The sequence below is a fragment of the Pipistrellus hanaki genome, assembly GCF_964339955.1.
Source record: "Pipistrellus hanaki genome assembly, chromosome: 15".
Taxonomy (NCBI): Eukaryota; Metazoa; Chordata; class Mammalia; order Chiroptera; family Vespertilionidae; genus Pipistrellus; species Pipistrellus hanaki.
Genome location: NC_140517.1, coordinates 14743132 through 14801338, shown reverse-complemented (window position 1 = coordinate 14801338; position 58207 = coordinate 14743132). Strand labels below are relative to the sequence as shown.

The 58207-nt window shown below is 44.5% G+C and overlaps 2 protein-coding genes and 1 long non-coding RNA gene across 7 annotated transcripts; 1 reads left to right on the top strand and 2 right to left on the bottom strand.

Annotated features, from left to right (window-relative positions):
- Positions 1 to 10039: 10039 nt before the first annotated feature.
- Positions 10040 to 24702, top strand: CHST4 (carbohydrate sulfotransferase 4). Of its 2 annotated transcripts, XM_084905370.1 has the most exons (3): positions 10040 to 10138; positions 22284 to 22412; positions 22894 to 24696. In XM_084905370.1, exon 3 carries the CDS (start codon positions 22912 to 22914, stop codon positions 24058 to 24060), a length of 1149 nt encoding a protein of 382 aa, XP_084761496.1. In that variant the 5' UTR covers positions 10040 to 10138; positions 22284 to 22412; positions 22894 to 22911; the 3' UTR covers positions 24061 to 24696. The 2 variants fall into 2 exon arrangements, with proteins under 2 accessions (XP_084761496.1, XP_084761497.1); XM_084905371.1 differs by lacking the exon at positions 22284 to 22412 and having other exon boundaries at positions 10066 to 10138; positions 22894 to 24702.
- On the bottom strand, positions 23906 to 38330 carry LOC311633124. Its single transcript, XR_014796901.1, has 3 exons — positions 37208 to 38330; positions 34982 to 35057; positions 23906 to 24004 (listed from the first exon to the last, which is right to left on the bottom strand). It is a non-coding gene; the product is annotated as an uncharacterized lncRNA (long non-coding RNA).
- Positions 38331 to 39785: 1455 nt separating this feature from the next.
- On the bottom strand, positions 39786 to 51284 carry TAT (tyrosine aminotransferase). Of its 4 annotated transcripts, none has more exons than XM_084906745.1 (12): positions 51133 to 51284; positions 50015 to 50239; positions 49754 to 49858; positions 47738 to 47805; positions 46024 to 46182; positions 45392 to 45530; positions 44929 to 44981; positions 43637 to 43789; positions 42679 to 42807; positions 42027 to 42110; positions 41237 to 41335; positions 39786 to 40881 (listed from the first exon to the last, which is right to left on the bottom strand). In XM_084906745.1, the coding sequence occupies exons 2-12, from the start codon at positions 50229 to 50231 to the stop codon at positions 40738 to 40740; spliced, it is 1350 nt and encodes a 449-aa protein (XP_084762871.1). In that variant the 5' UTR covers positions 50232 to 50239; positions 51133 to 51284; the 3' UTR covers positions 39786 to 40737. The 4 variants fall into 4 exon arrangements, with proteins under 4 accessions (XP_084762871.1, XP_084762872.1, XP_084762869.1 ...); XM_084906746.1 differs by having other exon boundaries at positions 39786 to 40878; XM_084906743.1 differs by lacking the exon at positions 51133 to 51284 and having other exon boundaries at positions 50015 to 51121.
- Between the last annotated feature and the right edge of the window lie 6923 nt (positions 51285 to 58207).

Sequence of the window (58207 nt, the reverse complement as noted above, 5' to 3'; positions counted from 1 at the left end):
CAGAGGAGGTGTCCTCCTTGCTCCTCATTGCTATTTCCAGACCACTCTGCCTCCCTCCTTCCTAAACTCCCAGCTTTGATTCTGATGCTAAACAGATTATGCTAGCCTCATCAAAGTCATATGGCCACTATCCCTCTTCAACCTTGCTCCTACCTATTCTCATTATTATTGCTGATGGTCCTCTCAAAATGCTAAGTTCTAAAATCTTGACCTCTTTTCCTCTCAAAAGTGTGTCCTCTTTATCTCAGTTATTCCTCTCAGGCCCTTGTTTCACCTCCATCCACCTTAGATTCCATGGCCCATTATTATAATCACTCCTTTGAATGTACCCGTGGTTCCCTTTTCCCTCTCTTACTTCAGTGCACTTTCCTGACAGAACACAGGCTTTGACTAAATCCAACTCCCCACCTATGGCAGCACAGTGCAGCCACTGGACATGGCTGGAGAACTAGCACATCTAAACTAATCGTGAGCACTCACTTTGAAAAGGCTATTAATGTCTCTCATCAATCCTTACATTACCCTAAGCCAGTGGTCGGCAAACTCATTAGTCAACGGAGCCAAAATATCAATAATAAAACGACTGAAATTTCTTTTGAGAGCCAAATTTTTTAAACTTAAACTTCTCCTAACACTACTTCTTCAAAATGGACTCACTCAGGCTGTGGTATTTTGTGGAAGAGCCACACTCAAGGGGCCTAAGAGCCACATGTGGCTCGCGAGCCGCAGTTTGCTGACCACTGCCCCAAACCATCCTCATAAATGGCTATTCCATACCTTCTCCTCTCTCTTCAAATTTTCCATAACTCTTTCCCCATCTTCAGTCTCGGATGGCTATTCCATATCTTCTTCCTTCTCTCTAAACTTTCCAAAACTCTTTCCCCATCCTAGTTCACTGATAAACAAGCTGTTATTTCTCCCATCTAAAAAACTGTCTCTTGACTTTACTTTACCTTCCAAATACTGTCTGATTTCTCCTCCCCTTTAAACTGGAGCATGGGCTATCTTCCCTATCTACAATCCCTTTCCTCTCATCATATTTTCATGCTTAAGATTCCACAGAATATCCTGTTATCAAGATCATTAATGATACCCATATTGCTTTAACCAATGGTCAATATACAGTATTTATCCTTCTTAATCTTTCAGAAGCTCTTAACACAATTATTTATTCCTCCTTGAAACATTTTCTTGCTTTCCAGAACACCACACTCACCTATTTTCCTCTTAACTTGCTGATGACTCATTCTTGGTTTTCCCCGTCCTCTTTTCTATCTTCCCATTCTTCTTGAGTGTTCTCATCCAGCTTCATTGCTCTACATACCATTCTAGGTTGATGATTCTTAAATGTATATCCCCAATCTGGACCCTTGCTCTGAACTCTAGACATATACACTGAGTGGCCAGATTATTATGTGTTCAGAGATCATAATAATCTGGCCACCAGTGTATATCCTATATAATAAAATGCAAATTGTCCCCTTGACCAGGAGTTCGACCAGCAGCCAGGCCGGCCAACCACTCATGTCCCCTCCCCCTGGCCAGGCTGGCCGGACCCCACCCATGCAGGAATTCATGCACCAGGCCTCTAATATATACACACACTGAGTGGCCAGATTATTATGCGTTTAGAGATCATAATAATCTGGCCACTCAGTTTATATCAAACTGCCTCCTCAATATTCCATTTAGATATCTAACAGCCATCTTGAACTTAATACATCCAAAATTAAACTCCTGATTTTCAACCCCAAACCCATTTCTTCCCATTTTTGAAAATGGCAACCACATCCTTGAGTCAGCCATGACTCCTCTCTTATTCTCCTCCCTCTAGCTGATCCATTGAATTACTTGACGCTACCTTTTTAAAAAGTGTTTTAATATATTTCACAATCCACCACCCTAATCCAAGCCACTGGTCTCTTGCCTCGCCTCCTAGCTGATCTTCCAGCTTCTGTCTGTGACCTTTTCCTATGGTTTATTGTCTCACTTATCCAAAATGATTTTGTCAGAACACAAGTCATTCCTAAACAAATACCTTCTAGTAGCTTCTCATTTCACTCTAAATATGAGTCAAATTCCTACTAATAGGGACTACTGCATTCTACATAATTTGTCCTACCCTGCCCATCATTACCTTTTAACTTCCTTTTTGAAAACCTTCCTGCCCCCTTAACTCTCACCAGCCACGCACACTATTTCCCTTGTGATGCCTGCCTTATCACCTCTGCACCTGTTGTTTCCTTGCCTGAAATGCTCTCCCCTCAGATATTTCCTTTTTTTTTTTTTTTTTGTTCTCATTTCCTTCAGGTTCTCCCAAAAATGTTACCTTCCCTGACCCCTCTATTTAAAATGGGGGAAACCTACCCCCGTCCCAATCTCTATTTTCTTCTTTCCTTATTTTTCTTCATTGCACTCACCACAAGCTGATATGCTACACATTTTATTGATGTGTTTGTCCCCTCTCCAATAGAATGCAAATTCCACAAAGGCAGAGATTTTTTTTTTTTTAATCCTCACCCTGGGGTATGTTTTCATTGATTTTTAGAGAGAGAAGGGAGAGAGATAAATATCGATGTGAGAGAGAAACTCAATCAGTTGCCTCCTGTACACACCCCGACCAGGGATCGAACCCACAATCTGGTATGTGCCCTGACCAGGAATCACCAGTGACCTTTCACTATAAAGGATAATGCTCCAACTAACTGAGCCATACTGGCCAGAGGAAGACATAGAATTCTGTTTTTGTTCTAGACCCTGATATATAATATTTTTGAAATTTATTGCATGAAGGAGATTATGATAGAGAGCAGAGAGACATCAGCTCTTTAATGACATGCCAAGAATGAGCTTGTCTAGAATAAGCTCCATTGCAGAGTTTTCATCAGAGAAGTAATAGGAATCAGATCCACACAACAAAAGATCACTCTAGCTACAGGTGGAGCAGAGACTGGAGGGGGCAAGACTAGAGCTAGAGAGAATAGTTAAGTTGACAGAAAATCAAGCAAGGAAAAATTGAGAACTTGAGCAAAGACAATGGCTTTGGTCATAAAAAGAAGGGGGGCAAATGAGACATTTAGGAGTAGAATAGACAGACCTTGGGAATCAATGTGACACAGATTTATAGTCCACCAAAAGATACCCTTCATCCTCCCCAAACTGCATCGTGGATTACCTCTAGTCTCTGGAAGATTTTGAAAGCTTGGATGTAGAGTTCTTAGGTCACATCCTGGCCTTATTCCAGATAAGGAAATATCAAGTTCCTGAACCATCAAAGACATAGAAGATTGGACTTTATAAGAAACTCCTGGGTCTTCATTCCCCATTTTTTCCTCACCCTCTCTGCCCTGTTAAGGGGCCTCAAGAAAGCAAGAACCAAGAAACTTAAAAAACTGTGTTCACCTTTTCCCTAATCCCGATCTACCTTAATCCAACTTACTCTCCCACTGTTGAAACAAATACTTCTGATACAGAGATAAGGGCCACCCTATTGCCAGGGGATCTGTATTTAGGTGTCCAACCCCAAGGCCCAACTCAAGGAAGCAGGTTCTACTGAAGGCAATTGTCCATTTGATAATAGGATTTACTGCAACCAAGACTGCCTTCCTGACACCTTCCTTCGGAAGGTACTAGTTCCCTAGAATGCAGGGGCCCAACCTCTACAGCCTGCATATGCTTAATCAAAGCAGAAAGTTCCAGTCCTCCAGAATCCATTCTCTAAACCCAGCAACTTACTGTACATACCCCATCCAGCACAGGGCTGGTGACCAATGTAGAGTGTGTAACGCCACTCGGCATTTCAGCCTGGACATCCACATCACAGGCCGGTGCACACTGAGTAAAGTGGGGAAAGAACTCAAGAAGAGCCCGACTATTCTTTTAGTGTCACAGGGGACAGGAAAGACATGTAGCAAAATATAGCAATGAAGGAACTCTGATCTTAGTACACAAGGAGCTAAGGTCCGGGCAAAAGGAGTCTCCCGCACATGCCTCCCACAGGAGTTGGTAGTGTAACCAGCAGGAAGATCCTCCTTGCCCCCTGAGGAAATCAGGCTCTGGATCAGTGGCTGACCCAGGGTCCCTTCACCCAGACTTAGGTGGTAAGGATCCAAGGACAAATGGAGCACAAAGCTCTGCTGAAGAGCACATGAAATACATGCAACCTTTGTAGGTATTCTTAACTTGGAACCCTTGAAACTGGGCATGATTTTGTGTTTGTATGATGAGCAAATGTGCATTTTTCTGGAGAGAATGTTTTCACCTTTTATCAGATTTTCTGAGACTCAAAAACAAAGACACTGGATCTGTGCAACCTTAACTGTACTTTCCAATATGGTGGCATTAGCCACATTTCAAGTGTTCAATGACCACATGGGGCAGTGGCTACTGAATTAGACAGTGCAATGCATAACATTTCCCCATTACAGAAAGTTCCGGTGGACAATGCTGTCTTAGAGAAATGTGTTTTCTCTGTAAAATTCCCATGAGAAAGCTTGGATATCAGACATTGGCATTCAAATTTCTTCCTGGTGCTTTGGAATACTGTAGATCCTTGGGAGCCCAATATCTAAACCTGCTGACTACTGCCTAGTAGTGACCAGAAGATGCTTTTCTTTGTCTGCTTAGCATTCTATTGTATAAGCATGAATTCCTATCAAGGGAAAGATGGAATGAATTACTTAGGGATTATGCTGTATTTGAGTGACCTCGGATTTGGGCAGGCTTCGAAAAAGCATGAAGAAAACATTAGAAAGGTCTGGATTAAAATTACCAGTAAAGCACTGGCTGGTGTTTCTCAGTGGCTGGAGTGTTGGCCCACACATCAAGGTTCACATATCTGTGTTGCAGGTTCAGTCCCTGGCCCTGGTCAGGGCATGTGCAGGAGGCAACCAACTGATGTTTTTCTCTTACATCGATGTTTTTTTGCTCTCTCTCTTCTCTCCTCTCTCCTCTCTCTCTCTCCTCTCTCCTCTCTCCCTCTCTCCCTTTCTCCCTCCCCCTCCCCCTCTCTCTCTCTCTTTCTCCCTTCTTCTCCTGCCTCCCTTCCACTCTCTCTAAAAATCAATGGAAAGCCAAAACTGGTTTGGCGATTCTGGTCAAGGGCATGTACCTTGGTTGTGGGCACATCCCCAGTAGAGGTGTGCAAGAGGCAGCTGATCGATGATTCTCTCTCATTGATGTTTCTAACTCTCTATCCCTCTCTCTTCCTCTCTGTAAAAAATCAATAAAACATTTTAAAAAATAAAATAAAATAAAATAAAAATCAATGGAAAAATTGTGAGATTTAGAAAAAGAAATAAACTATCACTATTCATCAGCAATTACAAAGATGCTGTTTCTCTCTTTTACTTTTACGGAGGTTAGTATACACCCCCGTGAGGTCAGCAAGGGCTGAGGATTACATGATGGGACAGGGCATTTTGGCAATTCTTTGCTCTTTAGGAATGTTAAATTTCTATTCCTATAATTAGAAAGAGTTTTGCCCTGCATGTTGACAGTTCTCAGTAGCACAATAAAAGGAAATATACTCAATAGTCCTGCTCCATGATAATGTAGGGAAATAGCACTGCTTCATGAGTAAGCCTGGACTTCAATCCCACACTTGGGGTTCAGTCTAGACTTTGCATTATATGCCATAAAACTGGATATTATTTAGTATCTCTAAGCCTCCATTCTATCACGTGGAAAATGTGAACCATACACTGTAAGGACATGGGAAATACTGAATATAATATCCAACTATGTGTGAAGTGCAGTATCTTGCTTGTAGCAAGTCTGAACAAACAGCAGCCATAATTGTCTTCTTTCACGGTCTTCATGCTCCATACTGACTGTTAGGTTGAGCTCATGCAAGCATCTGCAAGGTGGATGGGGACAAAGATAGCTGGCTCCTTCCTAGACCCCTGGCCCAAGGCAGGAATTCGGCACCTCTCATGCCCTCCACCCTCCCCTCACTGAACAGCTGTATAAAAGGACTACCTATGCCCCCTTTTGGCACAAACTTCCCTGGCCCACCCTCGGACCTCCACTCAGGAGAGCAAGATTAAAACCTCCCCGCCCCACCCCCCCACCCCCTTTTAATCACCTGGACTCTGTGTCTTGCTTCTGCATCGCAAACCTTACACTGACTTACTGGGAATACCCTCTGTTTTGGATACCCTGGCTTTTTAATTACTATGAACTCCTATTCCTAACGGCTGCTTCCAGCCCAACCTTTCCAATAGTTCTTCCTGATTTATAAATCACACTCAAGGGGCTAAGATCTGTGGTATTACATGGAAGGTAAGAGATGGGGCAGTGACTTGTGCTGAGGATTGTGCTAGTTGCTTTGTTAATTTTTGAGATCACTGTATTCTTCACAGACTTATATGTAATAGGGGGGAAATTGGAAACAATCCAAATGTCTAATAATAGAGTACTAGAGTATTGGCATATAGTAAATCCTTTCAAAGTAATGTTTTCCATAAATATTTGTTTAGATGGGTACATGAGTGTGATACAGTGTAAACTGAAAAAATCAAAGCCAACCCCCCTCCCATGTCTATGTCTAGAATGTGTAGAAACAGCTCTTAACCATACACAATTCAAATGTCTGTCCATTAACAACATCATGGACAAATCATGGTATATTCACACAGGGAATATTATCTATATTAATAAAAGGGTAATATACTAATTTGACAGGATATCTTCTGGACATCCTTCCTGAAAAAGCCGGGCCCAGGCAAAGGTCCTGGGAGCCGGCCCCGGCAAAGCCAGCCTGGTCCCAGGTGCCTGAGGCTGGCCAGGGGGAGGGAAGCCTGGGTCCCAGGTGCCTGAGGCTGGCCAGAGGAGGGAAGCCTGGATCCCAGGTGCCTGAGGCTGGCCAGAGGAGGGAAGCCCAAGTCCCGGGAGCAGGAGCCACAGAGTGATTAGGGGCAATCAGGCCAGCAGGGGAGCAGTTAGGGGCAATCAGGCAAGTAGGCAGAGGGGTTAGGAACCAGCAGTCCTGGATTGTGAGAGGGCTGTCCGACTGGCAGTTTAGGCTCAATCCCTGCAGGATCGGGCCTAAACCAACAACTGGACATCCCCCCAGGGGTCCCGGATTGAAGAGGGTGCAGGACAGGCTGAGGAAACTACCCTCTTGCACAAATTTCATGCACCGGGTCTCTAGTCTTTATATATAAAAGGCTAATATGCAAAATGTCTCCATGGGAGTTCAACCAGGAGACTGGGAGTACCATTGTTCACTATGACGTGCACTGACCACCAGGAGGCAGCTCAGAATGAAGGAAGACCCCGGCCAGCAGCCAGAAGGCCCCAATTGGTCCTGCTCACCAGCCAGGCCTAGGGACCCTACCCATGCATGAATTTTGTGCCCCTGGCCTCTAGTACAGTAATAAAATAAAAAATAAAAAATAAAAAAACTATAACTATGCAATAATATGATGAATCTTCTAAGGATAATGTGAAATTTTAAAAAAGCAAAGCACAGAAGAATATATGGGGCATGATTCTATGTAATAAAGGTCAAACTGGGGAAATTTTAATTGTGTTGCTTAAGGTGGTAAACTATAAAGAGAAATGAGGAATTGCCATGGCTGGCAGCTGGCACTGCTCAGTGGTTGGAGTGAGCCTGCACATCAAAGAGTCACGGGCAGATTCCTGGTCAAGGGCACATACCTGGACAGGAGTTTGAAGCCCCTGTCCCCCAACCCCTGGGACAACTGTTAGGCCAAGGCAGGGGGGGAGTCCAGAGCCTATGCAAGCATCTGCAAGGTGGATGGTGACAAAGAGAGCTGGGCCTTCCTAGACCCCTGGCCGGAGGCAGGAATTCCACCCCTCTCATGCCCTCCACTCGCCCCTCACTCAACAGCTGAATAAAAGAAGCACCTATGCCCCTTTTTGGCTAGAACTTCCCTGGCCCACCCTCGGACCAGTGAGTTTCGCCCTGGAGTACAAGATCCCTCCTTTTAATTGCCTGGACTCTGTGTCTTGTTTCCTGTGGGGCAAACCTCTCAACAACCAGTTCAAGTGTCTCTCTCTCTTCCTCCCTCCCTTCCACTCTCTCTAAAATCAATGGAAAAAAATATCCTCGGATGAATTTTAACAAAAGCAAAAAAAGTTTTTTTTAAAAAGTGGTAGTGCCTTTATATTCAAGTATACCTTTACATTCTACTTTCATAATATAAATGTTTTAAAATAAAGACCAAGGGAAAACAAGTACAAGCCTATATTTTCCAGTGTGATCTTAAGTATAATACACATATTTTCTGCATTCGTGGAGTGGGGGAGAGGGTGTGTGTGGGAGGTGGATCAATAATTGCTTTCTCTGGTTAGCAAAATATAAAGGAATTTATATTGTCTTCCTTATACATTTTGTATTTTTCAATTTTTTTTAATAATCAGCAAGTATTACTTTGAAAATAAGAATATGAGCAAAACCACCAACTGCCCAGTTCTGGCTCTTCAAGTTATATTCCTGCGCACAGTACAAGGAAGAGACATTTCTCTCCTCCCCCCAGAGAGAAATAGGGAGGGAGGAAGGGCCACACAAATGAAATCAAAACAAGGAACCACCACAAGGCTGGTCTTCTGTGCCAGCAATAAGGCCTTCGGGAGCTCAGCTGATGAAAACCAGTAAAGACACTTCCTAGATTACCCCAGAACTCAGACAACTCTACCTGCCCTCTGTTTCAAGGCCTGGAAAATGAGCCAGCAACTGTGTCAAAAGATTCAGTAATAACTATCACTTTTTAATTCATTACTGTCATAATATCACATTGGAACATTATATGCATTAATCCAATCATAATTGCTCACAAAAATTCTGTAAGGTGAATATATATTTCACACTGATATTTTACACCTTATTTTACTGATATCCCAGGGCTTGAAAGAGGTGGAATGACTTGCCCAGATGTCAGAATCCAGTCAGTGACTTTTATACACTCGCCACTGATAGATCCTCCCTTCCCTCAGTTGATGGACAGACATAAACCCCACCTGCGGCCAGATATATCTGAGCACTGGACCACCAATCAGCACCTGCCAAATACCCTAAGCCCCCCTGATTCCGCGCATAGGTCCCTAACCACCAATCAGCATGCACTGAATACCCTAAGCCCCTTCCCCCATCCTCCCCTTAAAAGTAGACCCCGGGGCGCCATCCGACCTCTTTCTCTCTGGAAGTAGCCGGCGGAGGTACCTCCCTCTCTCCAATAAAAGCCTGTCTCCTGGCAACCTAGTCTCAGTTACTTCTTTAATTAATCTATCAGCCACAATTTACATGTGTTTGTGCACATGTTGTAGAGTTTACTCATCTATTGTTTTACACTCACAACAACCGTGTAAAATACCTCAGAGTATCTGTGCGATTTGCCCAAGGACATGCAGCTAGTAAGAAGCTGTATTCTTTTATGTTAATTTATTTCTTTTTTCTTCTTGAGGGACAAAGTTTTTTCCCTACACCCCAACTAAATGCCAATGCTTCTATGTCCTCTCATACATGCAGATTTTACATTTAGGTAACACACCTAGTTATTAACTCCTGCAAGAAGGACAGAGATGTTGAATATGATACAGAAGGAAAGAAAAAGAGGGAGGGAGGGAGAGAGGGAGAGAAAAAAGAAAAGAAAAGAGAAAAGAAAAGAAAAAGTTAACCCCTTTACTAACCTGGAGTGAGCACTCAGATGCAATCCAGACATAGCCTTCTCCCCACCCCCACCCTTTGTTTTTGCAAGAGATAAGGTTAAGATAGAAGACAGGTTTCATATTCTGTGGCATTCTGGTTGTATTAATAACTATGGGGTGATTTGCTTATCAACCTCGGCTCCCAGTTTTCACTCTGCCCTAAGGGCGTTAACTTTTCAGCTGCTTAAAGGAGTGAACATTCCTGGACGGTCTCCAGCCCACCTCAGTCTCCCACCCCTCGAACCTCTGAAAGCTCCCTGGGAGTGAAGGCTTTCTCACTTTGGCAGAAGGGCGAGGGCAGCAGAATTTCCTCTGAGAAGGGATGGGTATGCAAAATGCAAAGAGGAGGAGGAGGAAGCAGAGAGGCGAGTGAGTCAGAGAAGAGAGGGAGTCAGAGGAGAAAAGCTTCGGGGCTTGGCTAACAGTGAGCCTCCAGAGCAGTGGGGAAGCTTAAGCCACTAACAAGGTAAGAACAGCTTTTTCTGTATACACCTCCAGAGCAGGGCCATTATCCCAGGGCCACAGGAGGGGGTATCAGTCACCGGGAAGGCTAAACTGGGAGGTCAGTGATAACTTAAAGGGAGGGAGGGCGGCTGACAAAGAACTCACCTGGAGAATCACCCAGAGAAAACGCAAGCTCCTGCCAATAGCTCCTCCATCCACATGGCTCCGTCCCTAAGAGGGTCTGAACGAGCTTAGAATGCCAACAGGGCCGTTTTGATGCGTGTTTTGTAGCCAGTCCCCTGAAGCATCTAACTTGTTCAGATCCTGCTTCGGAACTCAGGTCTCTGTACTTCCTGCGGCTTCTCTGTGCAGGTGCTGGGGACTGGCAGACCAGAGGTGCAGGGCGCCACAGGTTTTCTCTAAGGTGAAGGGTAGTGTGATCATTGAACATTCTGGGACCTGGAACCCAAAAGTCTTGAGTTCTGGTTCTAGCAAGGCTATTTTCACTACTAAACCAATTCATCAGAGTTCAGTTTGCTTATTCTAAAAAAATGGGGGTGTGGACCACCACTGTCCTATACAGTCGGACCTCAGAGACATTTTGGGTTCTGTTCCAGATCATAGCAATCAAGCGGGCCTCACAATGGAGCAAACTGTATAATCTTTTTACTGGTGGAGGTCTTGCCTTCAATTTTTTAAAAATGCAGTATCTGTCCCTGGCTGGTGTTACCAAGTGGTTAGAGCACTGGCCCACGCACTGAACAATTGCAGGTTTGATTCCAGGTCAAGAGCACATATCTAGATTGCGGGTTGGATCCCTGCTCAGACCCCAGGATCGAGGCATGTATGGAGGGGAGAGGGTAAAGTGAGAGGGAAGGACACAAACAATTCACATGTCTCACAAAGACATTTCTTTCTCTTTCTCTCTTCCTCTCTTCCCCTCCCTCCCTCCTTTCCACTATCTCTAAAAATTGATGGGGAAAAATATTCTTGGGTGAGGATTAACAACAACAACAAAAAAAAATCACAGTATTTGTGACATGCAATGAAGTGCAATAAAAGGAGGTATGTTTGTATATCTCATTGGATTATTGTTATATCTGTGGCTAAAAGAGCTTTCAAAGTTGTGGAGCACCAACACGCGTGGAAAATAAGACTAAGTTATGAGATCAGTACATCAGCCAAGTTAGATGAGATCTCTATCTTATACAGCCTTGGACAAGTCTGGAACTTCTAACTGGAGTTGAAATACTTTTATATGTGCAAAATAAAAATATCTGGCCTCCGTCTTTCTTACTAACCAGGTCAATGAGGGCACTTGAAGCAGTAAAAATGCTTTACAAATGTTCGTTCATTCATTCATTCATTCAACAGATGTTTCTTGAGCACCTTCTACGTGCCAGGCACTGCTTCTGGCACTAGAGACATAGCAATGGCAAGGACCCAGGCCCCGTCTTACTGGTCCTTTCCATCTGGTTACAGTCTCTTACCATATGGACACGTAGTGTCCGGGTGCTTATCTCCACAGGTTTCCCAAGCCTACAGCTGTGCACGTGGGCATTGGTTTCCTCAACCCAGCTCTGCCTTATTTGTTCTCTCTCTTCTGTATTGTGCAAATATCTTCTGCCATCTACTCTTGGTTGGAGAGGCATAATCTCATTGGGGAATCTAAGTTAGGAATGTGCCAGGAGCTGGAATACAGGGCTCAAAAATCGTTATCTGTTTTTCTCTCAGATTTATTTTGTTTCTAAAAGGCTACCTGGTACCGATTTGGGGAACATCTATAATTCAGCCCTCTGTAATGAGGCTGCTCGATGGGGTCGCCAATCTGGTGCCTCACGGTCCCTGTGCCTGACATAGGCGCCACTCCCGTGTCAAGATCCTAAAGTTCTCATGACTCTTCAATGACCGAGTGTCTTTTGTGTGCCAACATGATATCACTTGCCCATCATTGGGGCAACATGTTTTTAAATTATTTTTTGGGGGGTGGGGGGCAGTGATGATAGGATATGCTGAGGGTTTTTTCTTCTTTTACTAACAGAGCTGGTTAAAGCAAAGGAAATGTTCTTAGTTCTCTGTTGCTCTGCAAAGGGGATTTTATTTTTTATTCATAAATGTTTCTTTTTTTTTTTATTTTTTTTTATTATTTTTTTTTTTATTTTTTTTTTAAATCAATCTTTATTGTTCATATTATTACAAAGGTTCCTCATTTCTTCCCCCCTCCACCAGGTTCCCACCCCACCCTCTGCCCCCTCCCCATCCCCCATTGTCCTCATCCATAGGTGCACAGTTTATGTTCAGTCTCTTCCTCCCTCCCTCTCCCTGATAGTAAATCCCTTTTCAGATAGTAAATCTGTTACTTAGCATTTTCTCATATCAATAATACCTCCACATGCCCAATGATACTTCACACAAAAGACATTTCCAAATAGGTCAACCAGCCTCATCCAGGCCCCACCCAAGGCACTCACAGATCAACACCCCAGCGCTATACTAACTCAACACATCCAGATCTAAGCCTTCATCACTTGATTCAGCAGACCCTCAAGTTCCCGCAAAAGTTTCCAGCCATGTCTGAGAGGCAGCCGTGGGCAGGTACAGGCGAGGAGCGAGCTGTTTCGGGCCTGGCTGCTCCGGGCCTGGCCTCTGTTGCTCTGGTTCGTTCCACAACCAGCTGCTCCGGGTCTGGTCACTGCCGCTCCCGACCTAGTTGCTCTGGACTTGGCTGTTGCTGCTACAGGCCTGGCCGTACCCGACCCGGCTGCTCTGGGACTGGTTGCTCCGGTCCCGGCCGCTCCGGGCCTGGCCGCTCCCAGCCTGACAGCCGCTGCTCCGGGCCTGGCTGCTCCCAGCCTGGCAGCCATTGCTCCTGGCCTGGCCGCACCAGACCCTGCTGCTCCGGGCCTGGCCGCTCCCAGCCTGGCAGCTGCTGCTCCGGGCCTGGCCGCTCCCAGCCTGGCAGCTGCTGCTCCGGGCCTGGCCGCACCAGACCCGGCTGCTCCGGGCCTGGCCGCTCCCAGCCTGGCAGCTGCTGCTCCGGGCCTGGCCGCTCCCAGCCTGGCAGCCGCTGCTCCTGGCCTGGCCGCACCAGACCCGGCTGCTCCGGGCCTGGCCGCTCCCAGCCTGGCAGCCGCTGCTCCGGGCCTGGCCGCACCAGACCCGGCTGCTCCGGGCCTGGCCGCTCCCAGCCCGGCAGCCGCTGCTCCGGGTCTGGCCGCTCCCAGCCTGGCAGCTGCTGCTCCGGGCCTGGCCGCTCCCAGCCTGGCAGCCGCTGCTCCGGGCCTGGCCGCACCAGACCCGGCTGCTCCGGGCCTGGCCGCTCCCAGCCTGGCAGCCGCTGCTCCGGGCCTGGCCACACCAGACCCGGCTGCTCCGGGCCTGGCCGCTCCCAGCCCGGCAGCCGCTGCTCCGGGTCTGGCCGCTCCCAGCCTGGCAGCCGCTGCTCCGGGCCTGGCCGCACCAGACCCGGCTGCTCCAGGCCTGGCCGCTCCCAGCCTGGCAGCCGCTGCTCCGGGCCTGGCCGCTCCCAGCCTGGCAGCCGCTGCTCCTGGCCTGGCCGCACCAGACCCGGCTGCTCCGGGCCTGGCCGCTCCCAGCCTGGCAGCTGCTGCTCCGGGCCTGGCCGCTCCCAGCCTGGCAGCCGCTGCTCCTGGCCTGGCCGCACCAGACCCGGCTGCTCCGGGCCTGGCCGCTCCCAGCCTGGCAGCTGCTGCTCTGGGCCTGGCCGCACCAGACCCGGCTGCTCCGGGCCTGGCTGCTCCCAGCCTGGCAGTCGCTGCTCCGGGCCTGGCCGCACCAGACCCGGCTGCTCCGGGCCTGGCCGCTCCCAGCCTGGCAGCTGTTGCTCTGGGCCTGGCCGCTCCCAGCCTGGCAGCCGCTGCTCCAGGCCTGGCCACACCAGACCCAGCTGCTCCGGGCCTGGCCGCTCCCAGCCTGGCCGCCGCTGCTCCAGGCCTGGCCGCACCCGACCCGGCTGCTCCGAGCCTGGCCGCTCCCAGCCTGGATGCTCCGTGCTTGGCTACTGCTGTTCTGGGCCTGGCTGCTCCCAACCTGGCTGCTCTGGGCCGGGCTTCTCCGGGCCCAGCCACTCCGTGTCTGGGTGTTCCTGGACTGGCCACCCTGGGCTTGGCCGCCTCTGCCTCAGGCCTGGCTGCCACTGCCCCAGGTCTGGCTGCTCCAGTGCTGGCTGTTGATGCTCTTGTTCTGGCTGCTGCTGCTCTGGGGCCTGGCCACTGCTGCTCCAGGCCCAGCTGCCACTGCCTTGTGCCTGGCCACTCTAGGCCTGGTCGCCGCTGTTCCAACATTCTGTCCCTTTTTTCTCTTTTTTTTTTCTTTTAAAAAAACAAAACAAAACGCATTTATGTTGCAATGTTGGCTGGTGCGTTGAGTTCTGACTAGTCTTTGATTTTTCAAGATCTTCTTTGTATTCTTTCTTAAGTAATTTTACTATCATTTGCTCTCACTTGATTTCTTCACATTGAGAACTTCTTTGGTTTCTTCCTCCTTGTCCTGGGAGCTCAGCAGGTTGGCCTGTGGCACCCCTTTGTTCTCCGCGGGCTCCCGCGCTGCTCCAGCCTGTTGCCGGGGTCGGCGCCGCCCAGGAAGCAGCCCCAGTCCTTGGCTCCGTTGCCAGCGCTCAGCAGTCGAAGGCTCAGGGGCACCCCCCCCACTGGGGGCCCTGTCGCCCGGCTCCTTGCTGGCGCCCGGCTGGCCGGTGTCCGGCAGGGGCTCCTGCTCCTCGTGGCGTTCCTCCAGTCTGGGGCTTTCTTTCTCCCTCCCACTAGGGGAGTCCAGGATCAGAGTCAACAGACTGTCCTCTGCGCACAGTGTGCGCGACTCCGGGGGCTCGGCCTTTCGCCGCGCTCCCAGGACTCCACCTCACAGCTCTGTCTCCCCCTGCCCGAGCCTGGGTCCCCAGGGACTGGCCCAGACCTGGAGTTCGGGGCGGTCTGGACTGAGGCTCAGAGCTGCCGCCGGAGGCTTTGTTTCTTCCGGCTAGGGTAATCCAGCATCAGAGTCAACATTCAGTCCTCTGCGCGCCATGTGCGCGCGACTCCGGGGGCCCCGCATTTCGCCGTCCCCCGGGATTGTCTCCCCCTGCCGGAGCCTGGGTCCCCAGGGTCTGGCACATAACTTGGGGCTCAGCGCTGCCGGTTCGGGGGTTCAGCCCAGGCTGGGGGTTCTATTTCCTTCCTGCTAGGGAACGCCAGGCAGCACCCAGCCCTCTCCTCCTCTCCAGCTGCGACCTCTCCGCCGCGCGTGCGTGCGAGCGCGCAGCATGTCTCCGTACCTTAGGCTTTTTTTCAGCTCCTCTGATTTTCCTTCTGGTTTTCTCCCTCCTTCCTATTGTAGAGTTTTCAGTCAGTGGACTACCTGTAGCTCTGGGCAATGTCCACTCTACATTTTAGTTGTATTCCCTTGAAATTGTTGTGAGCTGCTGCGGCTAGGTGTATACCCGAGCAGCCATCTTGGATCCTCCTCCCATAAATGTTTCTTAACATAATGTTCATTTCCCCCTAGTTTTAATTAATACATGCTCAGTGTAGTAACTATGTTTTTGGAGTGAGGTTAACTGTGCCATATTGGATTGAACCTATGCCTCTGATGTATATATTAATATCTTGCTCCATTCAACTAAGACAGTAGTGGTTCTGTGCTCTATACTCAATGGAATCACCTAAATTTTAGTAACTGCTACTAAAGAGACATTCGTGTGCATTTTAGAAAAGGACAAGCTTCTGTTTTTGATGCATCTCGTTCAGTTATCTGCTTTGTGGTGACTGCTCTTCCCACAGTCAACTATTTATTTACTCAACAAGTATTTATTGAGCCCTAATCACTTGTAAGTTTAAATAACATGAGACATAAACTTTACCCTTAAGTTACAATCACCAGGGGGGAGATATTCATCTACAGCTGTTTACTAGAGAGTGAGAGGTGGATGCTAATGGAAAGCTTGGAGAACAACTAAATCTTAGAGGAAGGGAGATAACTTTCAGGGAGAAAGCAGCTGTGTGGGCACTCTTGAGGGCCTCTTGCAAATGTCTCAGGGCTTCTACATAACAGGGCAAGTTGGGAAGAACTGAAAGTAAGGTCTGGAGCCTACGGCACCAAAAGGAGGGGAGTGACAGGTAACCAAAGATCAGATCATAAAGGACTCTGGGTACAAGACAGAGATTTTGACTTAATCCTGTACGGGCTGGAAAGTGTAGGGGAGGAAAAATAATTTTTCATTCTACACTTTTACATTTTGGCTGAATAATCAAATTAACATGAGAGAGATTAACAGGAGAAAATGACCACATTTTCATAGGGGGTTCCATGGCTTATATGCCATCTTGAGCTGAGAAAGGAGCTGGAGGGGGGTGTGGTTAGGACTTCAAAAGGCAGGAAGGTAATTCACATAAAGATGGAAAAGCAAACAAGTACTGGCAAAGATGGGAAAGCAAACAAGTGCTGGCGAGGATGTGCAGAAAAGGGAGCACTAGTACACTGATGGTGGGAATGTAGACTGATGTAGCCACTGTGAAAAACAGTATGGACGTTTCCTCAAAAAATAAAAAATGGAACTTTTGACCCAGTGACCCCACTTCTGGGAATATATCCCAAAAAATCAGAAACACAAATCAGAAAGAATATATGCACCACTATGTTCATAGCAGCGTTATTTACAATAGCTAAGATTTAAAAATAACCCAAGTGCCCATCAGTAGATGAATGGATAAAAAAGCTGTGGAATATTTACAGTATGGAATGCAATGCAGCTGTAAAAGAGAGGGCTCTCTTACCCTTAGGAACAGCATGGAGGAATCTGAAAAAGTATTATGCTAAATGAAATAAGCCCATCTGAGAAAGACAAATATCACATGATCTCACTTATTTGTGGAATCTAATGAGCAGAATGAACTGAACAACAAAATAAGACCCAAAGCCTGAGGTAAGGAACAGACTGACATACCTCATTGTGGAGTTGGGGGACCAGAAGAGATAAACCAAAGAACTTATATACTTACATGCATAGCCAATGGGCACAAGCAATAGGTTAGTGAAGACCTGGGAGGTGGGAGGGTGAGGGTAGATAAGGGCTGGGAGGAAAGTGAGAAAGGGGGGTGGGGGAAATGGGAAATACCTGTAATACTATCAACAATAAAAAATATTTTTTAAAAAAATTTAAAAAGAAATGAAATCCTGACAGCATGTATGAACCTTGAGAACATTATGCTGAGCAAATAAGTCAGTTGAAAAAAGACAAACACACCCTTGAAATGGAATTGAATTGCACAGGTCCAATTATACGCATGGGTGTGTGTGTTTCTTTTAAATAAATACATATAGCTCTATAAAAAGAAAAAGATGGAAAAGCAAACATTTAGTACGTAAGTGTTTGCTGGGACATCTTTAACAATGGGACACAGAGAGGACTTTGATCATACTTAGATGTCTGTGGGTTTTTTTTTAAATATATTTTATTGATTTTTTACAGAGAGGAAGGGAGAGGGACAGAGAGCTAGAAAAGTCAATGAGAGAGAAACATCGACCAGCTGCCTCCTGCACACCCCTTTCTGGGGATGTGCCCACAACCAATGTACATGCCCTTGACCTGAATTGAACCTGGGACCCTTCAGTCCTCAGACTGACGCTCTATCCAGTGAGCCAAACTGGTTTCGGCATGATCATACTTAGTTTATAGCAAACTATAGCTATCTGTCAATAAGAGGCTCCTGGCCTGGAGCAGGTCTTCTAGCTAAATGATTTTATTCAATTAGGGAAAAGGCTAAAAGTTCTTTCTGAGCCTCTGTTTCTTTAAAAAAAATAACTTAAAATAATCAAGATTCCAAAAGGCATAATTAATTTGGGGTGGTAAACTCTGTTTCTGCCCAAAAGCTGTTGAAAGATTTTAAGGAGGGGAATGACTGATTTGCACTTAAAAGGGTAGTTTTGGGCAGCAGTGGCTGATGGACAGAGCTGAGGAACAGAAGAGAGAGGCTGCTTACTGGCAAAGCCAGGCTAGAGATGAGCAGACTTAGGATTCTGACAATAGGGATTCAAGCATGCACCTGAACAGCCAGAAAAGAACACTTGGGAAGGTGGAGCAGGGACTCTGAGATGGGGCAGTCACAGACTTCCTAAAAATGCTTATCAACGCTAAGGACTACACAGGAGAAAGGTAGTGGCTAGATTAGAAGAGATTGCTGGTTCCCTTTTCTTCAGGAGCCACATCACCTCGCTTCTCCCAGGGTCTCAAAAATGTCCCTCTCGCCTGGCCGGGTGGCTCAGAGGGTTGGAGCATCATCAGGACACCAAAGGCTGAGGGTTCAATTCCTGGTCAGAGCACATACCCAGGTTGCGGGTTGATCCTGATCAGGGTGTGTAAAGGAGGCAACTGACCAATGTTTCTCTCTGACATCAATGTTTCTCTCTGTCCCCTGCCTTTCTCTCAAATCTATAAAAACAAACAAACAAACAAACAAACAAAAAAACATGTCCCCCAGTTTCAAAAAAAAAAAAAAAAAAAAGAATATCCATTTCTATCACTTATTACAGACTCTGCAGAGATGGGCTTTGACCAAGAAGCACCTTAAAGCATTCCCTAGCAGTTCTGGTCAGCCGTCATATTGCCTAGATCCAGGATGTGGCTGGATCCCAGAGATAAGAGATGGAACTCACTTGACAAAAGCATACTTTCTTTCTGGCCAGGGAAAGTACCCATGGAAAGAAAAAACAGAGAAAGAAGTCAAAGGGTTTCCATGGGAATTCCTGAGAAGCAAAATGCCTAACTTCTGAGGACACCTGGGGACAGAGTCAGAAGGCCCTGCTCCAGCTCCGGACGAGAAGGGGCCAGGGCCAGCAAGGAGGGCTCAGAGCTACGGAGCTCACTCAGGACACCGAGCTGGCTCAAAGCTAGGATTGTGGGGAGGAAAGGGCTAACCTTGAAAAGTTTACTTGTCTAATCCCAAGGAAAAAAGGTTAGCCTTTTCCTGATAGCCCTGCTTATAAAATTCTATCCCAGTTTCCTTGTAATTATGCACAGGTCAAGTTTTTCTCTTCTTCACTTTCCTCTTTTGCTCCATTGTTTCTTATCTTTGTTCCAAACTTTTCCTCATGTTCGCATTGCCTTTGGGAGAACAACTCTTGCTAAAGTTACTCTTCAGTCTTTGAGGGATAAGAGCATTATCAATAATGGCCTGGTTTCTAATCATTTCCGCTTGGGCTCAAGTTGAAAAGAACACCTTCGCTGTTCCCGTTCTAACCATAAGGGCAAAGGCAGGGATTACCACTCACCGGCGTTTCCCTCACATAGCAAAGCACTTTTTGGCCACCAAGGAGATGATCCTCGCTGGCTCCTTCTGGCACACGTGGAGGAAACGCATTGTTGTAACGGATGATAGAGAGGGGTTTCTGTGCCACCGACACACAAGGTTTGGCTTGGGTCATTGCACACTTCCCAGAAGGTTCAGGGGACTTCCATGGGAAGCCCGTGAACTGGCCAAGAACACTCTACTATAAACTCCAAATGTCACCTCTGTGGCTGCCCAATTCTTCCTCGAAACTCCACTCCCTAGAATCTCTGGAACTCTGGACCTATAGCGTGGCTTATGACCAGTATGAGGCTTTATGAGCAATAGATATCTTTGATATGGCAATTCTGTTGCTGGGGAATTAGCTTACATACATGAGTGATGATGTGTGACTATAAAGATCATTATAAACACTCACAGCACAAGACCCTCAGTTGCTCTCTCTTTCTGCTTCGGGAGAGGGCTCAGAATCCGCCCATCTATTCTTCCGCCATCTTACCTCCCCTCCATAAAGATCATTATTGAGGTTTCTGAAATGGCAAATAACCCTAAAGTCCTTCAATGAGGAAACTGGTTAAATAAGTTGTGGTATATACACACAACAGTATTCTATTCTATTTTATTCTAGTGATAAAAAAATAAAAAAGAATGAGGAAACACCTTACATATGGCCATGAAAGCTCTCCAAGACATATTGTTAAGCTAAAAAAGTGAGGTGTAGCGAGGGTGGATTACTTGCTATTTTTTGCATTATAAAGAAGGAAAAATGAAGAACACATATACATTTGAATTTTCTTATGTATGCAAAAAAAAAAAAAGTAACTGAAAAGACATAATAAGTGAACTCAGTTGCTATTTGAGAGCAAGTTAGGAAATGGGCAGATGGAGGACAGCTGTTAGAAGGAGACTTTTCACTGACAGATGACAACACACCAGCTAACAGCTAAATATTAGCTGTGAGTAAATAGAGAAGAGATTACTGCTTCCGAAACAGATAAACGTTTTAGGTGTTCTTCCCCCAGAACAATACTGTGGCCTCTAAAAAGTATGTCTTTACCTGTTTTTACAAGCAGCTCTAGAAGTTTTCTAATCTATGACTAGGCCTCCTCCACAGACACAGCTCCTTGTCACAGATTTCCCCTCGCCTACCGTGCAACACGTGACAGACCCAAGTGACAGGCAAGGCTGTGAGCTGGCAAGTACTCCTTCTGCCTGAAGAATCTTAGGAAGCCTTCTTTAAATTCTGAATCTGTGGACTTAATGATCACAATAATGATACCTTTTTTGAATAATGTTTTTGTTTACTTGATTGTGGGTTGTTTTTAAAAAAATATATTTTAATTCAGTATGATTTTACTTTTGTTTCTAGTGTACAGCATAGTGCTTTGACATTTAAATAATTCTCAAAGTGATCTCCCAATATTTAATAATTTTAGAAACAATTTGAACCATGTGACTATTACCTATTGTAGTAAAAACTTTTTAAAAAATTGTGATAAGACCTGTCACCAGGAAAATAGCAACCCTGAATCCAGCTCCAGTTACTGTCTAGAAATATATTTTCTCTTCTTTATTAAAGCTTGAAGGAAGAACTTTTGGGTTACGGTATATAGTGATAGGCAAATTAGCACCTTGCTACTATCAATATTTTATTCTTTTTGTAATAAGCTATTTTAGCTTTCTTAAAATACTGATTTTTAAAGAGCTAGGAAAAAAAAGGGAGAAAGAGAAACATCGATATAAGAGCAGAACATCGATCGGCTACCTCCTGCAAGCCCTGCCCAGGGGATCAAGCCTGCATCCCTGGCATGCACTCTGACTGGGAATCAAACCAGCAACCTTTTGGTGCATGGGATGACACCCAACCAACTGGGCCACACCAGCCAAGGCTATCTTATCTCTTAATAATCACTTATGTCAGTAAGTCACCCCAAATGATCCAGAATCATTTACCCCCTAAAGAGGGTTAAGATTTCCCTTGGAATAGTATTCTAGCATGATGCTGAAAACCATGGTCTTTGCACACAAAGTGAGCCCTGACTATGACAGGACTGGCTCGGGATTCCCCCCAGTCTGTATGAGCCTTAGAGAGAATCACAGTGAAATTCGCTTCTCTAAATATTTAACACTAGAGGCCCATTGCACGGAATTCATGCACTTGGGGGCGGGGGTTCCTCAGCCCAATCTGTACCTCTCACAGTCTGGGAGCCCTCAGGGGATATTCAACTGATGGCTTAGGCCTGCTCCCCAGGGGAGCCTAAGCCGTCAGTCAGACATCTTCAGCTCTGCTGCAGAGACAGGAGAGGCTCCCACAGTGACAGGAGAGGTCCCGGCTTCTGGCTCAGCTGCACTCTCCCTATGGGAGTGCACTGACCACCAAAGGGAAGCTCCTGTGTTGAGTGTCTGCCCCCTGGTGGTCAGTGTGCATCATAGTGACCGGTCATTTTGCTGTTTAGTCAATTTGCATATTACCCTTTTATTATATCGGATCTAACAACTAGCAAATCAATCTAATATACATATTCTGTCAGATAAAGTTGGTTTACTGTTACCTACCAGAACATTTTTTAAATAATAAATATCTTAAATTCTTGCTGAGATAGCATTCCCTAGGGTTGCCTAGTACACAACATGCCCAACCATACTGGGAAGCCCTGAATAGCTTGTGTCAAGTGGTCAGCATCCCCCAAGCAGCAGCACAGTCCCTAACAGGCCACAGTTTCATGATTGCAGTTCAGGTTGGCTTGCCACACTTTTCAGAGTTGGCTTTAATGAGACAATTCTACCCAAATAGCTTCAGATAATTTATTACCTACACATAATGTGAGGTCAGCACTGAGTCAGTTCCCCATGTTTTTAATCCCACAGGATGAGACCACATCAGGGGGACCACGTGACACTGAGGCGATAATTCCAAACTGAAGCCAAGCAGCTCTGTAGCTTGCAGCTGTAACCTTCAGGGACTGAGAGTCCTGTGCTTCATTGAGATAAAGAAAGGTAATGTGGCTATCTCAAGAGGGTGGGTGATGGCCTTGTGGTAGTTCTTCATAAGCCAGCTTATCTTCCTTAGTTCCCGAAGGAAACATAGGGCTTTCAACCATAACTTGGGCCAGACTGCAGTTAAGCTTTGCCTAGTGGCCTGGGTGAAGATGTGCATGTCACCAGGGTTCCAGGGTGGAGCTGTTCCCTACATTGATTAAATACGGCAGAGTTTAGAAGTTTTTCATAGCACAGTGGACAAGAAAAACAAGGAGAGAGGAGGTAAAGAGCCTAAAAGAAACAGAACTTATTGACACACTAATTTCAAAAGTCAGGAATTGATTCTGAGGAGCATTTGTGCAATTGGTTGCAAGAAGGCTCCAGCTCTCTGCATTGCTCACTGGTGGGGGTCAGGGAGAAGGTGGCCTTGGCTGAGGGGGGAAGAGAAGGCAGACACCAAAACACAGCCCAACACAGCCCCTCTGCTTGTTCCTTAAAGGTCTTCCACTTCGGCACGATGGTACTGCCCCCCAAAATGAGGCCCCTGCTGTTGTTCCTGATGTCCCAGATGGCCATCTTCATTCTATACATCCATTTGTACAACCACAACTTCAACTCCCTGTCCATGAGGGAGGAGCCCAAGCCCATGCATGTGCTGGTCCTGACTTCCTGGCGCTCTGGCTCTTCTTTTGTGGGCCAGCTTTTTGGACAGCACCCGGATGTCTTCTACCTGATGGAGCCTGCCTGGCATGTCTGGATGACCTTCACACAAAGCACCTCCAGGAACCTGCATATGGCGGTGCGGGATCTGATACGGTCCATCTTTCTGTGTGACATGAGCGTCTTTGATGCCTACATGAAACCTGGTCCCCGAATACAGTCCAGCCTCTTCCAGTGGGAAACCAGCCGGGCTCTGTGTTCCCCGCCTGCCTGCGACGCCTTCCCAAGGGATGCCATCATATCAGAGGCTCAGTGCAAGATCCTATGCAGCAAACAGCCCTTTGAGATGGTGGAGAAGGCCTGCCGCAACTACAGCCATGTGGTGCTCAAGGAGGTGCGCTTCTTCAACCTGCAGGTGCTCCACCCGCTGCTGAGGGACCCTTCCCTCAATCTGCACATCGTGCACCTGGTTCGGGACCCCCGGGCGGTGTTCCGTTCCAGAGGACGCACCACAGCAGAACTCATGATTGACAGCCAAATTGTGATGGGACAGGAGCAGCAGAACCTCAAAGAGGAGGACAAACCCTACTATGTGATGCAGGTTATCTGTCAAAGCCAGATGGAGATCTATAAGGCTGTGCAGACCTTGCCCAAAGCACTCAAGCAGCGCTACCTGCTCGTGCGCTATGAGGACCTGGTCCAGAACCCGCTGGCCCAGACTGCCCGGATGTATAAACATGCAGGGTTGAAATTCTTGCCACACCTCCGGGCCTGGGTACACAACATCACTCGAGGCAAGGGCACGGGTAGCCACTCCTTCAAAACAGATTCTAGGGATGCCCTCAGTACCTCCCAGGCCTGGCGCCAGTCCTTGCCTTATGAAAAGGTTTCTCGACTTCAAGCAGTCTGCGGTGATACCATGAACTTGCTGGGCTACCGCCAGGTCAGATCTGAGCAAGAGCAGAGAAACCTGTCACTGGGTCTTCTGTCTACCCACACCCCTTGAGGAGGCTCCGTCCCCATTGGCACCAGCCTCAGCTACATTAACTGAAGGCTGCTTATGTCTGAAATTTGCTTATGTCTCTGCTGGTGTACACATGAGCTCAAGCTGTGCCCACACATGCTCAAGCCAAGAAAGCTTTATAGCTCTACTCAGGTCTAGAAAAGAGACTCAGTAACTGTGTGTTTGGCACATTCCACCACTGGAGAAGGAATACTGCCATCTCTCCTTAGCTTTCCTATCTGTGTATACCTCAGAGACTTCTTAGCTGGGGTCCTATTTATACCATACAGTATCAGTGGAGTAAGTCCATTAACTTCTCTGTCCATATCTTGCCCAATGGGAAAGGAGAGACAGGAAATGGGTCTTCCAGTAAAGAGCCCATCAGTCCATTCCACAGTGATGTGAACTCAGAATTCCCAGTAGATTAAAAAAGAGGGTGAGGAACAGGATTGGACACTTACCCATGAGGTTGGACAACAGTTATCTGTTATCACAAATATGAAACAAAATCTCTGCACAACAGAGCAAGCTCTTAAGTTTTAAGGGGTGGCTGGGCCTGATTTTCATGTCATTTCTCCTCGGGGTTTTCCTAATACATGGAAGATTTTCAACTGGGAAGCTACCATCTGTTAACATTAAAATTCCAAAATAAGACTCTGTTTGGAATGTCCTCTTTTATGTTTTCTAATTTTCTTAACAGTAAATACTCAGAGTATCCCAACCTAAGAGCATAATCATCTCCATAGATATTTTTTCTCTTGTTATTATCTAACGAGGGGAGGGGGTCCCTCAGCCTGGCCTGTGCCCTCTCGCAGTCCAGGACCCCTTGGATGATGTCCACCTTCCTGCTAAGCTGGCAGTTGGACATTCCCCAAGGGGTCCTTAGCATTGCTGCAGAGGTAGGAGAGGATCCCGCCACTGCCACTGGGCTCCCCAGCCTTGGCTGAGCACTGCTCCCCCTATGGGAGCACACTGACCACCAAGGGGCAGCTCTTGCATTGAGTATCTGCCCCCTGGTGGTCAGTGTGCATCATAGCGACTGGTCGTTCCACTGTTCAGTCGATTTGCATATTAGCCTTTTATTATATAGGATCACCCACACATAGAAAAGTTACCAAGATGTCCAGTGTCAGATTATAAAGTCTAAACTGATCGATACTAATTGATACATTGCCCTCTTAAGAACTTGTAGAAAGTTGCCGGGACCGGTTTGGCTCAATGGATAGAGCGTCGGCTTGGGGACTGAGGGGTCCCGGGTTCGATTCCGGTCAAGGGCATGTACCTTGGTTGCGGGCATATCCCCGGTGGGGGGTGTGCAAGAGGCAGCTGATCGATGACTCTCTCTCATCGATGTTTCTAGCTCTCTATCTCTCTCCCTTCCTCTCTGTACAAAATCAATAAAATATATTTAAAAAAAAAAAAAAAAAAAAGAACTTGTAGAAAGTAGACAACCAGCAACCACGCCCTTTCTTTCTTGTGTGAGGCATGAGTTGTAATGATACCATATGCATCACTCTAGAGTCTGGGCAATGAATTTCTTTAATTTGATCCCTCAGCCAGAGGACCTCAGTCCCAGTATGACTGGTGATACTGGGCCCTTCCTGGTCACCTCTCCTAACAGGAAAAGTTGTTTCTTTCAGTCTTTGCGACATTCCTCAGATCTAGCTGTGTATCAGAATCATCTGTTAAAAATGCATTTAACAGATTAAATTGTAATCTCCCAGGACAGGGGAGGGGATATATATATAAATCAAGTGACCAGGTGTCTCTCCCACGGCCAGCCTGGCAATGGGCACCAGCACTGTTGGCCTTATTGCTCCAAGACAGGTGACTTTCCATGACATGCCAAGTGTCTATACCATTTACTCCTGATACTGCTGCTGTCCTCAGGTTGGAAGGCATTGGAAGGTCTAAATCTATCTGGAACTCCATGGACCTCTGAGTCCTAACTTTTAAAATATTTCATTTTGTCCAAACCTGAAAGGTAGCATCATTTCATCTTATGTTTCTATGTGCTTAAATAGCTACCTCTACCAGGTGGGTCTTTGAAGTTCATTTATATGGGGCTTTAAAGGAGTAAATTTATTCTAACATCCAAATCCAAGCCACTCTAGGCACATCTCAAGAACATAAGACAGGGTAGCTATAGCATAAAGCCATGCTATATAACCTCTTTAAAAATCGGACCCAGCCGAAACCGGTTTGGCTCAGTGGATAGAGCGTCAGCCTGCGGACTGAAAGGTCCCAGGTTCGATTCCGGTCAAGGGCATGTACCTTGGTTGCCGGCACATCCCCAGTAGGGGGTGTGCAAGAGGCAGCTGATCGATGATTCTCTCTCATCGATGTTTCTAGCTCTCTATCCCTCTCTCTTCCTCTCTGTAAAAAAAAATCAATAAAATATATTTTTTTAAAAATTGGACCCAGTGTTGAGCAAGATTTAGTGAGCACTTTGTCTCCTGTCCATGTGCTCAGATGGCTGGCACTGGAATTTAGTGAGGAAGGTGGCAGCACACCAACTGTGGATATGGGGAGTCTGGGAGCTGAGAACCTGTGACGAGCCCAGAAGATGGTGTTCTGCTAAACATACTTCCTAATTTGGGGGCATCTGTTTGCCTCCTCAGCCTATGAGCTGCAGGGGATCTGAGGCTGTTTAAACACAGATGAGGGGGGATTTTATATAAATTTCTCAGGCTAGTATGCAAGTTTGGGGAATGAGCTTTCTCGTGCCTAGATCAAACAAAATAGATTGAACCGTCTCATTTCAGGTCAGCAATTGATGTTTTTATGAAAACGATATTGGGCACCGACCCTAAGCCCTCCATTTTAGGAAAGAAGTCAAAAGATTTTAGATAGTTTTTTGGATGGTGAGAAAGAGATCATTTTGAAATAAAGGAGCTTCGACTTACTGTCATTTAAATGTGTTACTAGATGGCTTCATTATCCATATAATGAGAACAATTGCTAAGAGTTTAGTAAATGTTAATTAAAACTATTCTTTTTAACTTATGTATAGTAGTTATGGAAAGAGATGGGAAGGTGGAATCAACTACTGATTATTTTCGTGCAAAAATCTTCCATTATATTGTGTATAACATGTTTCTCAAAAAGTAGTTTATAGTCCTGGCTGAGTGGCTCCATTAGTTGGAGCATTGTCCTATATACCAAAAGGTTTTAGACTTGATTTCTGGTCAATACCTAGGTTGTTGGCTTGATCCCCAGTCGGGCACATATGGGAGGCAATGTTTCTCACATCAGTGTTTCTCTCTTCCTCTCTCCCTCCCTCTTTCTAAAAGTCAATAAACATATCCTCAGGTGTGGATTTTAAAAAATTAAAATTTACTATGTCATTTAAACTAAATATAAATTAATTTTACGGACTAAGTATATTATCATGAGTTCTATTGAATTACTTTCACAGACCAGCAAAGCAAAATTTAAAATGAATATATGTGAGTGACAAAAGCCAAATAACAATATATCTCTGATACACATTAGCTTAGGATTCCCAATAACCTGTTGAGGGTTTTGTCCCTCTTCTGCACAAATGTTCCCGGTCATTAAGAGAAAGGTTACTTTTTAAATGCAGTACTGAGCGGAAAGTACTGATAAATAACCAGAGTAAGGAGATTTGAATATAGCATTTCCGTTAAAGGGTGTCTTCATTATGTGCTAGGTGCTATGTATACAGTAGCAAACCACAGGCAAAGCCCCTCCTTTCATGCAGCTTATATTTCAGTTGAAGAGTGGCAGAACAAGCAATAAGCATATGATTATATGTGTTACAAGGAATAACAGATTAAGATAAGGAGCTAGGGGTGAAGGAGAGTAATGTTATAAAGAGGGCGATAAAGAACGTTATTACTGAGAAAGTGACATTTGAGCATGGACTCTTGTGCAGCAGACATCTGGAGCAAAGTGCCCCATTAAATGCCAATGTCAATATGGACAGAAACAATAGGGATCTAGTGAGAACCTGCCATGTGCTCGGTACTATGCTGAATTTGTACAGAAGAAGTTCAGATGTTACAGGAAGGACAGTATGACAGACGGGGTATGAGCTCATGAGCAGATGGGCTCTGGAACTACACTGCCCAGGTGACTCTTGTTATCAGCTGGGGGAGCTCAGGCAAGTCCCTTCACATCTCCATGTCTCAGATCCTTCAGCTGTAGGGTGGGTACAATAGTGGCAGCACAGAGCACACTTAGCAAGTGTCTGGCACACACGCAGGCGCTCACTGTGAATATCATGCTAACACCTGGTCTTGCCTCTCAAGGACTGTCTTGCATCATTTCTGGAACATCCTCATTAAGGTGATGCTGAACAGTAGATCACCCTTTATGGCATTGCTGATCATACTGATAGTGATTAGGAGATCGATAACAACTTCCTGATCTTCTAGTTTCTCTACATTGGATCCAGAGTTGAGTCGGTTGAAGAGGAAACAAAACTAACGGGAGGCAATCCCTTCCTCACACCCACCCCCGCCCCAAAGGACATTTGGCAATGTCTGGAGACATTTTTGGTTGTCACAACTTGGGGCTGGGGTAGCAGTGTTCCTGGCATCTAGTGAGGAGGAGCCAGGAATGTTGCTAAACCTCCCTCAATTCGTAGAGAAACTCCCTCCCCCACCAAGAATGCTCTGGTCCACAATGTCAACAGTGCAATTGTTGATAAACCCAACTTTAATCAGAGAATAATACAAGACAGATGAAAAGCTGATGATTCAAATAGATTTCTCTCCCATCCTCATTCAATCATATTCAGTCTCACTCAAATAGCACACTACCAGACAAGTGTCCCGACTGGGGAGATGCCACTCCCAGGGCTCTTTTGGTTCCCACTCAAGTCATCTCAAATAGAGTGGTTGAGTAGACATTATGAAACACAGAGCAGGCTGATCGACATGGCTCAGTGGTTAAGTGTTGAAGCAGGAGGTCATGGTTCGACAGCTGTTCAGAGCACATGCCCAGGTTGCGGGCTGGCTCCCCAGAACGGGGTATTAGGAGGCAGCCAATTATTCTCTCTCATCATTGATATTTCTGTCTCTCTCCCTCCCTTTTCCTTTCTGAAATCAATTAATATACATATATATTTTTTTTATTTTTTTTTTAAAGAATGATGCACATTTCAGGAGAACATTTGGGATTCATTGAGTGAATCCTAAATTAGTTTAGATTAAATGGCTAACTACAGATCATGTAAATGTGCTGAATGAAAGGAATAAAGATTCCTATAAAGATAAGGTGAATGGAGGAAACTCTTGATTATCTAACCCATCATAAACCAAACTATGATACCTTAACATATGCCACACACACACACAACATTCTGGATGCAACTAAGCTTGAAAAAGTTGGCTATTCTAAATTTAACTGGGTTAAGACTTTCAGAACTTCAAAAATGTTCATGTGCATATTAAGAATAGAGTATAAAGCAGTGCCCCCAAACTCCTTGGACTAAGGACTTTTTTTAAAAATCAATATATGTAGTAACATCTGTTAGAAAAATGCTTTGAAAAAGACCGGTGTGAAAAATGCTGAATTGTTTCCAGCTATCATATACCATCTTCTGACCATATACTTTCCCTTCATTCCCAGAGAAAAAAAAAGCCATCAGACATAGACTGCTCAACTCTTCAATGAAAGCATATAAACCTCCCTTGCCATTCTGTCTTCCCTCCTATGTTGTGCTACAATATAGAATACCCTATTCTGTCCCACTCCAATACCCTATTCTGTCCCACCCCAAACACGCCAACATTGGTCTCTCTTAGCTTTCTCCCAAGCCCAAGCAGGCAAACACCGAATGGAGAAAATCACACAAAGGCAGATTACTTTACAAAACATTTATGATCACCTACATCAGTTTATGATCACTTCAACAGCCATCTGCAACCCCTTCCCCTCTCTATAATAACCTTCCCCAACCATCTTCTGACCATATACCTTCCCTTCCTTCCCAGAGAAAAAAAAAAGCCATCAGACATAGACTGCTCGACTCTTCAATGAAAGCATATAAACCTCCCTTGCCATTCTGTCTTCCCTCCTATGTTGTGCTACAATATTGATGTTGTATCTCCTGTTTAAGGCCAGTCTCTCCATCAGAGCTTTGGATTACATCCCCTCTCACCTTTTCAAGAACTACACATTTTCATTATTCACTCCCTCTCCTCTGAACTCAACTTCTCACCAAAGGATTCTCACATTTTAACGATTCAATTCTCTTTCTTCTTGGGGGGGAAAAAAAAAACAAAAAACCTCTGTCACCCCCATATCCTTATCCAACTACCAGCCTTTCCTCTTCACCTTCACAGCCCAACTGCTCTGAAGAGCTGTCTCTTTACTTGGTTTGTTTCCTTGCCTTCTACTTCCTCTTCAACCCACTCTACTCTGGATCCCACCCTCCTTTTCAAACAGCTCTAACTAACAAAAAAAAATTAAATTTCATATTGCTCATTCACTCAGTGGTCATTTGCCAATTTTCATTTCACCTGAGTCCAACCATGTACACATCTGGAACTTAGATTGTGCTATTTCTCCCACCTGGAATACCCTATTCTGTCCCACTCCAATTTCTCAGGCTTGTTTTTTTCTGACCCCTCAGTTCTCAACGAAAACACCTCCCCTGAGAGTTTTTTTTCTGGTTTTATCCTTAAGCCTCTCTTGAGTGTCATTGTACAGGCTTTCTACTATCATAAAAACGATCACGCAATAATAAATCCCTCCAATATACATATTCTTTGAGCTCTTTGAGGGCAGACACTGTCTTATTCACTCTGGTATAACCAATGCCTAGCATGATTTATAGCATATAGTAGGCACTCAATAAATACTTGTTTAATGTACTCTATTATTTGTAAAGGTCTCATTCATTATGTAACACTTAGACAAAAGGCAAATCACAGAATCTTCTATTATGAGAAACACAGTGACATGTTTAAAGACTGAAATAACTGACATTTAAAAGATTCCTGTTTGAGAGAAAGAAGGGAAGTTGAATCTTAGAGCCAACAGCTCAGGAGTGCTGGGTTGAGTGGGGTGGCAGGTGGGAAGGGGAAATAAAGTAGGGATTAAAAAATTAAGTTGACTTATATTTCTAACAGTGATATTATCATGGCAAGAGAAACTGCAAATTATGCTGTATTTCTGAAGAGCCGGGTGTGTTCATAGGGTATAGCATTTGAACTAATTAAGTGCCAGCTATAAGCCTTTAGTAAATATTTGCTTACTGATTGCCTTCCAATTGATTCTTAGCCAAATTTCCAAGCAGAGAGTTTCCGGCTTGCCTCTCCTCCATCATATCATGTTGGCAAAGTATGGTTAAAGGAATGGCTTGGGGGAATAGAGTCATCTTTGATTCTTCCTTTTCTTTCACTTTCCACATCCTATTCATCAGCAATTCCTATCAGTTTGACTTCCAAAACATACCCTGAATCAAACTACTTCTCACCATCTCCAATGCTACCACGTGCACCCAAACCAACCTCAGCTATCACTGGACCTCCTGACAAAGCCTCCTAATTGCTCTCTTGTCTCTCCTTGCCCTGCCCTTATAGTTCATTTTCCACTAACTAACCAACCAACCACAGTAACCTATCTAAAGGGTAAATTAGATGCCAATTCTCTGCCCAGAGTCCTCCAGTAAATAGTGCAGGTGACTGTCAATTGGAGACTGGATAAACAAATTGGTAAATTCATACCATGTCATACCATTTAGCAATAAAAGGAATGGACTGATTCCTCCAACACGGATGCCTCTCCAAAGTATTAAAGTTAAAAGTTCAACAGGAAAGACTTTATACTGTATGGTTTCTTTTATATACAGTTCCAGAACAGGAAAGACTGATCTGGTGAGGAAAAATTATAGCAGTAGTTGCCTCTGGGGGAAGTGGAGGTGACAGACTGGGGAAGAGAAACGAGGGAACTTTGTGAGGTGATGGAAATGTTTCATATCTGAGAGGAGTTTGATTTGTCTAGGTGCATGAATTTGTCAGAACTCAGTGGCTGTACTTAAGATTTATATATTTCATTGTATGTAAATATTACCTCAAAAATGCAAACAAATACTGAATTCTACTTCATAAGTTATAGAAATGTCGAACCACTATACTATACACCTGAAACTAATATATTGACTGCTAATTGCAATTGAAAACAAAACTGAATTCCAATTAATTACACATATACTAGAAATTTAGGAGCTACTGATGTCTATAACTTACTTTGCAATACATCCAAAAATACATCAGAGTGAATGATAGATGAATAGACATATAATAAAATAACTATACTAAAATGTTAATGGTAGAATACCGGTAAGGAGAATATGGGAAATCCATTGTGAAAACCTTTCAGTTTTGCTGTTTAAAATTTTCCATACTAAAATTATGGGGGAATGAAAACCTCTAAGGTGACCACACTCTTACAATAACAGTGTAGTCTGACACTCCCTGCTGAAAGAAACATTTAACTAGAGAAAATTATGAAAAGCAACCAATTAAAGTCTCTGGAGTCCTAAGAGAATACAGCAAACAGAGAAACATTTATTCAAGAAAATATAGTAAATTTTAAAAAATACATTTTTATTTATTTCAGAGAGAGGAAGGAAAGGGGAGATAGAAACATCAAAGATGAGAATAACTGACCAGCTGCCTCCTGCATGCCCCCTACTGGGGATCAAGCCAGCAAACAGGGCATGTGCCCTGACCTCCTGGTTCATGGATTGACACTCAACCACTGAGCCACACCAGCTGGGCAGTAAATCTTGATAAGAATCTTAAGAGTTTGTGGGAGTTGAGCCATCACCTGACCCCATCGCTTCCTAACTATGTGACAGAAGCTTTCCTCCAGGCAGGCGCCAAGAAGATAGGGCTCCCTCCCTGCTCAGCTCCTAGTTTAGGATTATGGTTTTACTTGGGGATTGGGGGGGGGGGGGGGGGGGAAGGCAGATGGACAGCACATCAGCTCTTTCTCAGGCAGGGGACTGGATTGGGACTTCCTTCCAAAACCCAATTTCCACCTGTAGGGCACAAGCATTACCTGGGCACAGAAAGCTGAGAATGTTGGGTCCCAATTGCCTCCACCTCAGTTCACTCATAGGTTCCATGCTAATTTTGAGAGCAATTTTTCTTAGCCCTGTTGTCACAGAATGCTGATTAAGGTTCAGGGGAAGAAGAAATAGAAAGGGGAGAAAGAGGAAAGAAGAGAGAGGAAAAGGAAAGATGGTAAAGATTACAATGTGGAAAAGAAGGGTCTGTTTTAATTCTTTTTTTTTTTAATCCTCACCAGATGATCCCATCCCCGCTCTCCTCCTACCCCCCGCCCCCACCCCCCACCCCAGCCATTGCTTTTCAGAGACAGTGTGGAAGGGAGGGAGGGGGGTAGGGAAAGCAAGAAACATTGACATAAAAAAGACATCGATTATTTCCTTCCACAAGAGCCCCAAACGGGGCCAGGGATTGAACCCACAACCTTCTGGTACACTGGCCGATGTTCTAACCACTGAGAAACACCAGCTAGAGCTGTTTTAATTCTTTTACAATTCTTTGTAACATCTTTCAGTGCCTGAAATTGTCTTAGTTATTTGTGTGCATGTTTGTTTTCTGTCTCCCCTACTGTTAGGATATTTGTCTTTTTGTCCCCATAGAAGATGCTCTATACATATGTGATGCAAATCCCACACCAACATGATAAATCCACGAGCAAATTATTTGAAACTTTCCAACCTTTCCACCCATTTCTCATGACCACAAATAATCACTCCCTCACCTAGTCTAGTCTCCATCACCTGGGTGTTTTTTAAGGCTACAAATTCTTAGGCCACACTTGCAGAGACTGGTCTGTCTCTGCTTTTTAACTACATATCTGCCTGTCTTTAGAAACAAGTATTTTAGAAAAGGGTAAGAAGAAAGTCTGTGTGACAGTCTGGGGAATGCTCACATGCATCAAACAAGACACTAGGATTGTTGATTATATAGGAGAAATTGCAACAAACACATAGCAACTTTTTGGGGGTGTTCAACTTGTTAATTCCAGTTTGCTTTTCTTCTTCCCAGATGTGGAATAGAATGACTGGGCTTGGAAACGGCTAGAGATTAGAATCAAAGACTCAACAAATGTAAGTGCTGGAAGGGACTTCAGGTGCCAGGGTTCTTTTCCCCCCAGCCTTACAAAGGGTTCAGCATTCTGGAGAAGGGGGCTGCGGGTGAAGATTAAGAAGGAGTCCAAGGACGAAAGATATTTCTGAAAGGCATTGGGGGTCAGAGGAGCTTCTAGCTGAAGGAGCTAAAGACTCCTTGTCTCCGACCTTGTGCTTTTATTAAATACAATTTGTCCCAAGGCAAGGTGGAAAGGGACTGGTAACAAAAGGTTTACAGAGATTGTCAGTTTCCGGAATAGCCTACAGCTGTTCAGGTGTTTGGCCAACAGGAGGCAATAAAATGCCCTGAGCTGCCTGGCAGTTAACAATAATCCTATTCAGGTGCTTTGTAGCCTTTCCAACTGGTAAACTCCATGTGACTCAACCCTGTTGAGCTTCCCAAGCTTCACCAACCTTTTGGTAAAACTCTTGTAATTATTACATGCTGGCATTGGTTCTCGGCATTCAGCCTTTACTTAACTTGTTTCCTTCTTATCATCTACATCCAAAACATCAGGATTTCACCTTCCATGGACACTATGCTATTCAAAGCATTTTCTGTGGACCAGCAGCATCAGCCTTACCTAGAAGCTTGATGGGAAATGCGGAGCTTCAGACCCCATTACAGAGCTGAGAAATCAGAATGTACAGTTTCATAGGACGCCCCCTTCCCCCCCCCCCCCCCCGGCGATTTGTGTGCAGTTTGAGAAGCACTACAGCAATTTCTGGACACACTGAACCAGTACCTACTACCTCCAAAAATGTGCCTTGGCCATTAGCACTTACCTGCCAAACTGGACCAGCAGAATGAGAACTCCTAAGTGAGCTCTTTTCCCAAATAGCAGCTGTAGAATTCATGCACCTGTGCATTAGGAAAAACAAAAAAAGCGTAAAAAGATAAAACTCCAAAGCAATTTCAAAGCTTTGAATAGGATTCAGTTTTTAGATAACATTAAGACATTATCCTCAATTTTGTCAGGTGTTATGATGATGGAAAGGAAGGAAAGGAGAAAAGTCCCTATTTGTTAATGATGAACCATATCAAAGTATTTATGTATGAATTCATATGCTATCTTGGATTTGCTTTAAAATGCACCAGAAAAATTAAAAGTGTGTGTGTGGGGGAATTGGTGAAATGGTGATAATTTTTGGAACTGAGTAATGAATACATTGAAATTCATTATAATACCCTCCTTACTTTTATGGAAAATTTCACAATAAGACTTTTTTTTTTTTTTTTTTTTTTTTTTTTTAAAGTAGTCTCAGGTTAGGGATAACCAGCAGTCCCACCAAGAGGCACTTGTGGTGGGAAAGTGTAGTCAGGAATGTTGTGTATTTGCCCGAAAGCGAAGGTTGAAGGGAAATAGGCAAGAAGTAAGGTTTATGGACCAGACACCTTGGGTACATTCCTTCATTTAATCCCCCATCAGAGCTCTGTGACATCAAGGGCACCTTAACCAAGTGACTGAATTTGTATCACCAATCATGGGATAAACTGGTTTTGTCTGCCTCCTGGTGGAATGTATGGGGAAGAAAACAAGATTATTGCTGAAAATGTTTAACTGGAATCTAATCATGAGGCAGCCGAACTTGGGACATTTTACCAAACAATCCTGAACTCTTCAAAATTGTCACTATCATGAAAGGCAAAAAAAAATATATATATATATATATTTTTAATCAGGCATACTGCTTTAAATTAAAGAAGACTAAAGAGATATGAGCTAAATGAAATGGATAAACTCTGACTGAGACTAGATTTAAAAAAGGTAAAGGCTGGAGAAAGCACCATTGTGGGGACAATTGGAAACTTTGAAAATGAATAGTGTGCCAAGTATTTCTGAAAAAAAATATTAAATGTATTGGGTGTGACTTAACAAACACACAACCTTATGAGGTAAGTGGTAACCCTCTTTTAGAGACTGGGAAACTGAGGTTCAGAGAAATAGAGGTCCACAGCAGGTAAATGGTAGCACAGAAATGGGCCCTTATCTCCCTGCCTTCAGAGCACAAGGTCTTTGCTGGTGGATGCTTCTTGCTTCACAGCAGCCCCAGGAAGTAAGAAATAGGACTGTGGTCTACAGTGCATCCAAGGGAATAGGTTGTGGCCAAAGATGGTAAAGAGGCACCATTCACTGGTGTCATGGAACCAGCAGCCATTCACTTATTCAAAATTGTTGGGTGACAATAATTGTAGAGGGCGCCTGGGTGCATTCTCTTAGTTATAGAAGAGAATAAAGCAGACCAAGAAATCCTTGCCCCATAAAACTTACATTTTCATGGTTTAAATTTTTTCCAGTTTTGAGCTATTATATAATGGACATACAAAACTGTGTAAGTTTCAAGTGTACAGCGAGCATGTCAAACTTGCAGCCCCTGGGCACATGCCTCGTTTATTTGGCCCGTGTTAGCCTTTGAGTTTGTCATGCTTGTTGCACAGCATACTATCTTGACTTACATATGTATATTGTGAAGTGATTCCACATTAAGTTCAGTTAATATCCATTATCTCATACAGATTTTTTTAAAGTTTTTTTTTTTCTTTCCTACAGATGGTCATATTTTTGTCATTCATTCTGCTATTGTGGTATATCATATTGATTTTTTTTTTCATACAATTTTTCCTATTTATTCCTGCATTCCAGGACTAAATCCCACTTAGTCGTGATGTATAATCCTTTTAACGTGCTGTTGAATTCAAACTGCTAACGTCTCTATATTGTTTCAAAGGTGTGCTGCCAAAGCAAAAACTCCAAGTGGCTTTATTATTATTATTATTTTTTTAACGGGGCATAATGTACTCTGGATTTTATAATATCCTTTGAGTTTCCTTTTATCAATGAGTAAACGTTTCAAGGAGCAAGAAGTTTCCCCCCTGCTTGGAACGTGAACAAAAATGAGGACAAAAATGAAGACACACTTGCTACTTCTGATTGTTTTCTTTGCAGAACTGGCCTCGCCTCCTACGTAACATCCCTCAATGGAAGGCGCTGTGCAACAAGTTTGCCCTACAGGGAGCATCCATGTTCGCCGGTGCCATGATACCGTATGAAACTGGTCAATACAGATGTCCTGGGAATTCAGGTCTTCTCCAACTGACTCAGTCCTTCAACCTTCGGCGTAGTCAGAACATCGCCCCTGTGCGCAGTCATGTGCTGGTGGGTGGGGCATGGCAGTGGATGCGGCTGGCTGAGAGAGGGGAACAAAAATTTAAACCATGAAAATGTAAGTTTCATGGGGCAAGAATGTTTTGGTCTGTTGTATTCTCGTCTATAGAAATGCTCATGTGCCTTCCCAGGCACCCTCTACAATCATCGTCACCCAACAGTGAAATGTTGAACAAGTGAATGACTGCGGGAGCGCGAAGTCCGCGATTCTTTGGGGAAAACTTTGGTTCCAGAGACCAAACTTTTGGAAACTGGCAACCGCCACTGAGACGGAACTTCCGCTTGGGCCTTGCTGGGCCCGGTGAAAGCGGTGAACGGTACCTGGGGGTGATCGGTCCACTTCCTGGACGCCTCCAGCCGGCTGCGGCCAGAGCAGTAGGACACGAAGGAGGAAGGGAATCACTCCACCGGGCGCGGGTCCAGGGGAGAGGCCGGAGGAGGGAGTAAAACCCAAACCCATCCCTGAGGAAAGCCCGCGCCCGGTAAAAGGAACTGGCTGGCCCTCGCCACCCCCTCAGGGTCAGCGTCTGCACCGGAAGCGGCGCCTCGCAGCCCGGCGACGACGCATGCGCCCCACGCGCCGGACGCATGCGCCCCACACGCCTGCGTAGCTGTGGGTCTCTGGCCTCTTCCCCCGCGTTGGGGGTCGGTAGCGGCCGCTGAGCCCCGAGTGGGCTGCTTTGTCGCAGCTCCAGTAGGTAGTTTCCCAGCAGGCGGTACTGTGGCCTAGAGGGAAAAGTGAATTTGCAGTTCAGAGCCCTGGTCTCCAGCCTTTTTATGCATCCTTTGTTTTAACCTGGGGCGCTGTCTCTGCTGTTATCTTCTCCTTTATCTGCCAAGCAGCTGAAGTTGTATGGAGAATTTTGTTAGCTCAGTTGGTTAAAGCGTCCTCCAAGATTGCAGTTGGATCCTCATCCAGGCTCAAAGAAGAATCAATACTGTAAATGGAGCAGCAACAAGTCGGTGTCTCTATCTTAAAAGAAAAAGAAAAAAAAGAATTTTTTTTAAAGAATGTTTATAAAAACATCCCAGACGTGATGGACGCCTCAAATGTCATTTCTTCAATAGGAAACTGAATTATAAAGTTGAGTAATAGCTACTTTGAAGAAAAGGAAGAAAAAAGAAAACTACCCCCACACACACACATCCCAAACACACACATATACATACACATACACATATACATATACATATACATATACATATACATATACATATACATATACATAGAATAAGCTCAAAGAATGAACCAGCAACTGCTAACTGATTACCTCAAGGGAGAAGATACTGGGAGGCTGAAGATGAGCCGGAAGAGTGGGGTTTTGGGAAGTGCGGTGGGGGAGGGAGGGTTGTATTGTTTTAAATTTGTCCAATGAGCATGTATTGTTTTGTAAATGTTTGAATGTTTGACTCCATGAAAATGTAGACTCCAAGGAAATTCGGAAATTTAAGAAGTTGGAGTAGAATTCAGAAATGCTTGATAGAATATGTATGTTTGAAGGAGAAATGTCTTGTGTAACCCACCAAGTCTTCCTGTTTATTTCTGAACAGAGAACTCTGGGGGTTGGGGAGGCCACAGGGTACAGGAAAAGAGGAGCCGGGCTTTTTGGAAAATTATCAGCAGTGGCACCATACAGGAAACCAGTTTTTATCATCTCAACCATTGCATATCCCCTTAGGATTTGCTGAAGAAAATTGAAAGGTAAATTGTAGTGTGAGCTCCCTGAACAGGGGATGTATGATGTTTATTTTTGTAAAGGAAATTAATTGGGTGTGACTGGCAGTGTTGAGATGTGAAGTTCCTCTTTCAGATAAGGAAAATGTCCCTTAGTGTGGGTTATAGTATATTTCTGCCCCCAACCATTGCAAGATAACTTCAGACTCCCTCTCTAAAGGAAATGGTGAGGCAAAAGATAGGCAACTGTGCCTACGAGGGATTGCAGAAGAAATTGCTCCTACTGAAAGAAGACCCTGGACACTTCTCATTCCCTGGGTTAACGGAATCAGGTCGCCTTTGTTCCCCAGGGAATTAGTGGATCTGGACAAGTGTGAGAAAATGGGACCAGAGATTGGGGACCCAAAAGGTTGAAAGAGTAAAGTCTAAGGCCAGAAGTTAATAATGTTGCTTCTTAGTTTGCCTTATGTGTAAGTAGGAAGCCAGAAGTTGAGTTCCCAAATAAAATAGTTTAGGAATAGTATTTCTTTTTTTCTTTAAGGTATTACATATGTGTCCTTATCCCTCTATTGTTCTCCCCTCCCCCACTCATGAGGAATACTGTTTCTTAAGTAACTCCAAATGTCAGTACATCTACAAAGAAATAAATAAAGCCTGGTGGGTAAGGCATCAATCAGACTGAGCAATGAGCAGCACCTGGGGATGGAAATTCTCCACAGAAGAGAAAAAAACAAACAAACACAAAACAGGAGAGCATACTTAGTAAATTTTATTTTTCGTATAAAAAAAAAGAAAAACAATAATTTATGCCTTTGCCAAAATAAAGGATCTTGTCAATATAAATGTTCCCTAGAAAACATATGAAAAGATAATATAATATATATATATTAATAAATCAGTAACATTAAAGGCAAAGAAACAATGATTCTATAACAATGACAAGTAGGGATATTTGTGGCCCTTACAGAACAGTGTTTCTGGAAGATCCCATGATTCCTCCTTTTTTTTTTTTTTTTTTAAGTATAGATGTGTCTTCATTTTAAGAAAGTTTGATACACACACATCTAAATTTAGAAAGGCAATTATTAAAGGGTATTTATTTGTATCACAAGGTAATTCTTTACCCCCCAAAAAAAAGTGTTTCTGTAAGGGATCCTTTGAATAGGCAAATTTTCCTAATGGGTTTAGAATATAATTAACCAAATACATATGTCCTCAACTTCTTTCATTATAACTCTAGTGCATCAAGCGAGGAATACCATAAGTGAGGCAGTAACAGACTGGGTTTCAGATCCACCTAGAGAGACTACGTCCTTACAGTGTGAGGAAGTGGTTGGAGGCCCAAATTCTTTTGTTTCTCTCATCCTGAGCTCTTAATTGTCTTGTCTCCACTGCTTGCTGGTGAATTTTGTTCACCTGGCACTCTTGGGGGGAGAGAGGGAGGACAGGAGGGAAGGAGGAAGTCATCATGGAAGTGGGGCAAATTAATGCATTAGTCACTCCCGCAGGGCAGCGTGGGAGAAGGATCTGGGGTTCAGAGTGTGCCTATGGATATGGCTGGGGTAAAGCAGGGGCAATTCTGAGTCCTCGATGTGTTTTTGAGGCGCCTCTCCCGATAGGGGCGCCCGACTCCCTGAGGAGCAGCAGGGCCCAGTTCGGCCCGCCTTGGATGGGACTTGGTCAGGAGCACGGGCTCGGGCCTATTTGTCACACTCCTCGGGGCTCCCTTCAGCGTGGTGGTAGTGCTGCTCACAGAACTCCTGGATCCGGCTGCAGGCCTCCAGCATCATCACTTCGGGGACAGTGATCACCACCCGGAAGAAATTCGGGTACTCGAAGCACTGCTAGCATAAGAGCCTGTTATTCTCAGAGCCATCCGCCCTGGCCCTGGCCCTGGCCCTGGCCCTGGCCCGCCCTAAGATGGCCAGGGCCCCAACCGCAAGAAGCAGTGCCATTTACTCAGTAACGGGGTTCCTTCATCTTAAAAGCTGGATCTCCCCTCACCGAGAATGCCCCACCACACCCTTTCTTCCCAGGACTGATGGGATAGTGATGGAGAGAAACAAATTTTAAACAGAGGCCACTAGACACATCAGTTTGGATCTCATCAAATTAAAATACACCTGGTTGGGGGTAAAAACCAGCTCAGGGAAATCTCCTGAATTTCTAGAAGGTTCTGAGAGGTGTCGGAGCACTCACCGTGGCCGGGAGGCAGTGGACAGATTGTTCCGCAATTAACCGCTCCGTGAACTCCACATCATTCTCAAATTCTGGGAAGTGTTCCATCTCAATTTCAACCTATTCCCAATCACAGGGAGAGGCAAACTTATCAGAAGGAGGGAAAACAGGCCAACTCCCTATGCCAGAAAGTAAGGTAGGGAACTGCTCTAAAAAAAATACCTTGGAATGCTGCAATCGATAACTAGCTTTGATAAATAAGTTCTAGCACTTAATGAGCTCGTGGAATTTTTTCCATAAAGAAGAGAGAATATATTTATGTTAATATTTTGGTTTATTGAGCGGTTCCTTCCTGTACGCTGATAAATGAAAGCTGGAAATAGAATGCCAGTATTTCTCAAAAAATAAACTATTTAGCCTTGATCGCCTGCAACGTTCCCACCCATTGCAAGATATTTAGTATGCCTGGCCCACAAAATGCCAACAGCACCTCCCCCTCCCAAGTCACTGGAAAAGCAAAATTCCCGTACATTCCCAAACATCCCTAGGGAACCAGTATCATCCCAAATTGAGAACGACAATGATGTAGAGAGCCTCCTCTGTCTTATTTCTTCTCTATGTGTCTATAAAGTGAGTACATTAAGGAATTTACTCATTTTAAGAGGCATTTGTTTTTGTCAAACGCTGAGCTTAGATCACATCAGTGGAACAATCAGGAGCACGGTAATTCCTAAACTGACTGATACAGGAGCCTAGCTCTTTGTGAGCCCTGCACGCTGGCTCTCCTTTGCCTTGCCACCCGCATTCTTACCATGAGGTACATGGCCCCAGAAGGGCGGACTGGCCGGAGTCCAGGGATGGCAGCCAATGCCCCATAACACAGATCAGCATTGGACTATAAGAGAAAGCAGGTTAAAAGTTAAGTAAAAGAAAAAAAAAATACACACACAAATCTTTAGAAGAAGAACCCAGACCAGCCAGTGTGACTCAGTGGTTGAGCCTCTGCCTATGAACCAGGAGGTCCAGTTCGATTCCCGGTCAGGGCTCATGCCCGAGTTGCAGGCTCAATCCCCGGTCCAAAGCATGCAGGAAGCAGCTGATCAATGATTCTCATCATTGATGTTTCTCTCTCTCTCTCCATCTCCCTTCCTCTCTCTGAAATCCATTTTAAAAACATACTTTTTCCCCCCCCTTTTTAAAGGAAAGTCCACATCAACAGTAGGCATAAGGAGTCAATAAGAAAAAATAAATAAATAAATAAATAAAAATGAAGCTTTGGCCAGGAGCAGAGTGAGTTGCCAGATGTCGGAAACGTATGGATGGACAGACACCTGCACTGTTGCCACCTCCGGATTTGGACGTGCCATCATAGAACAAAGCTCCAGGAGTGAGCACCCATTATTCCCAACTCCACAGGTGGCATTCCCTGACCCCCAAAGTGAAAGGCCACAGGCTCCCCTTACCTTGAGGAAGCTTAGGGTGTCGTGGTAGAACTCTTGAGGGGTGCGACGCAGAATGCTTTTCAAAGCTCCCTGGACAACGGTGCACGGCCCCAGGATCCGCTGACTCAGCTTCACCAGCCCATCTCGGATCTAAAAGCCGCCCCAGCAAACACAGTAGTAGTTAGCCTTTCTGAAGCACCCTGGCTTCGGGAACTCTGGTGCTCACCATTCTTTCTATCTGTTCTTATATTTCTGGAGAAGTGGTGGTGCCTAGTGCCATTCTTAGATTAGACCATTCGTGTTTGTGGCCCAGCTCTGCCACGTACCTGCTGTGTGGCTCTAGGGAAATTATACAACTTCTCTGTGCCTCATTTTTCTCAACTATCTGTAAAATGGAGATAATACTAGTACTGGCCTCATAGAGTTGTTGGGAAGATTAAATTAAAATAATGCAAACAATATTAGGGTTATTACTGCTTTGTTTCCTTTTTTGTGGTCCAAAAACTGGAGACAGATGTAACTTCTTCACAGAGCCAGGTACAGAGAAACTGAGTTTGGAGAGGAAGTAGCACCATCTTTATCTAGCATCTACCCGGGCACCCAGAACTACAGGGCCAGGAAGAAAGGGGGGGAAAACAAATCTACCTCCCACCCACTATGCACCCATCATGTATCAATATATATATATACACTGAGTGGCCAGATCATGATGATCTCTGAACGCACAATAATCTGGCCACACAGTGTATTTGTATCTCAGACGGAGATCAACCACCTATTTGCCCTGAGCTTTCTATCAGCCAGTGCAAAGGGGAAAACTGATCAGGTGCACGATTTATATTAGTATCTTTGATATCAAACAAATGAGGTCTACTCAAGAGCAGCACACTGAGTGGCCAGATTAGTTATGCATTCAGAGATCATCATAATCTGGCCGCTCAGTGTATATCCCCAAGTAGACAAACCACGTTGCTCTCACCTCATTGCCGAAAATGTCCCTTCGGTCATGGATGAGGATCCAGCCCAGCCTCCAGCCAGGAACCAGCCAGCGCTTGGCCAGCCCTCCACAGGACAGGATGGGGACGTTGGTGCTGAGGGTGGCCAGAGGCTCAAATTTGGAACCCGAAAACACCTGCGGAGAAGAGCTTGCTGAAGTTGTCTTCTTGCTCACTCTCCTCCAAATCCCATGCCTCCTGCCCCCTTTTCCTTATATCACTTGGATTCGGGGGCTCCTCCCTACACTGAAGCACGATTGGGATCCCAAGAGGCTTGGGGGGCAGGGGGGAGCTATCCAAAGACATTGAACCTGCTGTCTGGTCTGAATTACAGAAAGCCTAAAGTGAGGAAACGGTCCCTTACCCTGAAATATGGACAACCCTTGAAGTCAGTTCTAGAGAAGGCCTGACTTTTGGAGTTATAGACTTAGAAATGTAATATGGGCCCATAGTCACTTAGCTGAAATTCCTGGGCCCAAATGCAGGATTATTTGGATTTTAGAAAAGTTATACAGTGGTGCCTCACACAACGAACTTAATTCGTTCCAGGAGCAAGCTTGTTATGCGAAAAGTTCGTTATGTGAAACGCGTTTTCCCATAACAATACATGTTAAAAAAAATAATTCGTTCTGTAGCATAAAATATGCTAAGATGACATAAAAAAAAATATGCTAAGATGACATATTTTTATTTAGATACATCTAAAAACATAATTTTTTTTTTAAAAAAACACACATTTTTTTAATTTTAAGACAGACTAAGTAGAGTCTACCGAATCTTGCACATCTTCATCCATTTTCTGCTTTTTGGCCGATGGTTTCATGAAAAACCTGTCCAAAGCTTGCTGTGCGAGGCGTTCGTTATGCGAGGCACCACTGTATAGCACATGTTACCCTCTATTACATAACACTCCCAGAGCACTCTGGGATAACACTTCTAATCAAGCATATTAACATTTCTGTCCCTTCCCCTATGCTCATACAGATCCATAAGTGAGAAAAAATAGAAATCTACAAATATCTTTATATATCAGCCAAATCAGGGATTGCCACCAAATGAATTCCAAAAATCTTTGGATTTTCCTAGCTTTTCTGGATTTCAGACTACTGGCTGAGGAGTCATAGAGCTATATATCTGTGAAGAGTGCAGGGATATTGATTTGCTGTACTGAGGTGATTAGGAGTTGCTTCTGGTTATTTGGATGCCACCTCTGAAGGTCCCATGAAATAATTTGGAATGGAGATTATTGCAGTGAGCTCTCCTGCCCAAGACTCACCATGTCACCATAGATCTCATCAGCTAAGATGGGCACACACTGCCTTGCAGCCACTGAAAATAAGAGAAACATGCAGAAAGTCATTCCTGTGAATTGCCTTTGCATTTGTAATTTACCTGAGCTTATTATACTTTGCATTTCATGTTTTTGTACTTTGTCCTCCTCATTCAGAACTAAGTGGGTATGTATTCCTGCAGGGTACAAGGCCTAAATTTGGCATTTAATTAACTAGGTATTTCTGAGCCTCTCTTCCACATGATGGGAGTGGTGATGTGTCAATCATTTCCGCTCTTTCTCCTTCTTTTAGGCAAGTCCTACCATTCCAGTGGCACACTATTCACTAGAGACTCTAGTGGGGCTCCCCAACCTCCGTCCTAGGCTTGGAACTTGGTGACGGACTCTTTTCTCATTTGGATCCATGACTAAAGGATTGCATCCTCATCTCCTCCCCCACTGGACTCACCGGCCAGAATCTTCTGAAGATGACTTCTGCTGAACACCGACCCGCAGGGGTTTGATGGATTATTGACAATGAGACAAGCTGTCTTTTCGTCAATCAGAGATTCCAATTGTTTCAGGTCAATTTCCCAAGACTTCTCTGGCTGGGGAGGAAGAAAGGGTGAGGTTAAGATGATTCTGAGCTCGGCCAGTGGTGCTCAGTGATGGAGCACTGGCCTACAAACCAGGAGGTCACTGTTTGATTCCCAGTCAGGGTTGCAGGCTCCATCCCCAGTGTGGAGCATGCAGGAGGCAGCCGATCAATGATTCTCTCTCATCATTGATAAGTTTCTATCTCTCCTTCTCTCACTTCCTTTATGAAATCAATTTTTAAAATATTTTTTAGTTTTAGTACGGGAGGGGGGGGGGCACAATGGTAAGATATGCACACATAAAATACCTTAATTTAAAAAATGAAAAAAAAATATTTTTAAAAAAAGATGACTTGAGAAATTTAAGGAGAAAATTCATTTAAATCAGTGGTGTAATGTAAATAATAAAATGTGTCTGTGGTCTCAACCACCCACTTCCAGAGCTTTTCCTGCTACCACAAGTAGTAATTGAGCACTTGTGTCTAAAATTAAAAAGTCATTTTACCAATAAGTTGTAGAGTTTGACCTCGACCCCCATAGATTCAGCCAAAGTCCTGTAGAGAGAGAAGCCGGGTCTCGGAACGAGGATGTTTTGCCCTGGGTTGGCCAACACAGCTAAGCAAAGTTCAATCGCCTGACTGCAGCCACTGGTGAGAATGACATCCTGTGAAGACAAAAAAATAACAGGGTCATTCTGTTAGCGGTTCCAACAGCAAAGGGAGAAAGGAAGTTGTCAGATGGATGTGTGTGGGAGCAAAGATAAACTTAATTTTATAAGTACTAAGTAAAGTGGTAGGGACTGTACTAAGCCAGAAAGAATTTAAAATATATCTTTATTGATTTTGTACAGAGCGGAAGGGAGAGAGATAGAGAGTTAGAAACATCGATGAGAGAGAGTCATCGATCAGCTGCCTCTTGCACACCCCCTACTGGGGATATGCCCGCAACCAAGGTACATGCTCTTGACTGGAATCGAACCCAGGACCCCTCAGTCCCCAAGCTGACGCTCTATCCATTGAGCCAAACCGGTCTTGGCAAGCCAGAAAGAATTTAACAGCCTTATATATATATATATGTCTTTATCTAAAAGTTGTTGAAAATGCTGGCCACTTAAAAGAAGTAAACAAATCATTTCAAAGAAAGACAGGTCAACTCTGACTCAGCCAACTTCCATAAGTGGTCATTATAACCTTGGGTATTTTCACCTGGTTATTTATTTACTTTTGACCCAAGATTTGAAGCCTGGCTCTTCTCTGAAATGTAGGCGAAGGGTAAACAATAGAGGTGAGGGTGGTATTTAAACTTGGCACTGCCACAATTCAATGTGTCATGGTAGCTCAGTCTTCCTATTTGAGGGACCTAACATGAATGAGGGAAGCTTTAAAAAGATCCTATAGGGCCCTAGCTAGTTTGGCTCAGTGGATAGAGCTTCGGTCAGCCTGTGGACCAAAGGGTTCCGGGTTCGAATCCAGTCAAGGGCACATGCCATGGTTGTAGGCTCCTCTCCGGGCCCGGGCCGTGGTCAGAGCTCATGCAGGAGGCATCCAATCAATGTGTTTTTCTCACATCGATGTTTCTCTCTCTGTCTTTCCCTCTCTCTGCCACTCTTCCTAAAAATCAATGGGAAAATATCCTCAAGTGAGGATTAACAAAATAAAAAGATCCTATTGGTAAAATAAAAGGGTTTAACTATTTCGTATTTATGAATCAAACATAGAGTGATCTCTGAGTCATTTGAGCCTCGTTGAGACTGACTCAATATAAACTGTATGCAACATCATCACCATACTGTAATGACATTAAATGTAATCACTGATTACCCTAACTGGTTTGGCTCAGTGGATAGAGCATCGGCCTGCGGACTCAAGGGTCCCAGGTTCAATTCCGGTCAAAGGCATGTACCGTGGCTGCAGGGACATCCCCGGTGGGGGGTATGCAAGAGGCAGCTGATCCATGTTTCTCTCTCATCGATGTTTCTAATTCTCTATCCCTCTCTCTTCCTCTCTGTAAAAAATCGATAAAATATATATATTTTTTTTAATTAAAAAAAAATAAATGTAATCACTGATTAGTGCCCTCGTTATACAAGAAGTCCCCGAGTTGTTAAAGGTATCCCCAGCTTTTGTTCCGCTAGGAACCTTTATGTGCAGAACAGAAACAATGAAAGGGTATAGTTTGCCCGCCATTGCTTCAGAGCTGGTACCCCGTCTCAGGCTCACCTTGGCTTCCAGGGGTGCCTCGGGACAGTGGTAATAGGAGGCAACCTCTTCCCGGCTGGACAGGAAACCTGAAAGAAAGGAGCAGAAGGAGGAAGCTCGACCAGAGTCCCAGGCTGGAGGCTTCCTTTCGCCCCTGCTCAGAGCACACACTGCTCAGGTTAGCCCTCAGCTGCTGCTGACAAAGGAGATCAAGTTTATATTTGAAATGTGTGAAATAAGCACAAATACATAAATAACAACAAGAAAAGAGCTCACCAAACTGTAAGACACTCTGCACCGTCCTGGTTACTATGATTATGTGTTTATTCTCCATGAAATACAGGATTTCAATTATTCCCAAGTCCCACCCAGGGATTATATTTTTTGAAAAGTTATAATCAAAGAGTGTGATACATTCAGTCCATCTTAAGTTTTTCATATTATATCCCTATGACTGCTTTTGTACAATTTTTATCTTTAAAATCATAGTCTCATACGTTGTTTCCAAATGTTGGCTTCGAAGCTTAAAAGTATAGACAGTTTCATGCAAATGGCCATGTTTTGCAAAACTGCTCTTCAAAAAGACTGTCTTTCGTCAGCAGGGCCAGAGGCAATATTTTACAATGTTTGTTAACTTAAAAGGTAGAGATAGTTCTCTTGAAGTTACAGAAATCAGCACTTCCTTAATTACTACCCTGTTTCCCCGAAAATAAGACAGTGTCTTATATTAATTTTTTCTCCCAAAGTTGCGCTAGGTCTTATTTTCAGGGGATGTCTTATCTTTCCATGCGCTAGGTCTTATTTTCGGAGGATGTCTTATTTTCGGGGAAACACGGTAATAAGGAAGAGCATTTCCCAAGATATACTGTCTATTTTTATCTGTGTTTTCTTTGGCCTGAGTGCTCATATCCTTTGAATATTTACCAAATTTGGTTTTGGTTTTTCAGGTTGAATCAATTCTCTAATGCTTTGGTTATAAAAACCACTACAAACTATTTTTTTTTATCACCTAATTTTTGGTCTTATTTTGTCTTTATTTTTGCTGTATGAAGCTTTATAAAATGTAAATAACCAACCTAAAAACCATGCCCCTAAAACCTCTTGAAAGTGTTTTTAAAATTCTATTTTAGCATGAAACGGAACTTTTATTCTGCCTTAAAGAATATGTTCCTATGTGCACATAAACACAGGAGAGAAGTGTGCAACGCTGACACAAGGCCAAGGACTCGCATATTTTACCAAAATGTGTAGCGCAGAGATGTTTCATAGATGGAGAGGGTTAAACATAAATGAGAATAATTTCTTTCTGTCAGAAACAACCCTCTATTCTTCCATAGGGCAGTCTACTCTTGGTTGGTGGTGTGGGTGGTATTTATTCCTCTTTACACAATCACAACTTCATTGGGAGTGTGATCGGGACCATAATTAAAACAAGCCTTGAGTACACAGAGGAGGACAAATGAAGCCAAGCCGATTAACTTAGGACCCAGGGGGCTCAGTAAACAAGCAGGGACAGCCAAGTCCAAGGCCTTCCTCTGAGCAGTAGAGATGACAGAATAGGAGCATTATTTGATAAAAGAGTATGTGATGGAAGCCTAGAGGGGACATATCAGTATGTCCAGGAGAGCCAGGCAAGTCCTAACCAGTTTGGCTCAGTGGATAGAGCATCGGCCTTTCGACTCAAAGGTCCCAGATTCGATTCCAGTCAAGGGCATGTACCTTGATTGCGGGCACATCCCCAGTTGGGGGTGTGTAGGAGGCACCTGATCGATGTTTCTAAGTCTCTATCCCTCACCCTTCCTCTCTGTAAAATAATTAATAAAACATATATTTTTTTTAAAAGCAAGGCAAGAAGTTGGACCTTGAAGCTTGTGTTTAAGCATCTTAGACCCTTTCCCCCAACTCCAGATGGCCGTGTATCTCAGCCTCTCCTTAGGAACCAGGCCTCAGGATAGCAAGGAGAATTGCTAGAAATGTATTCCTCCTGGAAGAGCACCAAACATTCAGAAGCCACTTAGAGTCTCCGGAGAAGCTTACCAATGGAGGGGGCATAGCCGTTATACTTCCCGGAGTCCAGGGCATCCTTCATCGCCTGGGTAACTTCCGGGTCCGTGGGCAGGTTTCCAAACACAGTAGGGTCCCCTTTTCACGGGAGGAAAAAGAAAAGCCACCAAGAGGTTACTCTGCCACGCCCAGTGCTCAGACGCACCCTCCTCTCCCGTCTTCTCCCATCAGCCTGTGAGGATGGGGGTGAGGGGAACAGAGACCACCCCTCCGTCGAGTGCCCCCCCAACTCACCGATTGACAGAGAAATCATGGTTTTGTCTGGGTTCGGCTTCACCTTCATGCTGTCCACGATGGCCCGGATGGGGTTGAAAGTGTTGTTGGCCATGTCCGAGGGCTTCACCGACCACCGGGCCTTCCTGCCTTTGGCTTTCCCCAGCATGGAGCTCCTCCCGCCGACGCTGACGTGGTCGCCGCTGCCATTCATCTCGATCACGTAGGGGTCCATCATAGCAAACTCTGTGGGTGGCGGGAGAGGAGAGGAGGTCGCAGGGATACGAAGCACAGAGCACCATCCTGGGCGGCTCTCTTTGGACCTAACCATGGGGGTGAGTTCATGGGACATCCCATGAAATGATTTACTGCTTTCTCGTGAAGAGTCGCTGTGTTATGAACGAGGGGAGTTTTGAGACCGTTGGCTGGGTCGGAAAAATAAAAAAAGAGTATGGGCAAAGAGCCCATTCTATAAGGTTAGCTTGCTTGCTTTCTTTCTTTCTTTCTTTCTTTCTTTCTTTCTTTCTAAATATATTTTATTGATATTTTACAGAGAGGAAGGGAGAGAGATAGAGAGCTAGAAACGTCGATGAGAGAGAAACATCGACCAGCTGCCTCTTGCACACCCCCTACCGGGGATGTGCCCGCAACCAATGTACAATACATGCCCTTGACCAAATCGAACCTGGGACCTTTCAGTCCGCAGACCGACGCTCTACCACTGAGCCAAACCGGTTTCGGCAGGTTAACATTCTTGTTGAACACTTACCTGCGGTGAGATTCGCTCTTTGCAACCCTGGTCCTCATAAAAGTTTAACTGTGCTCCCAATGAAGCAGGGGGAATGGCGTGAAAACTCTAAAACCATCACAGAACAGGTATTCTCTCTTTCCCATGCAGTGCCTGCCCGAGCAAAGCGTCTCCCTAACACATCAACAGACTGTATCTTGCCTTTTGCAAGCAACAACCAGGAGGACTCCTGCCACGTCGTTGGGAGTTTAGTGTTAATAGTGCTGTCAAAATGAAGCACTAGCCTATACACACATGTCTGCCCTGTGGGAAAAGAAGTCCGCGCGCCACGGAGAAAAAAAGCATACACCTCAGTCCCCACCACCAGAGCAGCTGAGGCTTTAAACCTTACCTTTGAGGGAAGGAGCAGCAAAGCTGGCCTCCAGGCAGCCGAACCAGAAAGCTGTCTTAATTCCCTTCGGACAGGTGACCGTGAACTCAGATGCAACTCCTGTCTCCTGAAATACCCTCCACAGGTGGGCGTCGGACCCGAAGCCTCGGTGCTATTGGCCAGGCGGAGAGCTGGGCAGCCAACCCTCTCTGCCTTCCTCCCCTTTTCACTTTTTGGCGCTTCTTCCCGCCTCTAACCCTCCTCCAACCCCCAGGGACAGAATCAGGAATCTGTCCCAATCAAACACCTGGAAATTTCTGTGTTAACTCTTTCTAGGCACGTGGGGAGAGATGCTGGAGAGGACTGGGGAGGTGGCGGTGAGGGGTGGGGTCGTTGTGATTACAATTGGTAATTTTTAATGAAAAATTTTTGGTTGCAAAACAACTTGTTGCCATTTTCTAATAGGACAGAAATGTGCAAAGGAGAAAGTGAGTCCTTCTTTGCCCTTTGCTAACCTATACTCTGTTCTCCCTCCCAGGGGTAAGCAGGGGTAACAACAGGGCCTTTTCTATCCATTTGCCAAGGTAGAGAGATGATAGGTAGGTAGGTAGAGGTTAGATACATATAGATTTTCGATTTTCTTTTTTTTTTTTTTTTTAATATATTTTATTGATTTTTCACAGAGAGGAAGAGAGAGGGATAGAGAGTCAGAAACATCGATGAGAGAGAATCATCGGTCAGCTGCCTCCTGCACACCCTCCACAGGGGATGTGCCTGCAACCAAGGTACATGCCCCTGCCCGGAATCGAACCCGGACCTTTCAGTCCGCAGGCCGATGCTCTATCCACTGAGCCAAACCGGCCCCGGCAGATGTTTTATTTTCAAAATACAGATGGGATCATGCTCTACAACTTGTCCCACAACATGTTTGTTTGCTTCCTACATCCGGGACTCCTTTCTTTCCCTGTTCGTCTACCCAGTACTACCCCAGTTGAAACAAACGGGACAGTTGAAGTAACTCAAAGCCTACTCAGCAAATATCTTAAAAGATATCTGAACAACCAGAACCTGTGCAATGTTATCCTTATCCTGGGGATTTTTCTTTCATTTGCCTGCTATGGGGTCATTGGAAGAATAAGATATCCGATGAGATGTAAGCAAAACATCGCTAAGCAAGCAAAGCCGAGATCTCATCATTCCTGCGAGCCTATGAAAAATGTCACCCAGCCAGAACCGGTTTGGCTCAGTGGATAGAGCGTCAGCCTGCGGACTGAAAGGTCCCAGGTTTGATTCCGGTCAAGGGCATGTACCTTGGTTGCGGGCACATCCCCAGTAAGGGGTGTGCAAGAGGCAGCTGATCGATGATTCTCTCTCATCGATGTTTCTAACTCTCTATTCCTCTCTCTTCCTCTCTGTAAAAAATCAATAAAATATATTAAAAAAAAAAAAAAAAGAAAGAAAGAAAGAAAGAAAGAGAAAAATGCCACCCATTCATGGGTTAAGAGAAACCTCGGTGACACCCCACCACCACTTTCCCCACCCCCTCAGATCCTATCTGTTTATTTATTGGGTGATGAGGAGTCATTATGTAAGTTTTTTCTCCTCCATCTACTTTTCAGTGATTCGAGTCTCCGGTGGGGTTGAATAACCTTTTGTTTTTCTGGACCTTTTTAATTCTTAGTGCGTTGACAAACTTATCTAATCCGTCCTCTTCCCCACTCCAGTGAAGCAAGCGTTTACCACCTTATATTACCAGTGGAATGGCAGAAACTGCCAGATCACCAGGCAAAGGCAGGAAGCCTGCCAGGGCAAAGAGAGTTCAAGTTCTGAAGCTGGAGCCCTGAGCCTCAAGCTACAGAATCATCAGTTCTTACAAGGGTATCCCTTGGATCACATGATCTCACACATCTAGAGGAAATAATGAACAACATAAACTGATGAAAACAGACACAGAGAAAGAGAAGCAGTGATCAGACTCTCAAACCTCAGAGGGAAAGTAGGGGAGGGTGGGGGTAAGGGAGAGAGATCAACCAAAGGACCTGTGTGCATGCATATGGGCCTAGCCAGTGGCCATGGACAACAGGGGGGTGGGGGCATATGTGGGGAGGGGTTTGGGATGGGAATGGGGGGATGAGGACAATTATGTGATGCCTTAATCAATAGAATTAAAAAAAAAAAAAGAATAGGAACTTCAAACAATGAACATGAATGTGAACAGAAAGAAGAATAAATGCTGGGTCAATGTTTTTAAAAAAAGAAAGAAAGAAATATATGAGTAAATACTTCATTGGCAAAAATAAATAATTATAAATTATTTAAAAAAAAAAAAAAAGCTACAGAATCAGGGCAACCCTATTTCAAAAGATGAATACATAACCCTATCACATCCACGGATCCAGAAAAGGAAAGTCTGGAGTCAACTCTACCAGTTGGCACCTAAGGCTTGTTTGTTGTAGCAAATGCAGTTAACCATGGTGTAGGTGGGACATCCTCCACAGGTCAGACAGGACTGCGCTTTGTGTAGTAGCTGCTACGGCGAGATTACGGTCTTGTTTCCAAAGCACACAGATTTTACCCAGAGAGACCATTCTTTTCTCAGGGACCATTCTTGTATCCCACTGCCCTCCATTTAAAATACAGTGGGCATGTGTGCTGAAGAAAATCAGAAAAAAAGTTAAACGCATGGATAATCCCACCACCACTGTTGACACATTAGTCTTATTTGATAACGTTGGGATCTTATTCTATAGACCTATTTTTTTAAAAGTGAGAAAAAACTCACATAACAAAAAAATTCACCGTTTTAGCCATTTCCAAGTAGAACATTCAGTGGTCCTCACAATATTGTGTAACAACCATCATCACCATCTAATTCCAGGACATTTTCCCATTAAAAAGCCACTTCCATCCCCTCCTCCCAGCCCCTGGCAGCCGTAAATCTACTTCCTGGGCCTACAGATTTGCCTATTGCTGACATTTCATATAAATGGATTCATATCACATGTGGCCTTTTGTGTCTGACTTCTGTCATTTCAGCAAATGTTTTCAAAGGTTCATCCGTGTGGTGCTTATATCGATATTCCGTTCCCTTTCCTAGCTGATTAATATTCTATACATGGATGTACTGCATTTGTGTATCCACTCACCAGCTGATGGACACTGGTTTGTTTATACTTTTTGGCTACTGTGAATTATGCTACTATTAACATTTGTATACAATTCTTTTGTTCGAACATATAGCTATTCTAATTCATTTGAATAGTTTCTGTTTTGTGGATTTTAAAATTGTGTCATGAATATTTATTTTCCGTGTTATGCAGAACATTCCATCATAAAGACCAGAATTTATTAAATAATTCTCCTATTTTTGCACCTGACGTGGAATCTGTAGTTTTAATCATTGTGAGTAATGCTGCAAAAATGTTGGTTTGTATAGTTCTTATTTCCTTAAGATAAATTTTTCTATACATTGATTTACTGCATTGAAGAAAATAAACATTTTACTTTTAGGTGTGGTTTATTTGTGGGTTTGTTTGTGTGTTTTTTTTTTAGTAGTTAAAGCATGATATATCCTCATGTAATAAATTCAAATATAGGTGTTTCTAAACTAAACTCTGAACACCTTCTTTCCCCACAATCCCACTCTGCAGAGATAGCCCCTATAGCCATTTCTTGTGTATTTTTCCCAGTGTTTCCTATAGACTCTGTAACTGGTCACACCCACTGGTCATAAGTGGCTCTTGCGTGCTTATAGATGTGGTTTGTCTGAAACGAGATGTATTGTTGGTATAAAATATACATCAGGTTTCAAAGACATATAAAACTAATGTAAACTATCTCCTCAATTATGTTCTATTGATTACATGCTTAACCAGTATTCTGGGTATATTGGGAGAAATAAAATATATTATTAAAATTACTTTCACCTATCTCTTTCTTACGTTTTAAGATATTTTTTACTAAAAACCTGAAATTACTGTGTGTCTGCACTCTGTTCCTATTGGGCAATGCTGTTTACTTTTTAAAACGCCTTCATAAACGATGTGTTGTGTGGAGAGTCTTTCCGTGTTCACACGTTGAGGTCCACTTCACTCCTTCTAATGGTGTTTGTTTAACCATTTCGGGCTTTTGGACGTGGTCAGCTTCTACTTTTTTTCTATTAAAGATGAAGCATGAGGAACCCAATTGTTATGTAAATATCATGTGATTTGTGGCATAGTTTCCTGGAGGCAGAATCACATTTCAAACACTGATAGACCTGCCAAGCTGATCCACCTAGGAATAGGATAGACACCTAGGAATAGAAAATGTACAAATATGTCTTATTTTGGCAACTTCTTGGGCTTGAGACTGCCTGTCAGAATATCATGTCCACCTTGAGGGATGGCACAGGGAATCAGCCGAGAGGTGGACAGACCCATGGTGGGCAGGCTCTCAGAGGTAAAGACCCTTCTTGATATTCTGGCCTCAGCAAAGAATCGAGGCAAGCCAAGGTGGGATTTCCTTGAAGTGAGAAGCTATGGTGACTGATCTCTGCCACTCAAGGTTTGGACTTTCCAGGACCCCAGCTACACCTGAGACTCAGGTTCAACACCTCCTCCCACTATTGTAGCCGGCAAGACCCGGTCGAGGCAGGGCTCCAGATGGCCAGCAAGACCCTGTCGAGGCAGGGCCCCAGGCCAGGGAAGGAATGAGCAACCAGATCCACAACAGAGAATGGAGCATAACTGTTAGTCATAAAATAGTTCTGTTGCAAGGCTCAACCCCCAGGTGGGCACATCCTGTTTCCAGTAGCCGCAAGGCAGGACAAACAGACCAAACCAGGTCAAACAGAGACTGCTTAAGCTGAAAATAAACCCCCACCCCAGGTGTTGTATAAACTTTAAATGTTACTGTACTAGTGGAATTTTTCTATAACTTATAACTGACGTTTCTTTGTTAAAACTTCTAGCCAATCATAATCTGCCAGGCATCCCTAAGACGGGGATAAAAGTAGCATGCTTAGAGTGGGTCGGGGCTCTCGTTGCTCACTGCTGTGTCAGTTGAGACTTGAGCCCAGACTCGAGTTCGTAATAAAGGCTTCCTAAATTCCAATTTGGCTGACTGGTGGTCGTCATTCGAGGGTTGCCGACACCACCACCCACCCACACAGCCTCAAGGCTTGGTGTCCTGTCCTCACCCAGATATTATAACGGTAGCCTCAGATGGTTCAAGTAAATAACCCAGGGTAGCTGCAGTGTCAGCCCCTGTTGTCACTGGTGTTCTGTTCCTTGTTGTTTGGCCTCTTTTTATCTTGGCAGCTCCAGCATTTTGTTATCTTTTACCCAACGCTTCTATTTTTTTATAACTAAAGGTTTTTCTGGTCATGCTGAGCTCAGTGTTGTCAGAAATGGAAGTCAGTCTCTCCTTGTGAATTGGAAACGTCACCTTGACTTTACACGGAATTCCTGAGTCTTCCTGAGACTTTCATGGGATATTCCTAGAAGGAATGTTTTTACCGTTCTTGATACACATTGCCAGCTTGCTTTCAGAGAGGCCAATTCCTACCTATCAGTCATTGTTTGCAAATCAATGGTTTTCTTAAAAAAATAAATAAATAAAATTAAAAAATCTTGCCTCCTTGATTGACAGGGAAGAAAAGGTTGCTGTTATTGCTGTTATTTTTATTTTAGTGTGTGTGTGTGGGGTCACTTTTCAAGTATTTATTAGCTCTTTGTGATCTGTGAACTATCTGTTCACGTCCCTCACCTGTCTTGCAGGGGACTCATGTTTCTCTTAGGTTCCACCTGGGCCTATGAAGCCACCCAGCACAACACAGCAGCTGCTCTGAGATCATCAGCCCAGCCTCCTCTGTCTCCACTGGTCTGGCTCAGATTCAGTTTGCAATCAATAAGCAGCCAGCAGCAGGAGACAGTGGAGGGTAGTCTGCAAACAGAGCAGCTGACGCAGGTTTTGCAGGACCCAAGGTGGGTTGAGGGGGCAGGGGCTGCTGGACGGCCCTCGTTCAGTAGCTGACAACTGAATCTACGTCAGAAGGAAAAACAGACAGAGCAAACAGCGTTGGTCATACCCCTCTTCTGTAGCCCACGTTTTCTCTCCATAGAAAAGCGGGTGGGGTGGGGTGGGGATGGGGTTGGGGGTGGGGGTGTGGGTGGACCGGGGTAGGGAACAGGTGAGAGGACCCCACCCCACTCTATTTAGGAAGTTACTCTAGCTGGTGAACTCCACGGGGCAGCCAAGGCCAATACACTGTAGGAATTATTCATACAATCTGCACCACCCAGCCATAGTTAAGACGTTCATTTAAAAATCAAAGAACACCTTTCATTGATTTTTTTTCTTCTTAAATATAAAACTATTGTGATTGCCATAGAAAAGTATTTTTTCAATTGTGGTAAAAAAAAAAAAAACACAAAAAAACAAAACATAGAAGCCAAAACCGGTTTGGCTCAGTGGATAGAGTATCAGCCTGAGGACTGAAAGGTTCCAGGTTCGATTCCGGTCAAGGGCATGTACCTTGGTTGCAGCAGCTGATTGATATTTCTCTCTCACGATGTTTCTAACTCTCTATCCCTCTCTCTTTCTCTCTGTAAAAAAAAAATCAATAAAATATATATATTTTTAAAAACCACATACACATAACATTAAATTTATCCATTTAATTATTTTAAGTGTATTAGCATATTAGCTCTTTATCATATAGGATAGTTACTTTGTGTATTCTCATCCTGAACCATGATCAATGGTCATTCATCAGTTGGGCACTGATGTTTTAATTCCCTTAGTAAACCGTAAGTTCCCTGAGAAAGTACAAGGAGGGGCCATCCCTTATCCTGTACTTCTCCACATCCTCTGGCATGGAGCCTTATATGAGCCATGTTCAATGCTTGCTTGCCAGTTGACAATGGGTTGTACATAAATTAGAGGGAAAGAAATGGTAGGAGTGGCATATGAGCGAAAGAAATCAAAGCCTTTGCATAGTAGAGAGGGTGGGGTAAGGAATTTGGGAGGTATTAGGAGGCTAGATTGGACCTTGATCATACATAATGCCATCTTAATTCATTGAGTGCTTTGTAGTTTGTCCCCACATGTAATT

Excerpts from the sequence above, each read along its gene's own strand:
- TAT (XM_084906743.1), bottom strand. The coding sequence starts at position 50,345 with ATGTCCCATGAACTCACCCCCATGGTTAGGTCCAAAGAGAGCCGCCCA. Across the intron at positions 47,806-49,753 it reads CGGCTATGCCCCCTCCATTG|GTTTCCTGTCCAGCCGGGAA; the intron begins GTAAGCTTCTCC and ends CCTTTCTTTCAG. Across the intron at positions 42,808-43,636 it reads GGGACATTTTCGGCAATGAG|ATCCGAGATGGGCTGGTGAA; the intron begins GTGAGAGCAACG and ends GGCGGCTTTTAG.
- CHST4 (XM_084905371.1), top strand. The coding sequence starts at position 22,912 with ATGGTACTGCCCCCCAAAATGAGGCCCCTGCTGTTGTTCCTGATGTCC.